Below are 72089 nucleotides of genomic sequence, written 5' to 3'. Positions count from 1 at the left end.
CATTTGACTCGTTAAATAGAATGAAAATGTGGACAATTGTAAAAGAATATGGCATTCCAGCACACATGATTGATCTTATTAAAAACTCCTATGATGGTTCCAGATGTCAAGTTGTGCATGAGGGAATACTTACGGATCCAATACCAGTTATTTCAGGAGTAAGGCAAGGATGTATTTTGTCACCAACAATATTTCTGATGGTAATTGATAAAGTAATAAAGAGGGTAACGGAAGGAAAAAGGAGAGGTATAAATTGGAGTCTCACCCAACAGCTAGAAGACTTGTGTTTTGCAGATGATGTTTGTCTGCTGTCTCACACATACCGTAATATGGAAAAGAAACTAGGAGATTTGGATAAGGAAGGGAAAAGAGTTGGTTTTAAGATAAATAGTACAAAGACGAAATCATTAAGAACAAATGGAAAAAAGATGGAAAATTTCCACTTGAATGAAGAAAATATTGAAGAGGTTAAGGAGTTTATCTGGGGAGTTTGGTGACAAATACAGGGGGAACAGATGATGATGTTAGATCAAGAATTAGGAAAGCAAATGTGGCATTTATTCAGCTATATAAAGTTTGGAAAGCCAGAGAAATTTCAATAAGAACTAAGCTGCGAATTTTTAGAACTAATGTGAAGTCAGTTCTCCTTTATGGATGTGAAACTTGGAAAGTAACGAAGAAAATTACTAAAGACCTACAGACATTCATAAACAGATGCCTAAGGAAACTTCTGGGAATATATTGGCCAGATATTATCTCAAATGAAGATCTATGGAGACGTACGCAAGAGGAACCGGTGGCAATACAGATCAAAAGAAGAAAGTGGAAGTGGATTGGCCACACATTGAGGAAAGATCCATCGGCAATAGAGAGACAAGCATTGAGCTGGAATCCACAAGGACAACGTAGGACAGGAAGGCCAAGAATGAGTTGGAGAAGGACAATAGAGCAAGAAATATGGGAAGCAGGAAAGACCTGGAACGAGATAAGGAAGATGGCTGGAAACAGAGTCCGTTGGCGATGCTTCGATGAGGCCCTATGCTCCGTAGCGGAGTAACAGGAAATAAGTCACTTTTATTTTTACTTCTTCAGAGCACTTTCCTTTGAGTTCAATATCTACCGACTGTTGCAGATTATGCTACATTTGGCTGTTATGCCAAACACAGGGTGCTAGGTGCCAAAGAAGGTTAAATTATGCTAGGTTTAGAACCATTATGCTAGGGTTGGCATCGCTGGTCCCAGATCACACACAGTTCCTTCAGGCCCGTAGCCAGAAAAACTTAGTAAGGGGGGGGGGGGCGAAGTCAATCCTAGAGGGGGCAAATTTATAATATATTGTGTTGCATTGGCAGATATAGCAAGGTACAGAGGGGCACTTGCCCCTCTCCTCCAAAAGTGATAAGTAACAGGAAAGGAGTGATATCTTGAAACTCCAACGAACAAAAAAAGGTCGAGCAACATCAAATAACAATATTTCGATAATCACCTATCGGACTACCAAAGAATATAAAAATGAAGTTTAACATAAATAGGCTAATCGGGACTGTGTACTTTATATTTACAGGTCAATAATGTTAATAGACGATTAATATGTACCAACAGCTTCGGGCTTCTCTGCAGAACTGATTAAGGAAGTCCTTTATAAATCGTGCTTCATAATGTTTCCCTCTAGTTTCCAGTATGAAAGATTTTTATGCACAATGGAATCTAACGAGAATCCAACAACACCATTGTGTGTGTTATGCAAGAAAAATCGAATTAATTAAATAATAATGGTTACATATTATCTACACTTTGATGAATTGTGCAAAAATTTGTAATACATATTTTGTTGGCCTACTTGCTTAAACATTAACATGGGTCCCTTAGTCCACCACGGATTCTCTTTGCTTCAAATGAAAGACTCTTGCAACAATGTTTGCCTACTGGTTACGTTAACCATTTTGCAAAATATTGTGTTGTTGAAATACTGTGTTTGACACCCGACAAACAAATAGAAATCTCTTGATTAATCAATGACTTCTTGGATTACAGTGTCATCATTAATATTTCATATCAAGGAAATGTTGTATCCTCTTTACATTATGAAAAATACCTTCCTTAATGACTATGGTACGAAACCGAACGATATAAGGGGCCTCCTTCGCCTTACCCCATTTCCGCGGCACAAGGTCTCTGGGTCGCTTATCGCCATCACTTTTTGAGCAGAAGCGTACAAACCCCAAATATCATTATTTTTTATGCTGATACTGATTTCTTCCAGTCATAGAATGGCTTAAGATATATGAATAAAGTTAGGAGAATTCACTCCATAGCAGAAGAGTTGACATAATTATTTGTCAAAAGATTAGGTTGTGCCTGAGGTACTTTAACAGACAACGTCTGCTACAGACAAAATGTAATATTATAAAAATAGGAAAATAAATTGAATATAATTTGAGAGATTTTCAATCGTATTTATTTGACTGCACCTTTTTTGTACTTGTCATTTTCGTGAACCTATATCATAGGGTGCCGCCTGATGAACAACGACAACTTTTACAGTGTGTACATGACATGAAGGCAAGCAACTTTTCTCAGTCACTATTTGCTCGTCTCATTCTTCTTTCGATGTTGCAAGCAATCGAAATATGGCATCTTTTGTCCTTAATGTATGCAATCCCATTTAAAGCTTCGCAGTTGCAAAGTCATTTATTTTTACTGCCGTTTAAAATTCTTAGAGCAATATATAACATGCTATGGAAACGATATCATGCGAACAGTCAGGGTTAAAACTTAACTTTTCCTTTATAAAATGGATATCATAACACACACCTATGTTGCTTATCATATTTGATGTGTTTGCATAGAGAAATGATTCATAAGATTTGATTGATTGATTGATTAACTTGCTTTTTTATTACATCGCCTTTTGTGCCACTTCTGGCTAATTTGCAAAGATGGGGATGAGTGGTGATATGATGAAATTTATGAATGGACACTAAGAAACATCCATGCCCAGGCCGGGATTCAAACCCGGGACCCCTGGTGTCGTAGCACGATGTGTAACAACTCCGCCACGGGGGCCGGCTCATAAGATTTGAAATTGATATTTACACTCCATAAGATGCTTAGTGTAACGCGTATCAAACTACAAATTTTATAGCTTTCTAACCGAAATAATAAATGTGAAACACTATCACATTTTCATCGTGTTTGATAATAATTTGAGCCGGTAAGATGTCCTACATCTTTCACTAGCCGACCTCCATGGTGGGATGGTTACATAACACACTACGAAGCCAGGGGTTCCAGGTTCGAGCCTGGGCATGAGTGGTGTTTGTGAGAAGAGGTGAAACCACAAATTTTTATCTGGAGGGGAGAGGGTCAAGTACCAGGGCAAACGTGCCAATAATAATAATAGTAGTAGTGGTGGTAGTGGTAGTAATAATAGTAGCATTAAAAGACGTTATTATCGTTGTAAATCGTGCAAAAGGGGTAAAGTCGGTGCTAAAGCATTTGTGTTTGAACAAATGATTTGAAATAATTTTTCCAACACGTTCAATTTCATGTTAGCTAATAATGGAAAACAAGCACACAAACTATATTTTTGAAAGACAGAATATGCATGACGAACGTTATTCTTTTTGTACATATGACAAGTATAACTTTCATGTACAACATATATTTTACATATACAACATGGAGCGATGTAAAATAAGAAAATACATGTGCAACATGTTAACGCCAAATTGTGTACGTATTGAGAGTTTATTTAATATATATATAATATATATATATATATATATATATATATATATATATATATATATATATATGTCTGCATATGTCTATAAAAATAAGCGGGCATTGCAGGCCGCAAATGTCGGCATCTCCGTCAGCGCCGCCCGCCACGCTTCTCCCGATCTCTCGGCTGCAGATCGAAATGAACGCACGGTATATATATATATTAAATATATTACATTGTAAATTCATCCACCAAATTGTCTCTCAAATATGCGCGTCCCAGTTTTGCGAGCGAAGCGAGCAAGAAAATTTTACGAAATGTACTTTTATTTGTATAAAATTTGAAATCGAGGGGGCAATTGCCCCTCTGTGTCTCCTGCAAGTGCCCTTAACCGTCTGGAAGTAAAATTCAAGAAACACTTGAAAATTAATTTCATTTTGAGTATACATTTGTCCTGGTATCCTTAGATTCTGCTAGTCATGTTTATTTACTTCAATGTTTGCCCCCCCACCTTAGATTGGGCATCCGTCCAAGATTGGGGGGACAATGCCCCTACCCCCTGAGTGTCTCTTCATCAATTTCACGTCATCACTCATTGTCACGATTAGCTAGATGTGGTAGAAAAGCAACGCTAAGTAAAAAAAAAAGTATCCACTCCCCTCTCTCTATCACATGAATCGTTATTACCAAAAGGTAGACTGGGGAAACAAAAAATTATGCAGTTCGAACTTCATAGCAACACATCCAAGAAAAACACCAAACACATTAGGCACCTTTAATACAAGACTTCTCAAAATGTCACAACTGTTCTAGATACTTAAAATTGCAATATTATTTCCCGAAATCTGAATCTGGAAGGTAATCTTTTCCCCCCAATACTGATACATTATACGGAATCCCACACACGTTCATGAATGATAAAATCAATAAATGTCTTTGTTATGTTGCTAGAGTAATAGGGGATATAATATTGTAAAGAGTAGTGAGACTTCCAGGTAGGAATGTGTTCTGTATTTTTCACAGGGGGGGCAAAGCAGGCTCTCAGGGGGGAAGTTGCTCCCCCTGTTCCCCCTCTTAGCTACGGGCCTGAGTTCCTTCCCTCTCAAATTTGTCGCGTAATTTCGTAATTGTTACACGTGACGGTGGCGCAGTATCAAATTCTGCCCGCCATCGTCTCTGCACTTCTTTCATGTTCTCACATTTCCAAAATCACTTTAAAATCAACTTCCGTTACTCAACGGAAAGGTTCCCAGCCATCTTGTCAATTACTTGTCACTACTGGCAACTGAACTGAAATTAAAGAAAAAACAAATGAATGGCAACAAGAACTAATCATGACAGATCCAGATACAAAAAGTTCCATCAGGTTATCTGTAATACTTTCTCTGTTATTAACATTCAAATAGTGTAAACCACTTTGTGGGACACTCTGTATAAGATCTAATAGCAAGTCAACAGTAGTATAAAAGTATATACTACTGGGACGAGAAAGTATGAGCCCCCCTCAGGCAGATTTGGCTACACTTAAACCTAGCTCAAGATGTGCATATGAGCTTTTTGCTCAAGTGTGGCACCCTGCCTAATCCAAGATTTTTGTAAAAATGCCTTCGGGAATTTCCCGTGAAAGTATGACCCCCCTCAGATTGATTTGCCTACTCTTAAAAAAGCTACATCTGTGAGATTGTTGTCCATAAGCCTGTCAAAAATATGCCCCTCTTGATATTTTTTTTGGCTACACGTAAAACTAAGCCAAAAAGCCACCCTCACCACCCACACCCACCCACATACACCCACACACACACACACACACACACACACACACACACACATACACACATGTTTACTTCTGGTTTATTTCTATTGCATCATGTTGTGCAACAAATTATTATCCAATATTATGATGTAAGAGCTTTTGCATTATGTTGTGCAACAAATTATTATCCAATATTATGCAACAAATTATGATGCAAGAGCTTTTGCATTATGTTGTGCAACAAATTATTACCCAATATTATGCAACAAATTATGATGCAAGAGCTTTTGCATTACATATCAGTTAGTATTGTTAGAGTGGCTGAGGAGTACAGATGTGTTGTTGCATTGCTCCTCATACAGGTCTGATATTTGACACATCTTGCTTGTTTGTTGTAATCCACTCATATTTGGAGTCAGGCTTATATCTGCCCCAGTTTGTTATACATGACACATGGTATTAGGTTATTGTTTTTCTAGGACATGGCTGTGTAGACATGCATTTGTGCTAGGGCAGTGCTTCTGTACTTATTCTACCTTTGTGCATGTAGGCTATCAGCTTTATACAACCTGTCATAGGTTTATTAAGTATAGAGTTTTGATTTGAACCCCAAGAAATTTTATATAAATACCAAAGCCAAAAATATTAACACACATACACACACACACACACTAAATATACAAAGCACACTGCTGAACCCAACTGATATTTTTTATTAAGCATAGAATTTTGATTTGAATCCCAAGAAATATATATAATAAACCAATAATAAAAATGCCAAATCAAAAACATTGTAATCAATGCAAAAAGAATATATCCAGCCCCAATTGGGCTAAGCATCAAAAGAATTGTAATCCAGACAAATGCAGAACTCCCACAAAAATATGCCCTAAATGACATAGAAAATATAGTCTGGAATATTTCTTATATAAACATAAAGGTACTTGTTCTGTACAGTCATCAACATTGCCCCCACAACCATCTACATCTGGTCTGAAAAGGAAGCATGAAACACCTGTTAATGCTAGACCGGCAAAGCAGCCACGCTATGAACCCATCCATAGCAGTTTTAATGGCCAACTTAGGGATCACCGGTTTATATCAGAGCCAAGATGTGACATTAAGAATTTTTGAACAGTATAAATTCTGATGTGCAGGCAATTCTAAATGCACAAAATGGCTCTTATAAGCTGTCCCTCAAATTGTTTACACAATATAAGAAATCAAATGGCACAAAATTTACACAGCCCCACATAACAGAAACTGTAGCTATATATTCAAATGCAAATTCAGACAAAATAATAAGCAGTTTGATAGAGCAATTGAATATTAAACACTCTGAATTTGCAGCAAAAGAATCAGGATGGAGCCTATGCGGAACACCACACAAGCTCTATGTTAATATTTCTGAATTCAACCCATTACAAGGATCTACATATGTGTCTTTACCTGATAATATTAAAAACAAAAAAGCCGTGGTTAACATAAAAAGTAATGATGAGAAATGCTTTCTGTGGTGTATTTTAGCTGCTTTGTTTCCAGTTTTAGATCATCCAGAGAGAATAAGTTATTATAAACAATATGAACACAATTTTGATGATGCAATGGAGGGCTTAGAATATCCAATGTCAGTTCAGAATATTGATAAATTTGAAAAAAAGGCCAGGGATATCAATGGTATACAATTATCTATTAATGTATTTATTTGTTCCACTGGCCGTGGCAATTGCTTGATAGATCCTCTCAGAATCAGTACACTTGATGATGATTTTGCTGTTCCGATTGATCTGCTCTTAATTGAAGGGGATGGCACATATCATTACACTCTGATACACAGTCTTGAAGCTTTAGTCAGAAAACAACTAGACAAATCTAATACAATATTCAAGTTGTGTAGAAGATGTTTAACTGTATTTGATGGTAAAAAAATAATAAATGGGATTAGTGAAGTGAATGCAGAAATTGCTAAAAACAAGTTAATTGAACATTTAAAATACTGTGGCAACCATAAACCTGTTCATATGGTGATGCCCAGTCCAAGTGAAAATGCCAAATTCAAAAAATTTGAACACCCAGCATATATAGTCTGTGATTTTGAATCAAACCTCAAACCCCTTGCATTCTGCAGCCCAGATCCTGATGAATCTTCAATTACATCATACCAGCTACATGAACCTTCTAGTTTTTATTATGTTGTTGTACAGGATGGTGTTGTTAGTGAAGAATATATATACATGGGACCAGATGACATCAAAAAATTTGCACATAGAATAGAAAATGAGTGCCATGACATAGCATCTAATATCTTATTAAAATCAAAACCTATGATGCCTTTAACAGAGAAACAGATTGAAGATTTCAACAATGCAGAAAAATGCCCGGTATGTGATTGTGAATTTTCAGATACAAATATCAAGGTGAAACACCATTCTCATACAGATGGTAAATTCTTAATGGCCCTGTGTAATAGGTGTAATATTAAGATCCAGAGACCAAAATTTATCCCTATATTTTGCCATGGTGCATCCAATTATGATTTCCATCATCTGACCAGGTACGAGGGGTTTAACAAGCAGAATTTAAATATTTCAGCAGAAAATAATGAGAAATATATAGCTATTAGCAAAATAATTAAAGTTAATGGTGTTCCCATTCACTTAAGATTTCTTGATTCTTACAGAATTCTGTCTGCTAGCCTGGCTACACTGGCCAGTCAATTATCTGATGATCAATTTAAAATCACATGTGCTTTGTTTCCAAATCAGGACCTGAAATTAATTAGGCGGAAGGGTGTATACCCATATGATTATATTACAGATTTTTCTAAATTTGATGAGTGTTCTCTGCCACCACAACAACAGTTCTACAGCAAACTCAGAGGATCTGGAATCACTGATGATGATTATCACCATGCCCAGTTGATGTGGAACAATTTAAAATGCCAGACATTTGGTGATTATCACAAGGCATATTTAAAACTTGATGTCACTCTCTTAGCTGATATACTTCAGGCATTCAGAAAATCTTCCATGGAAAATTATAAGCTGGATCCAATGTATTTTTACAGTGCACCAGGCCTAGCATGGTCTGCAATGTTTTTAAACACTAAAATGCAATTGGATCTAATCCAAGATCAAGATATGTATCTGTTTATGGAGCAATGTATAAGAGGAGGGATGGTGCAATGCTCTCAGAGATATGCCAGAGCTAACAACAAATATATTCCTGATTATGATCCAGCACTGCCATCAAATTATATACTGTATGTAGATGCCAACAGCCTGTATGGTTATGCTATGATGGATAAACTGCCATATGCAGGGCTTGAGTGGGTTGAAGATTTCAATATTAAAGATCTTCAGGATTTTGATGACAGTAACTATGGCCTGTTCTTAGAGGTTGATCTGACAATTTCTGATGATTTACACAACACATTTTCTGATCTGCCTCCAATTCCTGAGGTTAAGTGTTCACCTGGCTCTAAACAGAAGAAGCTCATGATGACTCTAGAGCCAAAACAGGGTTATGTCATATATTATAAAAACCTCCAGTTCCTGATGAATCATGGTGTTCAAGTGACCAAAGTTGGCAAAGTTTTGAGGTTCAGGCACTCAAGATGGTTGAAGCCATATATTGATACAAACACAGAGCTTCGAACATCTGCAATGAGCCAATTTGATAAAACTTTGTTTAAATTGATGGTCAATTCAGTGTATGGCAAAACCATAGAAAATGTCAGAAAACATACTGATGTTAAAATAATTACTGACCCCAGCCGGAGCAAAAAATTGATTGCAAAGCCTAATTTCAATTATAGAAGAATTTATGATGAAAATATGGCACTCTTCAACATGAAAAAAACAAAGATTAAGTTTGATAAGCCTATTTATGTAGGGGCTGTGATATTGGAATTGGCCAAATTACACATGTTAAAATTGTATTATGATGTGCTCAAGCCTTTTTATAAGGATCGTGTAAAACTGATGTACATGGACACAGATAGTTTTATTCTTGATATTCAGACAGAAGATGTTTATCAAGATATGTCACAGCCTGAATTGCTTGAATATTTTGATACCAGTGAACATACAAAGATTCAACCCCACAACAAAAAGGTGCCTGGCAAGTTAAAAGATGAGACACTTGGTGATGTTATTGTAGGATTTGCTGGGTTAAGGGCCAAGATGTACAGTTTTGAAACATGTAGTGGTGTTGTTGCCAAAAAGGCCAAGGACATTGGCAGAGTAACTGTAGACAAAGAGCTCCAATTTAAAGATTACAAAAATTGTCTCAAATCACAGAGTTCAATAAGAACATCAGAATGCAGAATTCAGAGTGTGGATCACTTGTTGACTACAAATGTTGGAAGAAAAGTGGCTCTGGACCCACATGATGATAAGAGATGCATTTTATCATGTGGCATACATACTCTACCATGGGGTCATTGTGATTTGAAAAGTGGCAAACAATGCCCAATTACAGAGCATGATTTGAAATAAATAAACATGCCTATGAACTTATTTGGGTTCAAAAAACAGGCTATTATGGACCTGCCAACACCAGCACCCTCTTCTGATATAATATCTAAACTAAGTGCTTTGTTAATTATTCATCTGAACAGCATACTTACAGATGTTGATGATGAAACAGGTAAAACATTGTACATATTTAACAATAATTTAAATCATTACCAATTACCTGTAGGTGGTCAATTACAATTTATTACAACCCCCGAGGGTAATGTCAAGATTTCAATAGGCAAAAATATTTACAGGATAAAGCACTCAAACATGATTTCTGGCACTGTATATATACTGTTTCTGCTGGTGACTGCTTATATATTGAGGTCCCGGGATCCTATGAAAAGCTTATACCTTTTTTTATAGAATTAAGAATTAGATATTCAATAATAAATAACCACTAAATCAAAATGCCTAATGATATATTTGGCCATACAAGACATGAAGATCACAGTGATGAGATTCTGATGCTTGATGTCAGAGTCAAGAAATTAAGAAGTGATTTACATGCTTTACAAACCACACTCAATGCCAGTCTTCAACTAGAAATTACAAATTTACAATCACAATGCATGGACCCTCTTCTTAAAATTGACTCAGAACTCAAAGTGCTGCTTCAGAAATATACTGATTTGGCTACATTGGATAATTTTCAAAGTTTAGAGGAGGCTGTAGCAGCTCTTCAAGCCAAATTTAAGACTCAGGCCACCAACTCTGAGCAATTGAAACAACAATTGGAAGAGCAGATAAATAATGTCCAGACACAGCTCCAAACAATTGTCAAAAGCATAAAATCACAAGAAGATTTTGATCTAGTGATTTCCACTCTAAAGAAACAGATTCAATCACTGGAGATTCCTAATCTGGACCCCTTGAACAATGCCATAGCCGAGGTTAAAGAAAAAATTGAGACACTTGAAAATTTTATGAACAACTTGCCATCTTCTGATGCTTTGAGTGCAATAATTCGGAGTGTTGCCAACATTAAGCTGCAACTTGAAACATATGAAGATTTTGGAAAAATTCAAAGTACCATAACCCACCTTGAAGGTACCATAGCAGCAGTGCAAAGTGATCTGACAAATATACAAGAATCTCTAGAATCCCGCTTGCCTGGTATTGTAGACACCCTTGTCAGTGTCCAGCAACAGATCACAATACTTGAAAACCTCAACACTGAATCTGAGCTATCTCATTTTCATCACTTGATCGATGATATCCAAACAAAACTTGAAATTTTACAACAATCAACACCTACTCAGGCAGACATAACCCTGCTCCAAGATGCTATGCGTGGTGTGGTTGATGCTTCTGAATTAAATGATGTGAAATTGGCACTTGAATCTTTGCAAAATACTGTATCAAATCTGCCTACATCACAGGAACTTAAAAATATAAAGAGGGCAGTGAATCGCATATTGAAATCAGAAGATATCAAGAATATCCAAACAGAGATAAAACAACTTACTCAGACAGTGGCCACTCTACCAACCAATCAACATATTAATGAACTGCATGCCCTGTTTGAGGATATCAGAAGACAAGTCCATGATCTTACTGCTCAAAATTCAAAATTGGCAGTTGTTGAAAATTTACAGCAAATTGTAGCTAATATCAAGCAACAGCTAGGGACCATGGAATCCAATCAAGCAAATGCTCTGTCTGTTTTTGCCACCCAGCTACAAGAGATTGTACAACAATACAAGAAACTTGTTGTGGACATAAAGATGAAGCCAGGCCATGATGATGTTGTTAGGACTATCAATGAGCACCTTGAATCTGTAACAAGTAGATTGCTTACAGCAGAAAAAGAAATAACTGGCCTAATCGAGAATCCTAAACATACAGTAATTCTTGAATTGTACAGTATCCCCAACAAAGAATATGATTCACCATTTACACCAGGTGGCAAAATATATATGCTGTCCCCTGCAAAATTTTATTACCAGTTTTTTGTTGGGGGCACACTGAGACCAATCAAGATCAAATATTGGCTACAACCACAGGCACACCACTACCCTACCTTATCAATAACAAATGCTGACAACAAACCAAAAATCACCAGTGCAGAGTTAGAGGATTTTACAGACCCCAATACATTAGAAACATCTTATGCTGAAGATGATGGCTCTCTGGAATTTTATATACAAATAGGAGACAAACTGTATTTAGAAAATCCTGTAGTATCAGCTGCTGAACACCCTATAGTTGCAATATTCTTGTTTACATACTATGTCTAGACAAATTATTGTTGATGAATTACACAGACAAGCCAGACATAATTATAAGAGACTGCCAGTAGTTACAAAAGGCATAGATGATTTATGGCAGTGCGACTTGGTGGAAATGGCAAGTGGACAGCTGAAAAACTTAGACAAAATCAACAAGGGCTACAAGTATCTACTCACTGTCATAGATACATTTTCAAAATTTGCCTGGGCTGTGCCACTCAAATCCAAAGACTGGAAAATGTGTTACAGAAGCCTTCAGGACAATCATCAATCAGAGTGGAAGATCACCGCGCTATTTGCAAACAGATAATGGCAAAGAATTCTATAATTCTGTGTTCCAACAATTTATTAAAGGCCAATCAATACAACATTACTCGAGTTACAGTGATCTCAAGGCCTCAATTGTAGAAAGATTCAACAAAACCTTAAAAAATCATATGTATAAACAATTCACACTTCAAGGTAATTATAAATGGCTTAATATTCTTCCAGAACTTCTACACAAATATAACAACTCGGTCCATTCCACAATCAACATGAAACCCTCTGAGGTAACTTCATCTGATGAGCAAAAATTGATCAGTACTGTTTATTATCCTAGATACCAGCCAACAACAAGAAAAGCCAAATACAAGGTGGGTGATCAAGTAAGAATCAGCAAATATAAGCACTTATTCAAAAGAGGCTTTACAAGAAACTGGAGCACTGAATTATTTACAGTGGTTCAAGTTAAACCTGGGACCCTTAACACATATATAATAAAAGATCACCGAGGAGAAAATCTCAAAGGCCGGTTCTATGAAGAAGAACTCAACAAAACTAAACAGCCTGACACATATCTCATAGAAAAAATCATCCGCAGAAAAGGCAACAAGATATTTGTCAAATGGCTAGGTCTCCCAGAACACAGCTGGATCGAGGCAGACAAAGTGATACTATGAATACCTGGGATGTTATAAAAAGGCTGCCAGAGCCTGAACAGCAGAATAAGAGAAATGGAATGCTGCTGCCTGATAATATTAGATGTCTTATTGTTGGGCCATCGGCTTGTGGTAAAACTACACTAATGATTGATAATTTTTTATTGGCACCTAACTGGTTAGACTGGAAAAACAGGCACTTGTATGTTTTCTCTAAGAGCTTGGAACAATTAAAATATCAGCAGCTGATGATGCTATATGATGGATTGGATATTGCCACGTTTGAATCAGATGTTAAGCCACTCCATGAATGTCTTGATAACTCTGTTGTTGTGTTTGATGACATTATACTGGATAATCAAAACAAGGTTAGAAATTTTTTTACACAGGGGCGGCATAAAAACATTGATTGCTTCTACCTGGCACAGACTTTTTCTAAAATACCGAAGCAGCTGATCCGAGACAACAGCAATTTTATATGTGTGTTTCATCAAGATCATACCAACCTCAAACACATACATGATGAATATGTAGGTGGTGACTTGAGCTACAATGATTTTTCTAAGATTTGCAGTAGGTGCTGGAATCAGGACAGTTATGGGTTTGTCACAATTGATATGACAAGGAAACCCAATAGTGGCAAATACAGAAATAAAATCAACAATTTTCTAGACATTGAAACATATATAAATAACCATGAAAAGGCCAATCATTGATGATCTTAAATTAAGAGATTATCTTGTAAAAAGGTTTAAGGGATGGAAATCAGAGAACCGAGGAATCTATGAACAATACAAGCAAACAGAACAGCCTATTATTGATGCTATTAGTGAATTAGGTAAAAATATCAAAACTGTTACAGAGCAAAATCAAAATTTGATCACAGAGCTTGTACCTGTAGCTGCAAGGAACATATTAGATTATCCAATCACCCCACTTTCTAGTATTCATACACCTAGTCCTGTTGGTCCTAGAAGAATTGAAGCTACCCAGGATCCTATTGAATTGGGTCTTCTTGCTCAAAAATATTTAAGCACACCTAAAGACAACAAAGATGAGGTCTTTGGCTTATATGCTGACACAGAGCGTGATGGTAGCATCATACATAGAATTGGCAATTTCAGAGTAACATTTATGGGAGATGATCTGATTGTATATTCAGAATCTCATCTTGGAGAAAAAGGTGGTTTTGTTAAGTATCTCGGAACACCTGGATTGTGGGAACTGATGACTCGGAAAAGGCCTGGCAGCTATACAGATCAAGACTATGAGGACTACAAGGAAATATTAATAAAATCAGATGCTCTATACCAGAACAATAATCCCACACAAAAAAGAGTCAAGTCTAGCAGTGGAGCAAAATACAACAACTTAATCAAGCCCATATGGACACAGATCAAGACAGGTAGTGGAATCAAACAATACAACACCCTGCCTAAAGAATTTGTCTGGGTTGATGATGTCAGGAAACTTGTAGATAGGTTGCTGGTGATAGCTGGGGAGGAAAATGCTGGCAACCACAATTTTTACAATGAAAAGGTTGGAATTATGGACATGATAAGCACAAAATTGTCTAATTTTATAGTGAATGACACTAAGGGGATTGGATATCTTATAAAAATTATTAATACTCTACCACCTAAATTTTGGAATATCTCTGAGGGTCGGGGGCTGGTTAATGATATTATAAACAAGCTGCCATTTGAACTACACATTTCAGTCTATCAGTATTGTGGTCCCGGTACAAAATTGGACCACAGATTAAACAGAGGTGATCCTGGTGTTAATCCCCTAGATGCTGCTTGTAGAGACCATGACATAGCATACAACACACATTCTGATCTTGACAAGAGACATGTTGCAGACAAGAAATTAGAAGAGGCTGCATTTGGTAGATTTGTAAGCAAAGATGCTTCTTTAAGTGAGAGAATAGCAGCATTGGGGAACACCATAGCTATGAACACCAAACAAAAACTGGGGTGGGGGCTGTGAATCTGTATATAATAAACCTAGGATGAAGGCCAAGGGTGTTATGTATCAGATACCTTATGCAGGTCTTAAATCTCTTAAAACTATTGATAGTCTTTTAACCAAAAAGCAGCGCAAGAAAAAAAATTCTTGTCTTGCCAAGGGCCATGGTATGAAATTGTTGCTTAGTACCCCCCAATTAAAAAAATTACAGCAATCTAGAAAAAAAATCACATGTGGGTGGACTTATATTTACTATCCCGGCCATCTTAGCAGCACTTGGGGCTGTGGGGAGCTTGGCTGGGGGATCAGCTGATATAGCAAAAACAGTAACAGATGCCAAGAAGAATAAGGCAGAATTAGATGAATTGAAGCGCCATAATCTGGCCATAGAGAAACAAGGCAAAGGTGTTAAAAGAGCCATGAATAAGTTTAAAAAAAACAAGAGCCGCTTACAAACCAAGATATTGAAGCTTTAATCAAGCCACTGGGCATCAAACATTTTAGAGGTGTGTACATGTCTGATTCTTTACCAGAACAACCACTCAACAAAGAGTGTGGCATAGTTAATTTGGATAAGTACAAAAATCAGGGCACTCACTGGATCTGTTATCTTAAATATTTAAAAGATGAGGCATTTGTGTTTGATTCATTTGGAGGTGTTCCACCTGAAAATTTAGTAAAATATCTAAAATCAGCTAATCTTTATTACAATAATGCCCGTGTTCAAAATTTCAAAGATGTTAATTGTGGACATCTGTGTTTATCTGTTCTTAGATATATGTCTCAAATAAATAAACCATCAATTGAAGATTTTCAAAAAGCCTTGTGGTATTTAAAACATCATGGGGGTATTCCATCTCACCAGCCAAAATTCAATATTGAAACTTAGATTACATGATGATATAGTGTATCCCAAAACAATAGCTCTCAGAGCATTTTATGGCATGTACTTGATCCCTAATATTACACACCACAACAACAAAATTGCAGTTGGGGATCAAAAAATTGTCATCACTCCAGGGCAGTATAATCTGTCCACTCTAAATGCTCAGTTACCCAGAGGTATAGTGTTAACTCAAAATTCTGTCACTCACAGAGTAGAGATTGTATCTGCTACAGAGACAGTGGATCTGGGTACTATAGGAGAGCTGTTAGGATTTGAGAACAACACAAAACTTGAACCAGCCATTAAACACACTGCTATTAATATACCTAAATTCTTAGCCATAGAGACTGAATATTCACTGTAATGTGGCCGAGGGTATGATCACCAAATCAAATGGCATAGGCACTCACAAACAAACTGGCATCATTGCAACATTCAAACCTAACTCTGAATTTATGGAGCCAATCATCTACACTCCATCACCAACATTATATTTTCCTGTGTGCCATAATAGAATAGATTATATTGAGTTGATGGTCACTAATGAAAAAGAAGAATTAGTTGATTTTGCTGGAGCCACAACAACTGCAATCATAGAAATTAATATTTAAATAAAAATACATATAAAAAAAAATGGAAAATATTGAGAGTTATGAGCTACAATCATTCCCCCCAAACAGGAGGATATTTGCAAATTTAAATCAACCCAACACAGACATTGAGGTTGATCTTGATGTAGGGGATGGCTTTATACACCCCCACAGAGCAGATCTATACATCAAATTTGATGTTGTAAAGCTCGATGGTACAGATTATCCGGCAAATTCAAATATAAGATTGGTGGACAATTTTGTGCCACATCTGTTCTCTGAAATTGAGATCAGAAAACATGGTGTTGTTATAAACAGAGTAGATTACCCTGTCATTACCTCTACAGCTTTGGCCACACTAAAATTATCCAAGACCGAGGCTTCTTACTACAAAATATGTGGATTTGAGGCTGGTGATAAAATTATATCTAAAAGCCACACAGTATTGTTTCCTATGCGCCTGTTGCCAGGATTCTTCTCAGATTACAAAAACATTATGTGGAAGGGTGGTTTAAGAATTACATTCAGAAGAGCTGCCAATGATAATAATGCTTTGATGAGGTATAGTACATTAAATTCTACCGGGGAAGCTCTGCCTAATACCCTACCTGATGAAGGCAAGTGCATTATTCAGACTATGGAGCTAAGAATCCCGGTTGTTGAATATGAGGCCAGTTATGCTCTTAAATACAAAGCAGATATCCTAAAAAATCCACAGATTCCTTTACAATTTTATACATATCAATGTGTACAGAAGCCTGCCACTGGTAGCTATTATGAGTTTGATGCTACAAATTCATTCTCCAGTATACAATATGACATGCCGGATTTTGTGGTGGTGCTGTTTCAGACTGGAAGACACAACAATCAGGAAAAAAATTCAAGTAAATTTGATAACTGCAACATCAAGAACATATATCTTAAAAATGGCAGAAATGAGGTATTTCCTAGAGAAAATTATAATTTAGACATGTCCAAGGATGATTTTCTTAAATTATATGAAGCATTTACAGCATACAAAAGGGTCACTACTGGCAATACTGACATGTATTACACACCACATGAATTCAAAGCACAGAGGCCCATGTTTGTCATCAACACTTCAAAAAGGAAACAAGTTGTGGTTAATGACAGGACAAACATTAAAATTATCTGTGAATTCCACGATACACTCCCTGATGACACCATATGTAGTGTTATTCTTATAGGTGAAAAATCATATGTTTATGATGTAAGAAATGAGAGAGTCACAGAGCAATTCTAGAGGGCCTCTGCATATTGCACAAGTTGAGCCTGGTGCCCAATTGAACTTAAACCGGAAGTAAATATGTGTGTGTGTGTGGGTGTGGGTGTGGGTGTGGGTGGCTTTTTGGCTTAGTTTTAGGTGTAGCCAAAAAAAATATCAAGAGGGGCATATTTTTAACAAGCATATGGACAACAATCTCACAGATGTGGCTTTTGTAAGTGTAGGCAAATCAATCTGAGGGGGCTCATACTTTCACGGGAAATTCCCGAGGGCATTTTTACAAAAATCTTGGATTAGACAGAGTACCACACTTGAGCAATAAGCTCATATGGGCATGTTGAGCTAGTTTTAAGTGTAGCCAAATCTGCCTGAGGGGGGCTCATACTTTCTCGAGTTTATAATATGGCCTTTCCCACTACTGTCAACAATGGATGTATTTCAAATAACGGCTGAACGAACAGAGTTCCTGGGCTGTCCCAGGAAGGTACAGTGAGAACCAAGGTCAACAGTGTTGCCAAACTGCAGAAGCACGTGAAAATATACGAGTGGATCACTCGACCACTGCGGTGTTAAATTGTAAGAGGTAAATTTGGAAAACGAAATTTCTAAACAATTTTTGTAGTAAATTAGTTTACTGAACTAGTTTTTAATTTGATATCATAATTTTCCTGTCTCAGCAGCGCGATGATGAGAATGAATAAAGATCTGACAAAATAAATGTATGCCTTATCGGGATTCGAATCTGGGATTCCTGGTGTCTCAGCGTGTGAAGCTTCTCTGCGCTACCTCAGTCCCTTCTGCTCACTGCCGGGTTGGTACCTTTAACAAAGGCCTCGAACGCTCTAACTTATTTTACCATGTTTCGTCTATCGTCATATTTTCTTCCCTTGGCGATCTACATGTGATTTCAACAAATAAGTGATCAATGGATGCGTTGTAACGAACAAATAGCAGAAGACACAGGCATAATAGCTTATTCTTACATGACAGGCTAAACGGAACTTGATCTACAGTTTAGTATGACGCGAACCACTGTGCATTGCTATAACCCGTCACCACTTGATTACAATGTCACAGCCTTACCACTCCGACATAGGAAGAGGGGGGGGGCATACATCAACCAAATATCGGACGAATTCTGGATATATATATATATATATATATATATATTGTCACATTATGTTCTGCCATGAGGCTCGACCAGGACTCGAACCCTATTCAGTTGCATACCGTGGGTTCAATCAACCATGTTTTAGGCTTACAGCTGAAACAGCGAAAACTAAAAAAGCGAAACTAAGGATCATCGGTCCGCTTCCTGTGTAAAAGTCGTTGTGATAGATAAAACTCATGGCAAAATAATCTAATTGAATCATTAAATCAGTCAAAACTCATCTCCAATGCAGAAAAAAATTCCACGCTCTGTGTATAATTTTGTTGCTCCGAAAAATATGATATGGTTGGAGACACTGATTGCAACTGCATAAGGGAGCTTTGTAAAGGATTCCACCTGACTGACCAATCAGGAGCGGACAGTGGTTTACGCCCTAGTAGCATGTTGCCAGAGCATCAGTAACGATGGCTTATGTAAAGTGTGTTCTAATTGGTGCTTTTGTTTATAATGCTGCCACTCATTGGTTGATCATTCGAATCCTTTTGGAACTTGCTGCCTGGTATAAGTACACCAACCGGTTGGCCATTAGTCAGTGTTGTAGGCTCTGAGCTGTGTGGTAGTGTTGGTGACTTGGTGGAGATGCAAGATTGACTTGTAAAAATCAAGTGCTAATTTCCCAACAAGTCTCTGATAGGACGGGGGTATGTGAACAGTTCTTGTATGAAACAGTGATTAAGAAGAAGAAACTGTGACATAGATCGTGCGACCAAAGTGAAGAAGGCGATTTGGTGGCAAATGTGAAAGAATGATACTCACATTTCGGTCCAATATCTTGGTAGTGTCGTTTTTGCCGAAGTTTTCTTTTCGCGTTATTTTAGAACAGTGACATTAAGGTAGTTCCATGACTAGAGTGATCCTTAGATGTTCTTGGCCGCGTGGTAAGTACCTGTCTCAGCTTATCATTTGAAGAGTTTACGCGGAAAACGTCGTTCACCACCATGGTGGATGAGTGAAGTTAGCAAGGAATTAGCTTTTCTATCCCAGTGTAGGTGCCTATTGTAGAAATCGAGTGAAAGGTGGAGTGCGACCAGGATTCAAACCGTGTTCTTTGGATATCCGTGACGGACCTGTACTACCTTCCTAGCACGGATTCCCTTAGTTGTTTGATCTGTGTAGCGACTTCTGTGCCGAAGTGGTTAGTGACTTGTGCTAAAATGCTAGTTTCTTTGGATTCCTGAGCAAGACAAGCGTGCGTGTTTGTCGAATCGTTTATCATAATTTATTCTCATCGTTGCAATTAACTTAGAGAAGTGGGATTGCGACGTAAATAACTTAAATAGAAATGGGCAGTGATTGTTAGCCTAGAGGTAGAACACTGCAGCGGATCACTGGCATTTTTCTTGTTTCACGTCGATTTTCTGCATCTTTAGTTTGATCGCGACGATGAAGATGGTTGATACACTAACAAAGAGACATTCATGCCCATGCCGGGATTCGAACCCAGAACCTTCAATGAAAAGGCTGCACTAAATCACCCACCCACTGATATAAGATTGATACTGTGTGATGAGCGAGACACTGAGTTTCAGGGTCGTGGTTTCGAGTCCTGGACGCAGCGAACACGGTATTGTCCCGCCGGTAATAACACTTTAATTAGTTGCGTTCAACTCTTCAGCGTTCCATGCATATTTGCTTTCGTATCTTGTATTTCCAGTGTTGCATTCCTTTACAGAACGTTGTCTGAAAAGGTTCTGAAATTCATGTTATTGTCATCCGTTGTTCGTTTCATTAATAGCTAGGTGCAGCTGAGGGGCAGATTAGTTTTATGTACAGCACGAAATTATTGTGAAACTTAAAATAAGCCCATTTTTATTTTTGGGCGTAATACTCCTAAAGTATGCTTACGTGAATAGGTTAGGCAGGTCAGCTTTGGTGAAGTTAGAGGGAAGCAAACGATTCCAGCAAAAGTGTGCGATACGACAACGAATATCGATCGATTCCTATTATAAATTCTTCTCTCCAGTTTTTACCTGAGTGGGGCGAAGGGGGAGGGGGGTAAGTGTAAGAATTAACACCTCACAGTTCTTGGATCAGTTTGTTGTTTGTATTGTGATATATTGGCCGAGTTTCAGCCTGCCAGGTCGGACTTAGCCAACGATAGTAGACGCCAAAATTGGCACTTTAACTGACGGGTTGGTTTGGCAACAATGTGTTCGTTCTCCAATCATAATACAGAATGCTGAACCGCCTTTCTGGTTGGCGCTAACTATAGCTAATATGACGTTTGAGATTAGTTTTAATGTTTATTAATTTCGTTGACTTACCCTTACTGCGTTGAATCGGGTGAATCTTGTCTCCACAGTTTATGTACAGGTCTTCGGTTCAGTGCCGTGTTGTTATATTTTTTAAATTTCTCGAAAGTGTTGTTTCGTGAAAGACAGATTAAATCCTGTAATTCAAAAGCTAGTAATGGTTGTGTTGAATGTGATAACTATGTAGAGAGACGTTTGTAGGTTTGGCGTTCAAAATATGTTACTAGTTTACTCGCTTAGGCTGAGCCGAATGGTTGGTGTTCGAAACTTTGGACGATATTGTTGATGTAAGCAGGCTAGAGAGAAACAATTTCACAAATCACGGCATGCATCTGAACCGATCTGGAAAAGAAAAGGTGTCAAAAGCAATAGGTACGGTGATAACTGAATACATTATAAACCAAAGAAGAAAGTGCAATCCTATTGAACTGAAATGGCACCCCATAAATAATCAGGGAAGTGAAGTGGTAAATGGAAAGAAATATAGTGATGTGGTAAATAGCGGAAAAGTCTGTCTTGTGATGAATGGTGAAAAATGCAGTCAAATGGTAAGTGATAAAAATGGTAGTGAAGAAAATGAAGATTACAGTGAAGTGAGAAAAGATGAAAAAGACAAGGAAGTGGAAAATGATAAAAGAGTTAATGTAAAACAAAAAGAACCATCTGCACGAACATCCGATAGAATAAGGAGTGTTCCGGGCAAATTTAAAGATGATTTTTTATTGTAAAATGTAAAAATGCAACAAATATTGTAAATGTTAAACCTAAGGAACAAGGTCTTACACCCAATAGTTTCTCTCAAATGAAAAAGAGAGTTATACAATGCAATATTGTGCATCTAAACATTCAAGGTATTACAGGCAAAGTGTTAGGTTTAGAAATGCTCCTAACCGATGAATGTTTAGATGCACATGTACTGTGTGTTACTGAGCACTGGCTGTCCAAAGAAGAAATTACTTACCTTCAAATTCCAAATTTCCACCTAGCTAGTTTCTCATCAAGGTCTCTAATAAAACGAGGGGGAACAGGCATATTTACAAAAAATGATATAATTGCCAAACAAATTGTTCCCAAAACTGTGAGACCTATAGAAAAATATTTTGAAGTTAGTGTTGTACGTCTTGCACAATACAATTTAATAATAGTATGTTGCTACAGAACGCCTGATGCAGACTATACAATATTCATAAAAAATCTGTCAGTATTGTTAGATGAATTAAAAAGTTATACATGTGAAATTTTGGTATGCGGGGACCTAAACATTGATTTTCTAAAAAATACAGGACGGAAACTGCACTTTGAAGCCACAATAAACACTTTTGGCCTAAAGCAAATTGTAACTACACCCACGCGCATAACGAAAGAGACACTCTCCCTCATAGACCACATGTTAATAAGTGTACACTCAAAAGAGTTTCAATGTGAAAACATATCAGTCCACTTCTCCGACCATGAAGCACAATTTTTATGTCTCACATGTAAAATAGAAGCTCCTGAATATCATAGAAAGCCACTAAAAATGCAGAAACGTAAATATGATGAAGGTTCTATACTCATGTTTATTGGAAAACTAAACAGCGAAAATTGGGAAGATATTTATAACTTACCTTCCACAAACGAAAAATTTAATCTCTTTCTGAACAAAATTATCTTGTTACACAATGAATGTTTTCCACCTAAACAAGTAAACATATCCACCGAGTGTAAACCATGGGTCACAAACGGAATCAGAATCTCAAGTAGAAAACTAAAAATGCTCCATTCTGAAAGTAAGGTGAATCCCAATCCATCTTTTCTGAAATATTACAAGAGGTATAAGCAAATATATACAAATGTACTCCACCAATCAAAAATTAATCATAATGACCGTAAAATCAATAATTCAAACAATAAATGTAAAACAATGTGGGAAATTATAAGAAATGCATCAACAAAACACCAATCTTTAGGTAATAATATGGTTATATGCATTAATGGAAAAGAAGTCCAACATCCCCCTAATATTGCGAATGCTTTCAATGAGTATTTTGTAAATGCAGTTCCAAATAGAAGGAATGGGTTTATGGCTGCTCCAGAAGAATGTTCTACACACATAACAGTGAATGACAAATCCTTGTTCATTTCCCCCATTACTGAACAGGAATTAAAGATAATCTTCAGGCGTATAAAAAACAAACGATCTTCCGGCATTGATGAAATACCAGACTTCCTAATTAAGAAATGTTATAGTTCCCTATGTCAACCATTACTACATATAATAAACAATTCCATTGAACAGGGTATTTTCCCAGACAGGCTAAAAATAGCTGTTGTTAAACCATTACTGAAGAAAAATGACCCAAAGGATTTATCAAATTACAGGCCCATTTCCCAACTCTCAGTCTTCTCAAAAATTATTGAACATGCAATAATGATGAGAGTAGAAAATTTCTGTAGTAAACACTCAATCTTAAGTTTGTCGCAGCATGGTTTTAGGTCCGAACGAAGCACGAAAACAGCGTTAGCAGACTTAGTAGAATGTGTCACACAATCTCTGAATAATTGTAATCACACGGTAGGAGTCTTTTGTGACCTATCAAAAGCTTTCGATTCTGTAAATCACGAGATATTGCTGTGGAAACTTCAAAAACTTGGTATTCGTGGACTACCACAAAAGTGGTTTCAATCTTATCTTACCAATAGAAAGCAAATTGTAGAAATCGCTCACACCACAGCAAAAGGATACGTAACACATCAACACTCCACCATGAAAAGTGTAACATGTGGGGTGCCTCAGGGAAGTATTCTTGGTCCTCTTTTGTTTCTTATGTACATAAATGATTTACCAAATGTTATACCTGAGGCAAATGCAATATTATATGCTGATGATACAAATATTATAGTAACAGACACTTCCAAAGATGCTCTACAATCTAAGGCTAATAACGTATTAAACAAATTAGATGACTGGTTTTTAAATAATAATCTACTCCTCAACAGCAAAAAAACAAATTACATTACATTTTCTACAATCCAAACCAGAAACCAAATAAGCCTCAATCTAATATCTGGGAATACACAACTAGAGCCTAACAAAAATTCAAAATTTCTGGGTATCATTCTGGATGAACACCTTAGCTATACAGAACACATAAACACGCTACAATCAAAATTAAGTAGTGTGTGCTATGCCCTTCGAGAAATGGTAGACATCTCAAGCACCCAAACTGTAAAGTGCCTTTATATGGCAAACGTTGATGCTTTACTAAGATACGGTATTATGGTTTGGGGTAACAAGGGCCACTCCAATGTCCTTTTTATGCTTCAAAAAAGAGCTATAAGAATCATAGCTGGAGTAAAGAAAACTTATTCATGTAGAACTCTTTTCCGTAAACTTAATGTGTTAACTCTCCCCTGCATATACATTTATGAATGCTTAATTTATGTTAAGCAAAATATTTCCAACTTTGCCACAAATGAGGAAATACATGGCCTAAACACAAGAAATAAAGACAAACTTCACATAAAACACTGCCGCCTCAACTTATGTAAGAAAGGTCCCTTAAACTCTTCCATAGATCTCTACAATAAACTACCACAAGATGTGAGGAAAGAACCAAACTTGATGATATTCAAGCACAAGATAAAATCAATGCTTCTGAAGCATGTTTTTTATTCTATAGCTGAATACATGGAAGCGGCTTTTACATAAGACAAATGTACATAATGTAGTATAATCACATATTATTCTTGTAAAATTAAATGTCAAATGAAAGTGGGTAATTAGTATATCTTCTCATGTTATATTTTTTTGTGATTTTGATATAATAGCAGAGTAAGACCCAATTTTTTATAATTTTTGGCTATATATTTTGTATTTGTAAAATCTATTAATGTACCTGTATTGTAATGTAAGTATTGACATGTCCTATATTACCATGTACTGTAATTTGTACACACCGGTAGTCCTTGGACGCAAATAAACTAAACTAAACTAAACTAAACTGAGAACAATGATTTCGGCATCGTAAGAACAATTGGAGAGATAAAAAAATACTGCCAAGTAAAGCAGCTACGGTTGTCGAAGCGCCTCTCCCTCTCCCCCTCTCTCAACGTAAAAACGTAAACGTAGTGGATTGTAACTTTTGATTAGGTAGCCTTAGATGATCTTCAGTTTTCCTCCCCTTACAAGATAGCATGAAAATATTGTTTAAATATTCAGTTGATGATTATTTTGCAAAATATCTCAAAAAACGAAGGGCAAATATAGAATATATATATATGTAGAATAGTATATATTTTATTTAAAAATCTTCCTGATATAAACTTCAATGGTTTGAAAACTTTATATCTATATTTTGGTATGAAATGCCGCCGCCTCTTTGTAATAAACTAAAATTTCTAAAACTGCTTTCAGGGATTTTACATATCGGTACAACAACATGGAGTATGGTTTATACAAACATCTTATAGATATGAACCCTAATCATTTGATAATGTTTTGCCCACACATGTTTTCGTCTGATTTCGGGACGAACTAAAATTTTATAAAATTTATTCGCGACTTTTACCATCGATTTCTAAAATCAGAAAGAGACTTAACCCAAAGTACTCGTTGAATATGTATTATTAAAAAACTTCCATATACAACCTCAATTGGTTGAAGTCATAAAATGATTGGAATTTAAAAATAGTAATTTTCGGGTTTTCCATAATGCTCAGAAAGCAGCGAGATTTCAATAAAATATTCATAGGCATGTCACTCACAGATTGTGTAATTTAAGTAGGATTATTCCTCAGTTAAGAGAGTATATTACTAAGATATACATAAGCAGTAAGATTTAAGAAATTGTTTACGTGTTTTATTTATTTATTTATTTATTTATTAAACACTACAGGCAAATGCCCAGTTACAGTGCTTTGAGGTTAACTGAGTTCAGTTTACATACATATTGACAAAACAAGTAATTAAAAATTGGTAAGAGAAAACAACAAAGACAAGTAGAAAATAACTACGTATAAGACGGAGCAGAATAATCATTACATAACAACAATATATAATACAAGGGTGGTATATCATAAAGTATACAACATATTTGGTTACAATGCTATTATATACAGGGTTCACATAATAAGTTTGCTTTTAGGTCTAAATAGATCAATGTCAGGGGTATTATTGGAGACTATATTGTACAACGCGCACATCCTCCTCATGGGATCCATTTCAGCCATCCTGGTTCTACCGCGTGAAATTTTAAAGAGGTCATTTCTGGGTCTTAATTTTGAGCATGGAACGTAAAAGTTTATTTTTGCGAGAAGTGCGGAGGAGTCTGTTTTTCCATTGACAAGTTTCGAAAGGAAGGTTAACTGGTGCATCTGTCTTCTTTTTTCAAGGGACGGGACACTCAGCATGTTGCGTAAGATGTCACCCGAAGTGAATTTTGGATAAATGCCATCTAATTTATATACTAAATACCTTAAGAATTTATTTTGGAGTTTCTCTATTTTTTCGATTTCCTTTATAAATAACGGGTCCCAAACGACTGAGGCATATTCAAGTTTTGATCTGACAAACGTATAGTAAAGTAGCAAAAAGGTTTCTTTTTTCTTAAACTGGCTACACATTCTCATCACAAATCCTAGGTTCCTGTGCGCTTCACTGAGGATGCGCGCAGTGTGTGTCTGGAAATTTAAAACTTTGTCAAAAGTGACTCCAAGATCAGTTACAATATTCTCTCTTAGGATTTCTATGTCGGAAATGTTATATGAATATTGGATGGGATGTTTGTTACGTGTGAATGACACTACTTTGCATTTCTTGAGATTGAGATTAACCTTGTTGTTCTTGCACCAATCAAGTACTTCGTTAAGTTCGTCTTGTAATTTCGTACAGTCGTGATCACTTTTAATTTGTTTGAAAATTTTGACATCGTCAGCAAAGATTAATTTTTCGGAGTTTTTTAGTGCATCTGGTAAATCGTTAATGAAAATCAAGTACAGCAGGGGGCCTAGGTTCGAACCTTGGGGGACACCGGAGCTGGCTACGTAATAGGAGGACCTTAGTCCTTGGTGCATGACATATTGTCGTCTATTCTGTAAATATGAAGCAAGTAGTTTTATAAGTTGCGGGGAGAGGCAGATGTAAGCTAGTTTCTGAATTAAAGTATCGTGGTGTACAGTGTCGAAGGCCTTTGAAAAGTCCGTGTATATTACATCGACCTGTCCTTTATCGTCAATAGTTGACGCAACGTAATTTGTTAATTCGACGAGATTAGTCACAGTTGAACGGTTTTGTACAAATCCATGCTGGTGTGGAGAAAGGATAGGTTTGACATGAGAGTAAATATGATTATAAATTATTTGCTCAAAGAGTTTAGCTGGAGCTGACAGTTTCGCGATTGGTCTGTAGTTACTTATGTCTGTCTTATCTGCCGCTTTGGGGATTGGACAAATCTCCGTCGTTTTCCAACTTGCGGGGAATTTTTCTGTTTTCAAGATTAAATTAAAGAGGGTGTGGAGAGGGAACTTGAGCGCCTCTGAGCAACCTTTAATAACGTAGGGGGGGATTAGGTCCGGTCCAGCTGCTCTTTTTGGTTTGAGTTTCTTGATGGCTTTTTCGATTTCTTTTAGGGAGATTTCTGGGATGCTTAAGAGACTAAGTTGGGATTTCGGGAGCGCGTTCGTACGTGTGGTTTCGTAAGAGGACGGTTCCGCGGAAAAGACAGATTCGAAATATGTAGCATAAACATTCTGGATGTTATTGTTATCGATAGGTTCACCATTGAGTTTGGTTGGTTGGGCTGGTGGATTCTTCCTTTGATTCTTAACTAAAGACCAAAATAGATTTGGGTCGCGAGTCAGATTAGCTTCGCAGCTGTTAAGGTAGTTTTGGTAAGCTTTGTTTATTTCCGCTTTTAATTTCGTTCTTAGGGCTTTAAAGTTAGCTTCATGATACCCTACATTCCCTTGTTTTTGTTTCCATTTTTTATGATGGTGCGACTTGATCTTTATACCTTTTATAATATCTAGCGTGAACCAACATGGGTACTGATTAGAATAAGTTGAGCGGGAGAATGGGACGCATTCATCAAATATACACTTAATTATTTCATAAAATTTGTCCACTGCAAGATCGATATCTTTGTATTTATGTAATTGTTCCCAGTTAGCCGATTTAAATTTGTGAAACATACTGACGAAATCAGCTTTCTTAAAATTGTATCGCTTAATACTCGACTCTGAAGTTTTACGCTTAGGTTTGGGGCGTGGTACATTTATTCCTAGGGGAGGGTGGTGAGTATCTTCCGGCACCAGTGCATCCTGCCGGAGTATCGTTACATTATCTATATTTGTTAGGACTAAATCTAGGGTTTTACCGTTGGCATTTTGTATAGTATTTAAGTTTTTGAGATCATTAAAATCAATAAAGTACTTCAATTCACGACAGTGGGAACCTAACGTGAGGAGGTCGTTAGTAGGATGAGTTATGTCAGGGATGTTAAAGTCACCAGCGATGAGCAATGGGGCCCCTAGAGGACAATGTGCGGTTATGTGGGAGAACAAAGTTTCATATACCGGTAGGGGTGATGACGGCTGGATGTATATTACAGAAATATAGATGGCATGTGCATGTTCCGGTTTTAATTTTATAATTACACAGTCTATGGTTTGTTCAGTTAACGGTAAATCCACCAGTTCAGGGCAATGTTCTTTCTTTACACCAATAAGAACACCACCTCCTAGGGTTTTCCCGTTTTCTCGTGGGTTGCGGTCCGATCTAAAAACACTGTATTGTTCTGAAAATATTTCCGAGTTGGATATTGAAGTGTTGAGCCAAGTTTCAGCGCACAAGACCACGTCGTAGTTATTCGCCAATATGCTGAGAAGAAACTGATTCGTTTTCGTGCGTATACCTCTTAGGTTTTGATAAATAATGCTCATGGGGACTCGATTTGTTTGATTCTCGTGAACGGTTTTGACTGAATGTACATTCTCTGGCGAGTTATCAGAAACGGAGTGTGCACTAGTTGCGTTTGTACTCGTTCCGCTAGGTTCGAGATTGTCAGCTGTTTTCACTAATACACCAGTGGGTCCTGAGGGGATGTCCTTCTTACCTGTCAGGTTGCGATGGGCGTGGCTACGTCGACATCTTCAGAGAGGCCGGAGGCCATTTCCGCGGGACCATTTGCTTCGCCGATCGTACTGCATTCCTGAACTTCCAGGGTGGATAGGGGCTGGGGGATGTTGAACTGCACTTTCACTTCGAGGCGGGTTGGCGCCAACAGTTTGGGGCTCAGATAAGGTGGCTGGGTCAGGTTGGAGATCACTCAAGGAATACTTGACATTGTCAACAACGAGGTGGCGGTAACTAATGTAGGCTCTATGACCAGCATTCCGGGCACTGTGCATATGTTCCAGGAGTCCCTGGCGCTCCTTCCGAGTGGAATAGCAAAAGTCATGTTCAACATATATTTTTGTACCTTTTAGTTTGTTGCGGCACCTGAGAATTTCTTCCTTTTTTTTGTACCGTAAAAAGCGGCAAACGATTGGGCGTGGGCCTCGCGTGCTGTTCGTGTTTATCCTATGAGCTCGCTGAATGTCATCCTCTTGCAGAATTATGCTCAGCTTGTCTTGTATAATTCGACGTACTTTGGACTCGGATTCTGCCCAGTCTTCTCCCGGGGAATCCTCATCGACACCGTAAAACACTAGGTTATCCCGACGACTTCTATCTTCCTGATCATCCAGCCTTTGTTGAAGCCATCTATTGTTCTCCGACAGTTCTTCTACGCGTTTTGTAAGCGAACCTACGTCACTTTGGAGGACATCCACTCTACCGACCAGAGTTCTAAGTGCGTCGTTGAATTGTCGAACTTCGGTAACAAGTGATTCGTGAGACGCTTTGAGATCACGGAACATTTCTTTGATTTCTTTCATTTCGTCACTTGGGCCAGGGTTTGGTTCCACGCCTCCAATCACTAATAACACTAGCACAACTAGTCCGTAAGCAAAGAAACACTGTTTGAATCCAAAACTGCACCCCACGGTCGCTTGACATTTCGAAGGCACTTTTCCCATGTACATTCCTATACGGCAGCGCCAGGTCTCGGTCGACACCCCCATCTCTTCGCTAGGCACGCGGTTCCACGGAGCAGATTTAAACACGTCCGTCCACTTTCACTTTCGGTCTACGGTAATGGTACAAAAATCTGTAAATAACTTAATCTGAAGCGTTATTTCTAGGGCTCTTAAATTAATGAAAAATAATTTTGTTGCATTTTTGAGGTTCCTTCTTGCTCCTTTCCTATTGCTTTGTGGGTTTTAAAAGCACTTGCTAGAATAACTTACAAATTTAAATCCCCTAACATGGTCTTTCTTAGCAAGCACGCCCTTAATCAACAAAAGCACATTATTTTTTCTAACTTAAATATTTGGCAATGGATTATATAATGGATGGTATCTATTTCGGGATAATTTATTTTTCTTTCAGCGAACTTAAAATAATTTAGGTAAAGCCTACTTTGAGGTTCCCTTGCTGGCCACTATTATCACTTTAATTTGTGGTTTTTAAAGCAAAATAAGTCACATCGAAAAAATATATAATCTTATTCACGTATGCTGACGGACTACTGTATCATGCAAGGCTCACTATGAAGGAAGGAGAATGACTTACACAGAGAGACCTTGCGGTATATTTTACGTAATCTTGAAGTAAAAATAAAGAAAACCATATCAGCACTTAATTAATTATATTTTCTATTTTGCTTTGTTAGTTCAAACCACCAAACAACGGGTATTATCGAAATATTCAGCTACTCTCTTGTAATTTATTTTAAAAAAGTTTCATTTTAATAGCGGTCATATTCTAAAATACTGGGCATTTTTATAGAATTTTAGGTCATTCTAGATGTCACTTTTTAAGAGATTTTAATTTTAGGTCATCAACTTCGAAGCCATAATTATTACAGTACGTTTCTAGTTTAAAAAAACTAGTAGAATATTTTGCAAAAGAGACTCTGATTGTGTAAAAATCGGTTTCAAAGTACGTAGAATCCCTTTCAGTGAGTTTGAATCAAAATCATAGCCAGCGTATTGTATGTGTTACATAAGTGTGCATAACATTAAGGGGGTGCATTTCGGTAGTTTTAGCCTCCCCGATGGTGCAGTGGTAGCGTCGCCGCCTTGTAATCAAGGGGTCCCGGGTTCGAAACCGGTGGAGGCACATATGGTGGTTCGGATCCCACTTTAAACTGTAGGACCAGTCCAGATTAGCCTAACTGTGCATAAATTGGACTTAAAACACCAACTCAATCAATCATTTCGGTAGTTTCGAAGCAAAATATAAGATTTTAGTCATATTTGGGGAATTTATTTCTTCATTAAAATGTAGCAATCTACTGCAACATACCGTAAAAGCATATGAGAGGGGAGGGGGGGGGGTTCGGTCACTTGTGGACGTGATGTGATCAGTACCACGCCCCAGCCGCTCATACCCTCAGGATTGTCTCCAGTTACCCATTTATTAGAGGCTGAGTGATCCACAGAGCCTCTTTATGCAGAGACAATGCTAGGAAAATCCTTACAATACTTAACTGTTATGGATGTTTCCCCAATTGTATCGCTTTGCTACCCGAGACCAAGTGGTCGAGTGGAGTTTCTTGCTCGGACACGAGGCCTCGATATTTCGTAGCGCGTGACGTCAGAACATGTGATGCGAGTGTTGCCAAGCTGTACGTGTATGGAACGGGTGGTCATAAGTCCCATTGTCGCCGTTTCCTGGCTTTTGAGACCACTGCTTCTTCCTTTCAAGTAGCTCTACAATAGTCCTCGCGATGCTGGGTTATCATCAACACTTTCAGGGTATTCATACCGTACCAAAATCGAGAGCTTTAGCTACGCGAGAGTTCTCCTTAGGCATGTCTCATTTAACGGATAAATGAGCATATTCTTTAACTAAGAACCCGAAAGTTATATAAGTATGGATTGGATGGTAACAGAAGTGGTAGTCCTACGTCTTCTTGCCGGGAAGAGTGCAGGCAAGTTCTACTATTACCAGGTTATTTTTATTTTTGCTGGAAGATTAGTAGCGTACCTGCATATACCAGGGGTACCCAAACTTTTTCATTTCACGGCGTCCTTAGTGTTTTTCTGCTTCGCCCAAGTCAGAATCCTAACACTTTCAACGGTCAGTTAGTGTGATTAGGTTGCTTGCCTTAAGTTAAAAAATAAATAAATAAAAGTACTGACACATTTATTTGTAATAATCATATCATTTCACTGAAAATATTGGAACATTTTGCGGCGCTCCTGTAAGCCAGGCACACATTGGAGACCGCTGAGATATAAAGTATTATTAAAAATGCAAAATGTTGTCGTGTATTTGTAGCGTTCAGTTATTTTTTAAAACAAATCTTGAGCGGGATTTGAAACCAAAAGGACAGTGTCATTTCATGTAAAATTATTAAATGTAGTGAAATTTCTGTAGTAAGAAACGTTGGTGGACCACGTAATTTTTTCTGGTTAAAAAGGGTGACAAAACTTTATATTACTGGGCAGTCGGTGCGAACGTTCATTTCTCTATCTCCAGAATTCTGATCAAGTTATCTGATAATCAGGTTAGGGCTTATAAGCGTTTTGTAATAGTAGGTGAGGCAATTTCTGCCGACGTAATTCATTTTGTCCTCAATTTAGATAGCCTATATTTCAGCTACAGATGGATTGCTGGCATTCATTGTCGTTGCGGGTGTTGACGTTATAGTAGAGATACAGAATATATCGATATTCCGAAACTTATATGGGTAATTCAAATACCCGAAGCCTGGTACTGAATACCGAAATATCGATATAGAGGAAACCGCACTTTTGGTATTGTTTTACAGTATTGGTTGACCTTTTCGATATTTTCTAAATTTTTGGGTATCTTCAGTAATTTTGCGTATCTGCTATTTTAGGTATATTTGGCATTTGGGCATCTTTCGTATTTGGGTCACTTCAGCATTTTTGTTATCTTCGGTATTTTCGGAAACTTCGGTATTTCCAATATCTTGTACAAGACCTTCCCGATAGCGTAGCGGTAACATCATCGCCTTGTAATCAAGGGCAGAGGTGGTCATTTTCGTTCAACCTCCCTCACACTCACGGCTCGGTCTCGTCCTCATCCTCACGGATTGACCTCGCCCTCACATGCCCTCACCCTCACGACTTGACTTTCACCCTCACCCTCACGACTTGCTTTTCAGCCTTGCCCTCACCCTCGCACGCCCTCACCCTCACAAGTCTTCGGAGGGAGAGGGTGAGGTCTGCGCTCATGAGGGTCGTTCTCCGGAGGGTGTGACCATCTCTGATCAAGGCTCTCGGTTTCGATACCCGGCGAATGCACATAGTGGTTAGGACCCTACTTTAATCTGTAGGTCCAGTCCCAATTAGCCTATCTGGGTAAAGTGGACTTAAAATAACAATTATATCACTCAATCAATATCTTGTGCATCTTCGTCATTTTTGCCAGCCTCCGGTGTGGAGTGGTTAGCACAGGCGATCCTACGCTAGGGGTCCCAGGTTCGAATCCCGACATGGGCATAGGTGTTCTTTGTTAGTGTCACTTCATAAATTTCGCCATGCCAACACTAATCCTCACCGTCGCGATTAGCCAAAAGTGGCAGAAAGGAGACGATAAATAACATTAAAGAAAATATTAAAGAATATCTTCGGCATTTTCGAGTCTGTTTATTGGGTCGTGGTATCTTGCATAGGTACCAATTCAACATAGCTGTACAATACATGAAGATTGTGTCAGATAACATCTCAGTTTTCTCGCAATTCAAGGCACACAGAACAAGAATTTGGCATCACCTCGGAGACATTTTCATGCTCACCTTGGTACGTGATCAAATGTTCTGCATTGTTTAGCCTTGGTCTTATGCAACCCCCTTACAGTAATGTTGGTTGGGTTGCAGTAGAAAGGCGCTATTAAAAATTCCATTGCTTAACAATGCAGTTGTCGCGCGGATAACTATTGTGATCCATAGAATATTATTGTTTTTGCCCTCGTTTTTTATAGCGAGAATATCCTTTTCGAAGTCTTATAGTCCACTTAACAAAAAAATATGAACACATTACAGGAGGGAGGAACTTCTAAATCTAGTGAATGACATTGATGGATTGATCTTGACCAGGATAGGGACAGATGAAAGGCTTGTGTTTCTGCAGCCATAAACCTTAGGGTTTAAGAAGGCTAGAGAGTTAGTTAGTTAGTAGGTAGTGAATTACATTTAGATGTGAGGAAGCCAAACAAAAATACATATCTTAGAATCTTACTTTTGTTATTTTTTTGCCACAAAAAATCACAAACAGGTTTTTGCTGGTCTTCACACAACAATACTCGTAAATGCTGAGACCTACTTTCAAATGCTTCAAAGGATCTGTCCTGCCATACAAAACAAACGGAATGGTTTAATACATTGGCGGCACCCGAGTAGAATGACGGTATCAAAAAACTGGTATCATCCTATAATAAGTGCTTGAATGGATATGGCGAATATGTGGAAAAGTAGAGTAAAGTGTGTAGTTTCTGTGCCATAATTGTCTTGCACATATAATTTGTCGTTTGTGTTTTACACAAAAATGTTTCTTTCTTTCTGGATGACCCTCGTATACGAATGGATCACTATTGTCATCCGCGCGACCACCGCAGTGCTAAGTATCGAAAAATGAACATGCTTTACCTGGAATTCAATCAGTCAGTAATTAGTTCAGAACGTTCTCCCTTTTTAGGTGGTTAGAATTAGAGTTCCCTTATTCAGCCCCCTCTGCAGTCCGTTTGAACGGATTGAAGTGAAACTTTTTATAGAAGGAATGCAGACAGGCACGTATCTAGAAATATATTTCGGGGGGTCCGACCAACTGTCTCAATGATGATGATGATAATAATAATAATAGGACAATTCTATTTAATTAAATAAAAAAATATTAACTAAATATGTAAATTAATTAATACTGTATTATTATTACATGGATACGTAAATAGATGGTAAATGAATAGAGATAAAACAGCACGTATTCATTATCTAGCTGACGTGTAGTTAAGGTCTCCAAAATTTGTATAAAAGAACTACTCTGGCAAGGAAATTAATGTCAAATAGACAAAGAATAGAATATTTATTGAATAATAAAAAAAGAGTTAGATCCAATTGACGGAAAGTAAAGTTCCTGATTAATATTTTAGGCATTTTTTCATAAGTAGTAGTGTGTATAAATCTTTGGAACTGTTCTTTAAAGACGTATGATTCCACAGTAAGTTCGGCAGAAATAAATAGAAATAAATATCCATCTATTGTATAACAAATGCTAAAATAATTATATTTTCGTTATTTAATGTTAGTACTTGGTAAGCTTTTGGGGGGAGGGGTCCGGACCCCCCCCCCCTAAGTACGTCATTGCATGCAGACTATGGGGAAGCAAATGTCGACGGAAGAACTAGTTCTAATCTTTGCTACCAGGTGGAAATGTGTCGCTGCAACAGCCATCTCATTCTGATTACATTAGCGTCTGGGTGTTGTATGTACATGGGTGTGGTGGGGGAAGGGAATTAAGGGGAACCTGTTGTACTTATTAATGTCACTGGTCCCCTTTGATGCCCGACTTCCTGCCATGCACTTTGAACGGAGAAGAACGAATTTGTAAAGGGTAAAGTTTTTTTTAAAAAAACGATATATATACTGTACGTAAATGATGAATTTAAGAAGAACTTTTAACATGGAAGAAATGGATGGCTGATTTTCCCCTAAAACATCAAATCTCTACATATTTCTTGTAATATAACGCAGACATGAACCGGAAATTCACCTCCCAGCTAGCGTAGTGGTAACGTCACCGCTTTGCAATAAATTGCAATAAAAGGGTCTCGACTTCGATACCCGATTGAGGCATATGGCACAGTGGTTCTGATCCCAGTTTAAACTGTAGGTACAGTCCCGATTACCCTATCTGTGTATAAAGTGGAATTAGAACAACAATTCAAACAAACAAACCAGGAATTCAAAGATTTGTTACGTTCTTTTAGTTGGGGAACTTTAATTTTGCTAAAGAACAGGGCGATAAAGCAGTGAATTTTTATTGGATGTTGTTTTCAAATTCCATGACAGTTGCTGTGAGCAAATAATTTATGGTTTGTAAACTGCTTTTTACATGTATGAATGATTAGAATGCATGAATTCATAAAGTTTACTTAATTTCTTAATGAATAGATGTATATATTTAATTATTAAATGTATTACAATCTCCTTGAAACACGTAGGACCTTTGTGTGGACTTGCAGCTAATAGTAGTTATCCATTCAATCATGGTGTCGTTGGCATAAACCTGCTGTATGATTTGAAATTGCAACTGGTTTGTTGCCAAAGTCATCATTTTTGGGTAAAGCCTTCAGACACTTAATAAAGTAGCAGATGGGCCTCGCCAGTGACTATCGTGGGATAACAATATGTTCTTCGATGAAGACACGTAGCACTCTAGGCCTCCCCGATAGCACAGTGGTAGCATCGTTGCCTTGTAATCAAGGGGTCCTGGGTTCGATTCCTGGTGGAGGCACATAGTGGTTCGGATTCCACTTTAAACTGTAGGTCCAGTCTCGATTAACCTTACTGTGCATACAGTGGACTTAAGCACCAAATCAATCCAATCAACCCAACATAGCACTCTAATCTCACTGCACACTGCAGGTTCTTTCCCGATTGGCCCAACTGATCATAAAGTGAGTGGACCTAAAGTTAAAATTTGACTTAATATTTATTGTGGAACTGTAGTACAGTCACGGACAATTCTGGATTGAATTATTCCATTGAATGTCAATGGGTTTGTTACAACACAGAAGTATCCATGACTGTACAAAGAACAGGCTCAATTACGTAGATCTACAGCCAAAATATTCATAAAGCAAACCACACTCTGTCCCGGGAATCTCGGGAGAAATGGAACGAAGACAAGTGCTCTGCGCACGTAGGCCTTGAGAGGGATCGACCAATGAACACATGAGAGGCGAAGTGAGTGCATGGAAAACGTGGCTGCAGTTACCGGCCGTACACGGCAGCGCGCACTACTTTGCTCTGCCCACTATGCAGCCTTGGTCCAGAGTTTCCCCAGACTCTACAGATTGTCTACTGTAGTTCTTAAAATGTCAAAAGTAACCGGTAAATACTTTGCGCATTCAATTAGATTCTCCATATTCTCTCTTTCTCTCTCTCTCTCTCTCTCACGTATTTCTTCCTTTGGGCACCTCTATACACCTGCGAAGTTTCATGAAAATCGGAAGGGTACACAGGGGTTAGATCCTTACTTCAATTTGTCCTCATCTTGACATTTGAGGGGAGTTTGCCCCCTAAAACAGTTTTTAGCTGAAACTAAAAAACGCGTATTTCTTCCTTTGGGCCCCTCTATACACCTACCACGTTTCATGGAAATCGGAGGGGAACACAGGGGTCAGATCTCCACTTCAATTTGTCCTCATCTTGACATTTGAGGGCAGGTTGCCCCCTAGAACAGATTTTTAGCCGAAACAAAAAAACACGTATTTCTTCATTTGGGCCCGTTTATACACACACCTGCCAAGTTTCATGGAAATCGGAGGGGGCCACAGGGGTCAGATCCCCACTTCAATTTGTCCTCATCTTGACAATCGAGTGGGTTTTGCCCTGTAAAACCGTTTTTTAGCTGAAACAAAAAAACACGTATTTCTTCCATTGGGCCCCACTAAACAGCTGCCAAGTTTCATGGAAATCGGAGGGACACAGGGGTCAGATCCTCACTTCAATTTGTCCTCATTTTGACATTTGAGGGGGTTTTGACACTTAAAACCGTTTTTTAGCTGAAACAAAAAAACACGTATTTCTTCCTTTGGGCCCTACTATACGCCTGTCAAGTTTCATGGAAATCAGAGGGGGATACTTAGATAACCTCCCTTGTTAGTCTTACACTTTGTAATTATATAACACTGCATATATTATAATGCTTTATTTTAATTTGTAAAACTGTAACTGTAGAACAATTGTATAATTTTTGTATAACATTTCTATCTTGTTATGTGTGTTAAAGGTTTCATCCTGGAATGGAATGTCTCACATTTATGTGTGTTTCATTTCCAATACATTTGAATGAATACATATTCGTTTCAATGGCATTTACAAAATCACCTCTGACATTTTATGTTAAACAAGTAAGATTATTTTTGTGTACGAGTGTGTTAGCCGATGCGTAGCAAAGTATTTTAGGAACAACACTTGAAAAAAATTCTTGTACGACTAATTAATGAAAAATTTCTTCGTAATTGAAGATTATAATACGTTTTAAGGTGTGGTAATATTATAATGGGATTGAGATACGAAACTCTCGGATCTGGATCCGGATCCAGATCCGAAACTTTCAGACCCAGATCCGGAATTTTCAGATCCAGATCCATAACTTTCAGACCCGGATCCAGAATTTTTGGATCCAGATCCGGATCCGGATCCGAACGGATCCGTTTGGCCATCCCTAGTATAAACATAAAAACATAACTCATGGCGCAACAGTGCTTGAAGCACAGAGCTTACTTATCGACTACCATGCACATTACCATATGCTCAGCAGAGGTGGGCAATCATCCAACCAGTTAAGGGTGACATGTGGTCAGCACGATGAACCCCCAGTCGTCGTCGTAGGTTTTCCATGACCGGGTTAGGATGTGACAGTCAGATTTACCGTCATTATTATTATTATCATTATTATTCATATATGTAGCGGTAAAAAGACGTGTTGATTCAAAGTGTTGAGTGTTTTAATTTGTAAGATTACATATTTGATTTTTGCCAAGCCGACGGGAGGAACGAGACGTTCGCGTGTGTTAAGGGTGAGCACCTGAAGGGTCACGCTATGCATCTAAAGCTTAGGAAATTCGACCGTAATGACAAACATTTAAATATCTCGGTTTCCAACGGTCAGATTCATGTGAAACGTATACCAGCGCAGCGGCATGTGTGCAAGGACAGATGTGTGGAGTTTCGTCACGATCAAGCGACAATTACGGACGCCAGATCAAATCGGTTCTAATTGATCAGTTTGTGGACAGCGATTGCAATTGAGCTATGGGCGACAGCCAGGCGGAAGCTTAATCTGCACAAGTAAACTTCGGACACGGTCCGTCCTAGTTTGGAGACAATAGAGCGTGGTGGAATAACCTCTCCGGAAGCGTCACTCCAACGTGCGCCTAGTGTCCTTTTTCAAAATCCAAATAAAACGAAGGATATGGTTTTTCGATACACAGTCTTACCACGATCCTTGTAGCGAGAGCAGCTCCGTGCTACCTCTCCATATACAGTTTTGCCGCGATTCTTGGAACGAGAGCACCTTCGTGCTACCTTTCGTGTACAGTGGACTTTGTTGTGTTGTGCGAACACCAGTGTGTGTGATAGGCAGTAAGTCTACACGAGTGCGCCTACCTCAACCGCTGGAGGAAGTTGAAGCGAAACTGTGTTTCTGTGATTACCTTACGCCATTTATAATTTTTGAGAAACGAGGAACACCGGAAACTATGGCAGGCTAGAGGAAGAAGAGAGATGAGGGCGTTACGTCGATTCGCCCGATGTCAGACGAGACTACGCCGATGATGCCTACCTGCCACGGAGAGAGAGAGAGAAAGATGAGCCACGCCGACGATGCCTACCCGCCACGGAGAGAGAGAGAGGGACGACGAGCCACGCCGACGATGCCTACCAGCTGCGACAGAGAGACGTAGAGAGAGATGTTGACGCCCCGACGACGCCTACCAGCCGCGACAGAGAGATGTAGAGAGAGATGTTGACGCCCCGACGACGCCTACAAGGACCGCTCAGATGCGACGTCCGAACCGCGCCATACCACGGAGATCCACCGATCTCGAGAGGAAGAGGAGCTGGGGAACTAGGTGTTTGAATCCTTTTCGCATCTTCATCGTCGCGACCAAGGAAACCTTTCACGTGGATACTATGTGTTTTCAATCGCCCATAAAGACGCCAGGATGCACCCCGGAAGCTGAGAGATGGTAAAGTATTCATCTATGTGAACCTTAACACGTGACGGCCCGATTGATTTAGAGAACGCCCTTGAAATTCGTCGACATTTTGAAAACGCCCACTCAACTCGAACTTCATACCAAACTCCCGTCGCGCTTGTCATTTGTAATCTATTCGTCTCAGGTCAATTTTTCGTATTCCTTGTGATATTTTTTTATGATCTTAAATTCATTGTTGTTTGTGCTCCTTTGTATTTGTTTAAAGTGCGTACTATTAGAGTAAAGCGCCGCCCGCTTAATTGCATATTCTACTTGAGGTTTGTTCATTTTTATGTGTCAGCGCTGTGTCGCTGCTAGCTATGTCAGGTCGCATATGTGATTATTTGTTAAAGTATTTGCCTGGTAATATGAATTGCTCGTCGCAGCGAAGTGTTTAAGTCCCGCCTGCTAGAGAGTATATGTTTGCGCCACTCAACGGAGGTTACTTGTTATGTTTGGAACCACGTGAGGTCCTGTAAAAGGAAAACGTCCGCCCACGTGAATGTAATTGCCATTGAGACGCCTTTGTTTATACTGGTCAAGTAATGTATTGTCACCGCGCCGACTAGTTTCTTTTTTTTAAAAACAAAAGGTGAACTTAAGTAAGGGCTGGCTAGGATTTAAGTAGCACTGGAGCAAAATCACAAATGACCTGATTAGACAAAAAGTAAGATAAAATTAATTGAGAATGCAATAATTAGGGCTTGTTGTCATAAAACCTGTACATGTCATGTATAATTTCTTGTGTCGATGACCCCATGAGGATTGAATCTGAGAGAGAATGTGAGAGTGCAAGTGTGGGGACCTGTAATAATTCCATTTTTGTTGGTTATGAATAGAATATACTTTTTATTTTCATGTTAATTTTGGGCTATATCATTTTCGTATGCATGTCGCTACCCGTGATTTTCAGGTATGCAGCTAGCCGCTTCCCGGCTACAGGTAAAGAGGTGGTAATTTGAAAGTACATATGTCTTTGTTTTTATTCGATATGGCTTATTACTATGCACTGTTGGTCACTGGTTCCTACACACGAACTTAACCTGGACCGTAAAGCTATTTCGCTTGTCCGAGGGAGATTTTGCCGCCTCTATCTAGGTAGTGGTAGCATTTGTTTTCCCGGGCAAGGGAGGGCGTAACAAGGATACTCATTCCTAGCTTGACTGCCCAAATTCCTCACGATGGTGGGTGGCCACCGGTCCCATACACAGGTTGAAATCTCAGGAGAAAAGTTGCTAAGCTTCCCCTAGGAGACTCGGACCAACGAGAGTCCCTTAATACGAGACCAAAGCCTGATGCCTTACACCGCAGGGCGGGGCTTCTAGTACATGTGAATGAGTAAATTTTATTTTAGCAATTTCTCAAATCGATCGAACAGTCGATATGGTTATACATATTTAGGAAACAACAAATTTTGTGAACAAAGAAAAATAAAGTAAAATAAAGCAAATCAATCAATCTTGCATGAGAATTGCTTAATATGATTTGGGTGCACACCCAGAAGTTCAGACCATGAGCTGCCACTGGTCACCTGTACATGTACCTTCAGTGTTTGTTAAAATGTGTAAAACACATGTCTTGCATCAACTTTTTCTCATATAGGCTTATCAGGACAGGTAGAGAGTTTAAAGTGGGGTCCAAACCACTGTGCAATGTGCCTCAACTAGCGATTGAACCCGAGACCCTATGCTTACAAGGCGACAGCATAAGCCACTACACCATCAAGGAGGACCTTGTTACAATGTATAGTTGCATACCAATTTATTTATTTTATTCATTTTTGGAATAAAAATTTTGATACTTATGAAACAGTATGAAATTCAGTTATCACTTTATACGTGTCAAATATCTGTCAAACTACATGTTCAATAGTAAAATTGTTTCCACTAAAGTTGTTTATTTGTGCGAGATGAATAAAAATATTTTTTAAAAATTTAGGTTTCCATTTAAAAATTTTGAGTGACCTTCAAATGATGAAAATGTCCCCCTACTAAAATGCACATAATGAGCCTTAAAGCAAAAAGAAGAAGAAAAAAAACACTTTTATTTGAAACCTTTTTTTTCTTTTTTGAAAATGCTTCATTTCCGAGATATTCGCATTGTCAACTTAAATGGTCTATCCTATGTGTGTGTGTATCAGCTAAAGGTTAAAGGATTAAGGACTTAGGCAATACTTATATTGTGCATATGCATGCACATAGACAAATTAAAATATACTTTCTTTAACCTTCTCTTTATTGAATTCGTCTGTTTATTGCACAATGGATAGGAGACAAGTTCAACTTCATCTAAAAATACTGTACTTATTTTGACATTCATATACCCATTGAAAGCTGATAATCACAGAAGTGTAACGTTATAACTACAATCATTTCTAAAACTATTAACTTCTACTACATGTAATATATACATATCACACTGTATAATTTATCTATGACACATGCCCTACAAAATTCAGCTCTTGAAGAACCACAAGAAACAAACAAGTAAATTTTGAAGATACGAATTAATCACACTGGAATACCATATCAATGTAAACATTTCTTTAAGTATTTCCTCGCTAATCTGCAAGTAAAAAATATTATTATATTTAAAATAAATACCAAACAGAATGTAATTCTGTCAGCGAAAAGTACTTTCCTTGTCTTAATGCGAGAAAAATAACATGCCTCAAAATCTTGTTCATTAGCTAGCTAATTCACAATTTCTTATCTAGTAGAATTTTAACCAACTTAGAAGCAGACTTTGTCTGCAATTGGAAAATATTACGGTATTAAAATTAATAACAATGCCATAAATGCACAAAAACATGTGTAATTCTGTCAGCCTTGGACACGAGGGTGGTTCAAAGAAATGAAGTTCATCAAGTTCTAATGGTGTGTTAAACCTTTGCCAGAATCTTGTCACCATTTGGTATGCTCTTTCCGTAGTTTCTTAACACATTTCAGTTTTTTGCCTTTGTTCCTATTCATTTCCATATGCAATTCAATTTCACTGTTATTTTGATCATCAGAAAGCTTGTATTCACTTCCATCAGGTGAGAGACCTGATAAAACTGAACATTTACTTGGTAACACAGCCACCATTGTAACAAATTTAACCCTGTTCTGTTAATCCCTCATTTTCTGTAATTTTCTTACACTTTGCATGCAATTTAAAAATTAAATATGACCAGTAGATTATGTACTGCTTATCTCATGTATATTTTTTATACTATTTATTTTTTATAAAGTAAAATAAATGATTCACAATAAAAAAAAGTTAATATAATTAATTGATTATATAAGGGGGAAAATTGAAAACTTGAATATTCTTGGCAACATTTTCAAAATTTAACCTTAATGCACAGACTGAAGAAGTGCCCCCCCCCCCCCCCCCCCATGTTCCTACTTCATGGAAATGAACTTCATTTCTCTTCTTTTCTGACCCACCCTTTTTGGGACTTTCCCAATTTCACAGACAATGTCAGACAAAATAAATTTCTTACTAAAGTATTTGGTATTTTAACTGAAAGAAATAAGTATACATAAATTACATTACTTAAATACACCAGTTCATAGGATACAGAGTATTACAGAACAACAGATATCACTTTTTAACTACTGAATCTATCATAGTCTCAAATTGTGAACATTTACTATGGCAGGTACTATGTAACATAACAATTAGCATTTAATGCTATAGCCTTGTTAGGTTAATTTTACAGTAAAATCAGAGCATTTCACTCAAGCATTACTACTTAAAGGACACACATTCTTTAAAGTATGTCACAACATTAAATAATACTTTTATTTTAAATGTATGATCAGTTTCAATAATAGGTTTGTAGCATCTAAACTGTAGTGAAATGCTTTGGCTTTACTGAAAAGCTATGGTCAGGGGAAAATTACATTACATTAAAAGTCACAAAATTATAACAATGGTAATAAAATTATAATATTGTATCACATTAACTGTTCCCATTTTATATTAACAATCAACTTAAGAAGTGGTAGCGTTTCAACTTTGAAGACAATCATCAATTAAGCAGTGCTTGAAGTGGAAATTCATAGCTGGGAGGATGCTTCACGAAAATTTTCTTCACTGGGGAGATAGCATCCTCCCGCCTTGCCCCCACTTCGAGCACTGCACTTAAGATAAATGGAAGAAACAATACAAAGAATTAATATGCGTCCCAAGTGTGTTTAATAATAATAATAATCTGGAAACAAGCAACATTTCAAATTTAAACATGTTTAACGTTTTCTTTAAAAAGTGAAAACTGGAAACAGATAACTAAAGGCAATACATTTCAAGGATAATACCTTGCAAGTAAATAAAAAAACCTGTAAATTGAAATGCACTTCAAATTAATTAAATTCTTATTAATTCTCTACTCTTGGAACCAGCAACATAAATAACTTTATGATAATCCTGCTTCTTCAAATACTTGCTTCACATCAGTGAATACCTGGAAACAGAAAAAAAAAGTCACAAATGAATGAATTGTTCATTAATTTTGCAAGAAATTTTCTTTGTTGCAATAGAAAACTCAACCAACATTCTTACTGTGTACATAACTATAATAGCCATTTTTGGTGAGCCAGACAACTTCAAGTCTTTTTACAGATCTTGCATGTTTAGCATTCAGCAGGTGGAAGCGACATGTATTGAAAAGTAAGAACTACAGAAGTTTGGCTGAATTCCACTTTCAGTCAGACCAAGTGGAGGAGGAAAGGTTGTTCTGTTTCATCTGTAAAGATCTTGCAAGAATGAGGCAGATAAAGCTAATTTACTATGACATAATACTGCATATGACATTTTTATTAAATTCCTCAGGTTGATAAATTATACGTTGAAATGTTTTAATTGCTGGAATGAAGTGTATGCAAGAAGTCCGTTGTATTTCAAGACTACACACACGGAACTAAATCATATTTATCTCTACAATGAATAGTAACAAGATTTACTACTCTTTAAATAGCATATATGTGCTTTCTGCAGTTTTTGGCTCTTTTCAGGTCATAAGGTATTTGTTGCATGGATGAGATGTTTCTGTAGACCATGAGCTAAAACAGTCTTATGCTCGGAATTAGTAGAGATGTATTTCCTCTCACAAATGTCTTGAAGTTATCTGGCTTGATAAACATAAATGGTATATTTGGAGAAGCAGGTAAAATTTTCGATGTTTTCAACATACAAGCAACAAAAACAACCAAACGTAATTTGTAGTGATCTAAGTATAAAATGTATATTATGACCAGGGCTGCACTATTATTTACTTTTTCTATTGGAATTGGCAAATACGAGTGTTATGATTACTACAGAGCATTCCCTGACATTCGCTACGAGACTCGCCGGCAAGTGGTATGGCATCAGCACTTAGTCTTTCCCGGTGAACGGGTCCATGACAGTCGCACGCTACAGTCAGTTTTTTTTGCTCTCCCTGCCTTCACTCTCTTTCCCTTTCTGTTGACGTTGCAGACTGACGGTAGTATAATCCTACCTCAGAAGTTGTTTTGTGTCGTGTCCGTGTGTTGAAGATTGTGGCTTAATATGGCACCAGAAAAGTTTACATTACAACAAAGGATCTTGTAACCAGATGCAGGCACAAACACATGCGATATTCAATCAAACCTTACCGGATTTGTTTTACCTCGGAACAGCGAGTAGGAGGTAAATGGCGAAACTACAACTCACACATGGACAGGCAAAATACTTGTCAAGTCACAAGAAACAACAGTTAGTTTTATAGAATAATGATGTATTAATGTACTAAACACATATATAAATAACAGCCAACTTACACAGAAGATCGCACATTCCAGATAACTATTTATCATGAAAGTCCACGACACTAAAAACTTCACGCAACCGTTTCTGATCCCTCTTCCATTGGCACTCGCAAGTGTTGCCAGATCCTAATCCAAGTTCTTTTCTCTCTTTACAACTACAATATTACTAAAACAAAAAGTAGTATAACCTATCTGGTTATATAACCCCCCTTTTTGAAGAAAGAATTTGTTTTATCCATAAAAAAAATACTTGAACGAGAATACATTTTCACAAATATTTCCCATATACTAACATTGATGTTGATACATTGATAAACAGAACTTTACATTAAATGCACCTTAACACACAATAGATTTGATACACACATTACAGATCCAAGTTATACCTTCTTAATACATCATGAGGAATAGATGCTAAATATTCTCTCTTTCTGGAATCATCACAATTCCATTGTTTAACATTTGATACATTTTGACTTGTATAATTTTACATGTTCGTCTTTCTAATACCATTAGCCTGTGCATATACTAACGCTTCTAGTTTCCACTTCAGTTCCTCATCAAACTCTAAGAACAAAGATAGGAACTTCACTATGGCATGACTGAATGGATTGTTTGCCAACAAATGCATATCTCTAAACTTATAGGTAGTTTCCAGTGCATGCAAAAAATCTAATCCTAAGGTTACAGATACGTTGAGATCTCACATCTAAAACTAAATGAAGGTAACTAAAGTTTCAACCTCTACAAAAGTGTGTATCACTCCCAATGTTTTCTGTTTTATTTTACCTGTGCAATCAGCTACTTTTATTTTTACAACAGGTAATAAACGAGACTTAAATGCACCCTTTGAAATAAACTTCAATAATTCATGGCAAATAATATAAGTTTCTAAGCCATTACCCAAGAGACACTTTATAGGGTTTCGAGGCAAATCCCTTCTATGTAACCTAAATTTTGCAAGTGCTCCAAGAAAACAATCATACCTTGATCGTTCCAATGAATTTTGTCAGTTCTTTTGAAACGACCATAACCCATTTCCTCCTCAAAAAGAGATGCAACTATTTTCCTAGGACTCACTAAGAAGAGCTTATCAATGTGAACAACTTGAATGGAATCACCATTATCTAACGAAGATATGAACAAATTAAATTGTTCCCCATTTTTCACATAGTGCATTATTTCCATTTTCCAATAGCCTTGGGATAGGTGGAAGTGTGCACAACAATATGCGTTCAACATGACTTTTAAGAAGGTCTACTATTATTTTATAACCATCTATCATGTGAGATAAGTCTTTTCCTTGCAACATATCATTGACTCCAATGAATACTAATATATGAGATGATAACTTTGTGTTTCCCTTTACTTTTTGGAGTAAGTGATTTATTTGCTGACCCCCTTGACATAAACCAATGGATGTAAACCACGAAAATGTGTTGTCGCGCGAATATCCCATTTTCTTCTGTGCTAACCTCACAAAAAATTAATCACCAAGCAATTGATATTTTTCAAGTATCGGGTGCCCCTTTTGTAAGCCATCGTTCTTCGATGTGGGAAAACCATGGTCGTTCCCTGCGCCCACTTGCTGAGGACAACCATCTAGTTTTCGTGCTTCTTCCTTGCGAAACGAGACTTACACCTAGGACTTAGACTTATTTCCACTATTCTGGGTTCTTGAACCTGAATCAGAACTATCGCTTTTGCCACTGCGTACATGATCTTTACCAGCAGTAACATTGGAAACATTTATAATTCTGCCAGATCGCAACTTCATGCCTGAACTAAAGTTTGATTGATTTTCTTTATAATTGTGTGAATCATTATGTATTCCAATATTACCTGCCTCGTATCTAGCTATGGACTCAGCTGTAGCAGCCAAAGATACAAAAGGCTGAAGTAGCAAGTGATCCGTTAATTTAGGAGGCAACTGATTTACTATTTGAATGTGTTTCTGGAAGTCCCCCATATTAGGCTGCACAATACTGAGAAGCTTCTGTTGTGACCAAAAGAACCTCACAACATCTCCATGAGTGTCTCTATTATACTTGCTATTAATCACATGAGCCATGCAACTTCCCACCCATGATTCATTCTGGAAAAATGACAAAAATTTTCCCCTGAAATCAGCATAACATGCAAAATTCAGTTTATGTTGTCTGAACCAATCCTTGCTGACACCAGTAAGCATGTGGGGAATACATAACAAGTAATCTTCACTACGAACCACATTATTGTCAGTTGAATCGAACCTTTGAAATGTTTCTAACAGTTGGGCTGAAAAGTTCGTAGGCTAACAATAGTAAAAAAGATTTTTTTGACAAAATTCGATTTTATTATTCAATATAGTTGCCTTCGAGGGCGATTCAACGATTATAGCGGTCATACAATTTTTTGATGCCATTTTTATAGTACGATTTCTCTTTAGCCTCAAAATAGGCCTCAGTTTCGGCGATTACCTCTTCATCAGTGCTAAATTTCTTTCCAGCGAGCATTCTTTTAAGGTCTGCAAACAGGAAAAAGTCACTGGGGGCCAGATCTGGAGAATATGGTGGATGGGGAAGCAATTCGTAGTCTAATTCATATAATTTTGCCATCGTTTTCATTGATTTGTGACACGGTGCATTGTCTTGATGAAACAGCACTTTTTTCTTCTTCAAATGGGGCCGTTTTTTCGTGATTTCATCCTTTAAATGCTCCAACAACGCTATGTAATAATCGCTGTTGATGGTCTGGCCCTTTTTGAGGTAATCGATGAATATAATACCATGCGCATCCCAGAATACTGATGCCATAACCTTGCCAGCCGACTGTTGCGTCTTTCCACGCTTTGGATTCGGTTCATCACGTGCAGTCCACTCGGCTGACTGTCGATTGGACTCTGGAGTGTAGTTATGGAGCCATGTTTCATCCATTGTAATATATCGACGGAAAAATTCGTGTTTATTACGGTTGAATATCGCTAAACATTGTTCCGAATCATCAAAACGTTGTTGCTTTTGATCGATTGTGAGCACGCGCGGCACCCATTTTGCACACAGCTTTCGCATGTTCAAATATTCATGCACAATATGTCCAACACGTTATTTTGATATTTTTAAAGTCTCGGCTATCTCGATCAACTTCACTTTACGATCATTTAAAATTATTTTGTGGACTTTTTTTATGTTTTCGTCGGTAACAGCCTCTTTGGAGCGTCCACTGCGTGCATCGTCTTCGATGCTCATTTCGCCTCGTTTAAATTTAGCAAACCACTTCTCAACGGTTGATTTTCCTGGTGCAGAGTCCAAATAATGTTTACCAAGCCAAGCCTTGGCTTCAACAGTATTTTTTTTCACCAAAAAGCAATGCTTTATTAACACACAAAATTCTTTTTTATCCATTTTTTCACAATAACAAAAGCTGCTTCACTCACAATGCTATATCTCACGACTAATTATCCGGCAGCTGTGAAATTTATACACGTATCTTTTGAAGGTTAGTACTAAGTAAAAATCACATGGATTTAATTCTAGTAACGCCATCTATGAGTCAGCCTATGAACTTTTCAGTCCAACTGTTAGATCACTTAATCTAATCTTACTTCTACGAAAACTTTGTTTACTAATGCTACTTTTGAGGCTGCCATCTGAATCACAACTTGAACCACACCCATGAAAACTATGATCATTTCTACCAGCATTTACTATATGACTATTGGCAGTATGAAGCAAGTTCGAACTTTCATGTCTATCTTTGTTACAAGTTGTTGATACTAATTGGCAACCATAACATTGTTCACATGCCCTTTTCTGTTTTTTTAGCATGTGATCTCAATACCGATCTATTTTTTTTTACTACAACTATCAGCATAAACATGGCTGAGCTTGCTTTGTATGTTATCAGGCTCACGCTCTATCACTGGCGATTCACTGCTTGGATCCATTTTCACATGCTGGCTATGAAACTTTACAGCTTGGATACTAGCAACATTGCTTGAAACAAAATTCGGACTAGAATAACTAAACTATGTATTTAAACATATACTTTACAAAACTAGTGCATATGAATTATATGTTTTTAAATATAAAAATAACAACAAAATGGTGGAATTTTGCACTAAATTTCAGGATATTTATAGATAAATAATTTTACTGATAAAACTGATGTGCTTATTTTGGTTGATGCTGCTAGAGTACCAATTAATCTGTTCCATCCCTATTTACAATTATCATGAACTACTTTAACCCTTTCAGGTACATGGGACATATGTGTCCCATGTCTTATTTTATCCACATTCTTCATATGATAGGGGTTACATGGACGCAAATATTATTATCGTTTCTTCCTAGATATATATTATTACTTTCAAGTGTTTTTGTCGTCAACATATATTATTTATACTGTTTTAGAAGCATCTAGATGTGGCAAGTATATAGCCTTGCATTTTGGATTATGTTTCGTAAAATATCTTGCAATTGTTTTCTAATTCAAAAATACAATTCTGGTATTTGTAATTATTAATGTTTGTACAACATATTTTGAGGAGTTTCTGATTACCTGCAGCGTACCTGAAAGAACTACAGGCTCAGAAACTGATTGGGACATATATGTCCCTATGTACCACATAGGTAACTTTCTGCATGTTTGCAGGTAATTCTACAAATTCGAAAAAACAACATTTCTTTGTAAAGAAAAGTTTTGAATTGTATCTACATAAAATATATATTGCGTATATATGTGTGTGTAATAAAATGTTATATTCTTAACATATTTTTATATTATATTGTCCAAGAAAGATATCAATGCAACGTGAATTTCTTGTTTCTGGTGAAGAAATCGTGCAAATTTTACAAACTGAAGACAGTGACAATGAACATAATCTCCTTCTAGATGAAGAAGATCAATTATTTTTAATAGAAGACATTGATGCAGGAGAAACTAATGTCATCATAGACGATCCTGAACCTGCACTTACTTGTTCAAGAGAGGGATTGACAGTTTTGGACATCAAGCTGAATTCTATGGACCCTAATTGTGAAAGTCCTCATGGAGCTGTTCAAAACCCTGAGTCACATAGTGCTTTCAGTGTTCCAGATTTTAAGTGGAATAGAAGTTACAAGCCAAGGAAATTTAGTATTAATGAAAATTTTTATTATGGGAAAGTTCTTCTTTTCAATGTAGAAGAAAGTGGTTGTGTCCCAAAACCAATTGAAATTTTCAATTCCGTTATGAATTTCAATGAGCTAATCAAATTGATAGTCGAGGAAACTTGCCGATATGCTCAGCAACGGGGTGGTTTTTGATATAAACAGTGCAGACATGAAAGCCTTCTTAGGTATGAATGTAATAATGAGTTACCATGTTCTACCTACTATTAGAAGTTATTGGTCAACGGAACAAGTGTTCCTTACATTTCACAAGTAATGCTTTTACATCGTTTTGAAGAAAATAGTAAGTATTTGCAATTCTCAAATAATGAGGCTCAACCAAACAGAAATAGTCCAATGTATGACCGGGCCTACAAAGTGAGACCAGTAATGGACCATCTAAATAAGAGCTTCCAAACCGCTTTGAGTCCATCTAAACCCAGGCAATAGACGAACACATGGTCAAATTCAAAGGACATAACATTATAAAACAGTATATAAAGAACAAACCTATAAAGTGGGGTTTCAAAATGAGGTGCAGGTGTGAATCAGAAACTGAATACCTGTATGAATTTGACCTATACACAGGGAAGAAAGGGGTCTTGTAGAAGTGGGTCTTGGAGAGAGTGTGATACTGCAGTTAACAAAATCCATTTGTGGTCTTGATTGTGAAATTTATATGGACAACTTTTTTAATTCGCTTGTTCTACAGTACATTCTAGCAGAAGAGAACATAAAAGCTTGTGTTACTGTACGCACAAACAGAAAAAAACATCCAAAAAACTTCCCAACGGACAAAGAAATTAAGAGAGGAGATATTTATGCAGTGAACACTAATGGTATGTCTTGCATCAAGTGGATGGACAATAAGACAGTGTATCTTTTATCTAATTTCATATCACCAATCCCAATAATAAATGTAAAAATATGCATTCAAGGTAATTCTGAGAAAATAAATGTTCCTTGCCCTTTGATGGTCAGAAAGTACAATGAGTGTATGGGAGGTGTTGACCTTATGGATCAGAAAAAAGTTACTTATGAAGTTGACCGTAAGGTAAAAATTAAGTACTACCTCAGGTCATTTTTTGATTCATATTGGAATTAATAATTCTTACATAGTGTATAGCAAGCTTTTCAAAAGTGTGTGCACAGAATCAGGGAAGTCAATGACTTCACTAGAGTTTCGCCGAAGCATTGCTCGAGAGTTGATTGGACGGTATTCGAACAGAAAGAGATCATTGCCAATGACAGTAAGTACCAAAAAGAGGCTTGAGAGTCAATTTCCTCCTAAACCTCCAGAGCATTACATGACAAAAGTACAAAAATGGAAACGCTGTGTGAATTGTGATAAAAGAAACTAGAAAATTGTACGAATAACATGTGCTCAATATGTAATGTATATGTATGTTGTGTGAGATTGCAACTGTTTCCATGAATTTCTTAATAATTTGATATATAATATTGCATTCTGAAGTGAAAAATAATTTTGTATCAAGGTGTTGCTTAATTTCGCATATATTTTGTTATTTGTTACCTTTAACGTACATAGGGACAAATATGTCCCAACAATTATTTCATATTTAATATACATTTTTGTGAAAATTTTTAGTTTAATTGTCCAAATTATTCCAAAAGGTATACAAAAAGTAATACATATCATAAATATCAATTACAGTTTACTTGTGTACCTGAAAGGGTTAAACTGTTATATTGTTCAAGTATCAGTATTGGTAAGGACATGAATCCAAAGTCAAATCTGTTCAACCCTAGATACGAGTCAACTAAGAAAAAGGGGGGTGAGCGTTCTTCTCTGTACATGAACCGAAGTTATATAAGGGAGGTGTGGAAGTATGACTCAACACATTTTTTATATTGGTCATTGAGGAAGTCAGTCTCATTCTTTTATGACAGCCAACTCACCATCCTGATTTGACATTAAAAAAAAGTGAACCATCAAAATGTACCAACTCAGCCCTTCTATCAACATAAACAAAACTTTGACTTATCTCACTCACTTTGTGTCAATTAGAGTTGCAAGTGGTCAGAAAAAACTTTTTACATGGTCTTTTTTTGGTTGGACTTCTTCCCAGCTTTCATTCCCCAAATGTTTTAAATCAATGGAAAATACATAAGTTGGCAGCATTTTTCTCATTCAAGAGTTATTATCTCTCTAGTGTAAAAAAATGCTCATTTCTAAATGTAAAATGTGACTTTCAACATGAAATTCATACCTAGACATAAAGAGGAGTGGCAAGAAAATGTTGGCTCTTTTGAATGGACATTTTTTACAGGTGTTTTCTTAATATTTCAATAGGCAACATACACGTCACATAACTAGAGTAGTTTTGTATATTTTTAGTAAATGAACTCAAAACAGTATGATTTAATTGTCAATGTTTGAATTTGACATATGAACATGCACATGAAGAAAAAACAAATACATTTGCTACAGCTTAAATGTACCCTCAATGATACTATTCTCTCTTCAACCACCACAAATTAAAATAAATATTGCCAGTTCATCCATGCACTTTCATCACAATAAACCTATTAACATGAAATATCTACACTACATTGTAACTTCTTAATGAAGCTGACTCACCTCTTTTGGTCTCTTAGCTGCATTAATTTTCCGAACAAGACCAAGAGCATCATAATGGTTAATGATTGGCATAGTATCATTAACGTAAGTCTGGAATCTCTTTTTCAAGCTGTCAACATTGTCATCAACTCTTCCACTGCCAGCGGCTCCTCTAGCCAAACAACGCTTCATGCATACCTGTATATTAAAATTGAAATATATTAGGATGGTCCCTGGTATTAAGACCTTGTTTTCTTATAGTCTCACACCCTTATGATAGTTTCATGTGCTTAAATAATAAACCAGAGAAGAAAATTATTGAAATACAAGGGTATAAACTTGTTCTACAGTGACCTTTAAAATCAAACTTCTTTTTTTAATATTTCACATTTTTAAAATAAATTATGAACACAAGACAAGAAGAAGATCAAAGTCTGGTTATATAAATATTTTCAATTGTACACAATATATTTTGTCAGCAGATCAATGTACAACAGGATTGGATCAAAGCATATATGATGTATGATAAAGATGAAGGACACTCACAAAGAATACTCATGCAAGAAGAAAGTTGAATTTTCTTTAGAGTTGGAATACTGCATGCCCCTGTACTCCCCTCAATAGATCTAAGAGAATGAAAAAAATGTAGTATATAGCGATGGTACATTCCTACAACCATGTAATGTTTTGTTGAAATCAGACTGATGCTTCTTGAGTAAAAAAATAATAACCTTATACAGGGTGATTCTTTATGTAGTTTACAACTTCAATAATTTATAATTATTTATTGGAACCACATACAGACTTGGTTTATATGTCATTATGCAGCAAAACACTTCAAGTTTTTTTATTAGAAATCTGTTATGGTTCAATGTGTGCACCGTTGGTCATCCTGGACACATCCCAACGAAAATCAATTTCCTGCCAAACATTAACCAGCATTTCAGGGGTAACATTAGCGATGGCTGTTGTGATGCGATCTTGAAGTTCATGAAGATTATGAAGTAGGGTAGGGGTGTACATCCTATCTTTCACAAACCCCCACAAAAAAAAGTCGAGTGGAGTGTAATCTGGAGACCGTGGCAGCCAGGCAATTGGTCCACCACGACCTATCCACTTGTCTGGGAAACGATGATCAAGGAATTCCCTTACCTCTGTCAGGTAGTGTGGCGGGGCGCCTCTTGTTGCCACCATATGCGCCCATCATGGTCATCTTCATCCAACTGTGGAAGAAGGAAGTTCTGAAGCATATCCAGATAGACTTTGCCGGTGATGCTCTCAGCAAGGAAGAATGGTCCGTACACCTTTTCTCTAGAAACAGCGCAAAACACGTTCACTTTGGGACTGTCACGAACCAGCTGCACGTGCTCATGTGGTTTTTCCGTGCCCCAAATGTGACAATTGTGTTTGTTGACTCGGCCCGAAAGGTGGAAAGTTGATTCGTCGCTGAATACCACATTGTGCAATAATGACTCATCGTCACTGATACGATTCAACATGTTAACACAGAATTTATGTCGGGTTTGTTTATCCGCTTCACTTAGTGCTTGAACCAAGGTCACTTGGTATGGCTTCATGGCCAAACGTTTATGCAACACACACCAAACAGTGGTCTGAGGGATACCAGTTTCGCGTGATGTATGCCGTGTAGATTTTCGAGGACTGCAGACAAAACTCTCCCTAACAGCTTCCACCACATCATCAGCCACGGGTGAACGCCCTGGAGCCTTTGTGTGTCGCATAGAACAACCTGTTTCGATAAATGTCTGGTGCCATTTGTACACTGTTGGTCTGCTGGGCGGGTCCTTGCCGTATTCTGTGCGAAACCTTCGCTGTACACTCGTTCCTGACTTGGTTTCTTTGAACCAGAACACGCACTTAGCTCTTTCCCACCAATGAAAGTTACCATCTTCAATGATAGACCGGTAGCGCCGCATGTGATCAACTACACACTATGTGAGTCAAAACTTAAAGTGTTTTGCTGCATAATGACATATAAACTAAGTCTGTATGTGGTTCCAATAAATAATTATAATTTATTGAAGTTGTAAACTACATAAAGACTCACCCTGTATAAAGCGGAAGAGTTGCCAGCTTTGGGACAATGTACGGAATTTTGCTTCTAGAATCGGCCCATGGACCAAATTTGGAGGAAAGCATGACAAAAGACCACTCTATAAGCATATGTCATGCATGTGCTGCAACTTTTGAAAAAAAAAAAAAAAAAAAAAAGCGGAAATCAAGGTGTTCAAGAATTTTGCACCTTTGCACCCACTTCCCACATGGTTCCTTAATTTTCGGATGTTACTTAAAATGTTGCTAACAAAAGGGAAACAAAAGGCTTTTTCAAACGATGCTTGTTAATAATAGTAACAATAAAAAAAAGGTAAAGTGCTCCCCTGTGCATAGCACCATGCCACGAAGGCGTATAGGGGGTGTGGGGGTAACACCCCACACTTTCTTGATCCGGTCGTGAGTGGGGGTGATGTGATCAGCATCACGCCCCTGACCGCCTTTACCCCCCAGGGTTTCCCCCAGGTACCCATGTTATTCGACGCTGGGTGGGCACCGGGTCCGCTTCCATCGTTAGAAAAGTTCCCGGATTTGAACCGGCCAGGGATCGAACCCGGGACCTTTAGCATAATAGTAACAATGGATGAATTATTTTGTAATTACGGTATATAATATCTTTATACATAAACTAATGAACCAAAGAGACAGAACTGAAATACAGTGTATAGTTTTCAAGAAATGATGTGTTAATTGCTGCCATGTACTAACACGTGGTTAATTGCTGCCATGTACTAACACGTGGCTGGGTCAAATTTCGACAATTGGCCCTTTGCCCCCACGTCCCCCCTGAATCCTTAATTGTCGGACATAGCTTAAAATGTTACTTTTTACTCATTCTTGCTTGTAGAATTTATTTTTTCCAAAAGATCCAGGAGTTTACAAGTTATAGACACTTCTAGAAATCTATCCCATAGTAATATGGTGGTAACAAAGGACTTTTCAAACTTCGCCTGTTAATAGTAGTAACAATGGATGTATTGTTTTGTAATTAGAGTATGTCATACCTTCATGTGTATACTAAAGATAAAAAAAGACAGAACTGAAATATCGTGCCTAGTTTTTAGAAATTGCAAGGGGTTCACATGTGACGGTCAATATTTTTGACCATCAGGCAGCTAAAGGTTAACATTTTGCATCTCTGTTCTGGCACAGCATATGCCTTTATTGCTGAACTCTACATGTCCCTCAGCATGGTGATCAACATCTTTGCATTCCCCTTTAAACACTAACCTTCTCACTGTTCAATAGTGCAAAACGTAAATACCACATGCTTTCTTATACTGTATGATGAGGTGCAGCATCTTGACACTCATCCCTGCTGCCCCACAGGCAGAACAGGGAAACTCTGTCCATGGGTGTGCTGCAGTGACAAAGCACAACATTTTTACGTAGTCATAGCAAGAATTGCCAAATGTCAAGGTCAGGGTCAACCTTTCAGTGGGGAGAGAGGGGGGTAGGGCAAAATTTCTCCATAGTAAATGCCAAGGTCATGCATTATGTTGTGCAATTCACATTCTAGTATCTGAGTGTGATAATAATATCTCAAGAAAACAAAAAAATTTGAGTTTGCTTACCATACATTTCCATCCGATCAGAAGTTTTGAAAAATTGGGAGAGCAAATCCTATTGAAAATACAAAATTTCAGGTTGCTAACATTTTCTTTATAATATTATGAACGTGATTTAAAATCTGAATTATTAGGAATTACACCGAAGAAGAGACTGAAGAAAGGCACCAGTCCTACATTGATAATGATGATAACAGTGTTTGTAATGCACATGTGAAGTGGGGATGGCCAAATCAGGATATTTCTTTCTAGGAGATGATTGTAAAATAAGGAAGATAATAATAAATTCTACCAGAGAAATGGAAAAAAAATTCGGAGAGATTCGGATTACCTCCGATATCCGGGTAGTAAAATTTCCGAAACAAGATTTTTAAATTTTCCAGAATCCTCACACTTTTGGCCATCCCTAGTGTGAAGGTAAGATGTGCTAGGAGAAAAGGTTCTATCTGAGTAAGTATGTCTGTCACCTCGAGAACAAAAATCTTGATCGGTCATTTGAAAGAATAGTAAACACAAAACAACAGAAAGTACTTCATGCTTTGTAAAGTAAGAATGTTTTACCGAAATCGATATTTAAACTGCAGGATTCAAAAAATTAAAAGGGGAAATACTATGAAAGAAATATAATGGATCCAGAACTGCTCCTTTTCCAGTTCTTTCCAGCACTAACCGTGGGTAAATTTATGCTTTTGCTTACTTATACTTTTTTCTATGCACCATTACTTTCATGTATTGTATGTAAGTTGTGTTGCGATGTTCTTCAATATGTGTTTTTCTCTTAAAAACATATTGGTTGTCCATCTACATTTTTTGTGTGTGTATCACTGCACACATGAAAAGTGCATGCTTGAAAACCTCCTGCCCCAACAGGCTAATATGTGAAATAAGGTCTCATCCACTAAGGTTAAAGGTGACTGAACCATTCATGTTCAAGGAACATTTACAATTTTATATCCAATCTACAAAATACTGTTTAATGGAGGGGATAAAAATGATTGGTCCAATGCACAAAGCCTTGAGTGTGAAACCATTTTTAACCCAAAACAGCATGACCCAGCTTATCCACCCACCATATTCACCTGATCTTGCTCCATGCAAATTCTTGTTATTCCCCAGAATGAAAAAAGTCAAAGGAAAACGTTTTGCGGGCATGGAAGAGGCAAAGAAAACAACGACAGAGGCTTTAACCCATCCGCTTACCTAGTCGTCGAATCGATGGCCTGAGCTGGCACACGCCTGCCTTACCTAGCCGTCGTTTCGACGGGTTGTGATGTTTTTGCTTGTAACTCAGATTTTCCCTAACAGATGGCATCAGTATGCAGTCCGATTGTGCCTTAAGCTTTGGTAAATGTCCTCCTGAATTTTTCATACCACTGCATGCGGTTGAGGCGAATTATTTTTTCATATAAACAAACAGTGTTTTGTCTTCGTTGCAATCATGGCTAGTAAGAGACTGGTTCCTGATGCGGCAATAGAAAACTTGCTTTTCGACAGTGATGAAGAGGAAAACGTGGATTTATTTAGTGATGATGATGAGAGTGAATCACAGTCTTCCAGTTTCAGTGAAAGTGGAGAGGGTGAAAGTGATGGGGAGTGTGGTGAAAGTGGTGAAAGTGAGGGTGGTGTGACACCTGTTGCCAAGAAACAGAAAGAAGACGAATGGAAATGGTCAGAAACCTGTACACCCAACGATGCACCTAAGAAAATACCATTTACAGGTATGCCTGGTGTAAATAGTGTTGTTTTGCGATCTTTAGGGGCTTCTCCTTCTGCATGTGAGGTGCTAAAAAAATTCCTCAAAGACGATTTTTGGGAAAGTGTTTGCTCTGAGACAAACGCTTATGCCAACAACAATATACATTTTGATGAAAATGGTGAGGCTCAATCAAATAGTACTGATGCAAAATGGTTTGCAACAACTCCTGATGAGATAAAGGCATTTTTTTGTTTGTGTATTCTTCAGTCGCAGGTAAAGAAAGAAAGTTTACAAAGCTACTGGAGCACCAGAAAGATTACTGAAACACCATTTTTTGCAAGTGTAATGCCTTATAAAAGGTATTTGCTGATTATGCGCTTTTTACATTTTGTAAATAATGATGATATTCGCCCTGGAGATAAATTAGGAAAGATTAGGAAACCCATGGAGTACCTAAATAATAAATTTCATCATATGTACACTCCAGAACAAGACATCGCTATCGATGAGAGTCTGGTCAAATGCAGAGGTAGGCTTTCATTTGTACAATACAATCCCAGCAAGAGAGCTAGATTTGGCATAAAATATTATAAAGTATGCGAGTCTTCCAGTGGTTACTGCTGCGAGTTTCAAATATATACAGGTAAAAAAGTCTCCCAAGAGAAATTACCTGAGCATGAAATAATTGTACTTCAATTGATGGAACCCTTGCTTCACAAAGGTTACACATTGTACGTGGACAACTGGTACAACTCCCCAACACTTTGTGAAAAATTGTTAGCTGCAGATACAAACGTTTTGGGTACAGTTCGTCTCAACAGGAAAAAGATTCCTAAAGAATTAAAAACTCTGCAACTAAAGAAAGGTGAAGCAACTGCAATGTACAGCCACAAGATGATTCTCATAAAGTGGATGGACCGTAGAGCAGTATCAATGTTGTCTACAATGCATGATAATATTTACATGACTAACACACGCAAAGTAGACAGAAAGACAAATCAGCCTATACAAAAGCCAAAAGCTGTTATTGAGTACAACAAGGGTATGGGTGGGGTGGACAAGATGGACCAGCAACTAGCCTCATTCCCAATTATGCGCCGTTACCTAAAGGTCTATAAGAAGATATTTTTCTACATGCTGGACTTGACACTGTATAATTCTTATGTCATGTACAGAAAGATTACAAATGTGAAAAATCTGAAGTACAATGAGTTCAGGCTGTTAGTGGTGGAACAGATGTTTCAGGAACTTGAACTACCTGAATATGCACGAAGAGGATGCCCGTCAAATGATAACCCCCTAAGACTTCAGAGTGCCAACTGGGCTCATTTTCCTCAGCAGATCCCTCCAAATCCTGTTAAACAAAACCCATCAAGGCAGTGTAAAGTTTGTTCAGCCCACAACAAGAAGTCCACCAGTAGATGGGAATGTGAGAAGTGCAAGGTTGCACTACATATGCCTGAATGCTTCAAGGAATATCACACCAAACACCACTATTAGGTAAGTTTTTCAACTTGTAATTCCATTATACTTCTTTGTACATTTACTATACTCTATGTTTTACACTACTAGAAAATTTCATGTGGATATGGTAAATAGATTAGGAGAAATTAACATTTAAATTCAGCACTACAGAATCAGCGAGCGGAGAGGAAAATTAAATGGTATTTTACAGATTCTGAAGCTACATTTAAATGGTAAGCGGATGGGTTAAAAGGCATCACTTTGCAAGAGTTTCAGGGCTGCTTCGAAAAGTGGAAAACCCATTTAGACTGGTGCATTGCATCAAATGGACAGTTGTTTGAAGGGGATTAAATTTGTAACACCTAAAATTAAATAATCAATTTTTTATTACAAAATTCCAGTTTCTTTTAAGTCCTCCCTCATAAACTACAGGTGTACTTCTAGCAGGGATTGAACCAAGATCCTTCTGATGTTTGTGCTTATATCCTGATTTTAATGCAGGTAATGCTATGTACTTTTTTTGCACAAGACACACATATTTTTTTACTTAAGACACAAATGAAGAAGAGATTCTCTCTTAGGTTACCAATCAGGTGAAGTCTTGAAAAAATTTCCAAGTTTTTGATATAAAGTCATGCTCATAACATAGGATAGCAATTTTCTCTAAATTTGCCTGATTGATACGCCAAGAGAATCTCTCTACTACATGCTAGGAAAGCTTAAAAATGCCTTAAGAAACAAATATCATGAAAATTTAAATAAAGTGAAGGTCAAAGAGGCTCAAAATTGGATAAAAAAAATGGAATAATTGCAGAAAAGGTGACATTGCTGCAGAAACTGTGGGTCGGAAATAATTCCCAAAATTACTGGGGGGCAGGAGAAAAGTATATTTTGCTTTTCAAATATTACAATACAATAATATCAGTGCTTTCAAAACCATACAAATTAGTTCATTTATCATACACTATATATATGTGGGTGTTTGTTTATATCCCCCATCCCCAAAACACATTGCAAGTTCCAGCTTCAAGTCACAGATCAATTAAGATACCATCACATTAAGGAATTATTGAAAAAACAAAAACAAATAGACTATTTACCTCCTGAGAGCAATCAAAGAAAAGTACAAATTTCACATCCACTTTATCTGACATCTGTTGCTTCCATCCTTCCAAGTTGTTCTCATTGCGTGGAAAACCATCAATCAGAAATTTGCTCGATGAAGAAGTGAGCATTGCCTGCAATAAATTCACATTAATCAGTGGACATTACACATATGTCTCTTCACATATGTTTAGCTACATGCCATATGCTTAATTGAAATTAAAGGAATATCCTTTTTTTGTAAAGAATTGAAATGAATCATTTCTACAACTATTCCATAGACTGTCACATTAGAGATGCATAATCTAAGAGTGAACAATAGAATTTTGAATATAATTATACATTCTGTACAACAAATTACAAGACCTATTATTCTTATAGACTCATATGATTTAAGACAATGTACTTTTATTCATATTTTTGCTATTTAGCATAGTTTTTCTGCCATTTTTTGCTAATTGAAATGGTGAGAATGAGTGATGATTAAAGTTGACGAAGGGTCACTCACACGCAACACCCATGCCCAGGTCAGGATTTGGCTAATGTAACTTCAGCACACACCCTCCAGATGATAAAAGTGTATGTTTCATTCTTCAAGTGGACATAATCATAATAATGTGTAACAAAAGAAAATAGTTACTTTTATCAATTACATTTCCAAATTCTATTAAACTAGGGACAAGCCAATACTGATGGGCTGGTACTGCAGGATACACCAAATAAAATCTGATACCAACATCTAGTCAAAATACCCTAGAGATTTTGGGGTGAATAAAGAAGCAATTTTTATTAATTCTGAACCAAGTGAAATTTGTGATTAAAATTATTTTTGGTTGATTTGTTGTTTTAAGTACACTTTATGCACAGAAAGACTAATTGAGGCTGGAGCTACAATTTAAAGTGGGATCCAAACTGTGCCATGTGCCTCCATTGGGTATCGAACCTGGGACCCCTTCATTAGAAGGCAATGACGTTACAACTATGCCATCAGGGAGACTCTTTGTGATTAAATGACTGCTATATTTATTAGATGTGATAGCTTTATCAGTACTCTATTGGTGCATTAGTTTATCAGTAAACTTGCAATAATACTCCTGACCCGATATTTCTAAAAATAGCTTGAAATTTAGTGCAAAATTCAACCATTTTGGTATTTTCATGAATCCAAAGATATACAATTGTAAGGATATTCATGTGCCCTGGTTCTGTAAGGTAAAGTTCCTCATGCATATAGCACCATGCCATGAAGGCACATTTAGGGGATGTGGGTGTAGGGCCCTACACATTCTCCATCTCGAGGTGATGTGATCAGCATGGCACTCCAGATGCTTTTTACTGCCCAGGGTTGCCCCAGGTACCCATTGATTTGAGGCTGGAAGAGCCCCAGAGCCACCTTATGCAGGGAGTCAGATGCTCTACTGACTGGACCACCATGGCTCTAAAGTAAATGTGTAAATATACATTTCTTTCCAAAGCAAATATCTATTGCACTCACCTGTTACATACAGTATATCACCATTCTGGTTCCTCGTGGAAAGTTGGCAATTTCATATCTGATTGGTAAACTATTGTTTGTCAGTAAATATTACATTGCTACTTTATCAGAACAGGCAAAAAATTCAAATCAATACAGCCCTAACTTTTCATGTTCTGATTATTTCATGGCAATCTGTAAAATAGATAAACGCAGATTCATTGGTATCATATATCTGCAATGAAATACTTATATTCTAATATTTATAACTACTCTGAAGGACTTTAAAATGAATTCAATGTTCAAAATGCTATTGCCTTGCTATCAAGAACTTCTGACTTTGAATCTCAGTGGGGGCACAAGTGCAGTACTTTAGAGCCATCTTAAACTTAAGCTCCAGTCCCAATTAGCCTATCTGAGGATAAAGTCAACATTACAACTGAAAACAACATTGGCTACAATGTTCAAGTATTGGCTTAAATCGGGAAGAGTAGTGACATTGGTATTGGTTCACAGTGGTACCAGCTTGGCCCTGTATTGAATATTTTAAGCTAAATCTTCTAATTTGCTTACTGCTTCCAACAAGGAGCATGTGATCTCTACTGGTACAATGGTTCCATTTTTAATGTGCTCTTCAATCATTTCACCATACTTTGAGCCTGGCTTTTGCCTTTCTTCCCGCAGTAAGTCCCCAGCTGACAGATGAACAAATCCAAACTCCTAAAAAGAGAGAAGGTCATATTACATTTACCCTTCAACACATCTCAATTACATATTTATTTTTTAAAAAAATAAATTATCATAGTTACACAAACACACAGCTATATGACACAAGTATCATATTGAGTAATGAAAAAAACATGTGATTATGACATATGTTGCTTCTGAGCATAAGTAGATGTCCTTGCAGAGCTCTATGGTCTTTCATGCAAAAAGTCAATGAACTTACAAAGGTCGTCAACATATTTCAATATACTTCTTTTAAGCATAGAGTGTATTACATTTACATCTACAGATTAGAGCAAATTCAAGCAGCTATATAGACTTATTTTAATTGCATCTCAGAGAAAGATTGGTTTTTGGTCATCAAGTAGACAAAAGGTTTTGTTTACAAACTGCATACAGAGTAAGTATGTAGTGGTGACAAACATGTTATTTTTTACCAATTCATTTATTTATTACATCTGCTGGTTATTCTAATTATTTTTATTTTTCTCTATCTCTACTGTACTAGGCAGGTGCCTTGGCCTCCTACAAGCCTCCAAACTTTACTTTGCCCTTTGTTGGGTCCTCTTTTAAGTTACTTGTGCCCATCTGAAAGGTTAGTTTATTCCAAAACCTCTTATCAACCTACTGGTTACACTTTTGCATCATTTGCTTGTAAACATGTTGTACATGGATTGTTCAATAAAGAATGGTAATTATTCTCTGTAAGCGAGCACTGGTTGTTGTCATGATAGATTCACTGGAGAAATCACAATAACATAAAGTGGTAAAAATTCCAATCTCATTGGGAATAATTTTCAGGCTGGACCTACAGTTTTAATCTTTATTTGTACAAGAAAGTAAATAATGAATATGTTATGATGCCATATAGTATCAAAGCTACTTTACCTGTTATTGTCTAATTTTCTGAATTTTGATTTGATTGATTTGGTTTATTTTACTTCGCTTTCTGCCACTTTTGGCTAATTGCAAAGATGAGGATGAGTGATGATATGATGATGGACCTCCACAAAGAACACCCATGCCCAGGCTAGGATTCAATCCTGGGACCCCTGGCATCGTAGCATGCTATGCTAACCATGGAGATCTGAATAAGGACACAGTTGTCTATTCATTTGGACGAACTGTCATGCTCACATTTCATGTTGGTTGGTTGAGTTGGTGTTTTAAGTCCACTTTATGCACAGTAAGGCTAACTGGGACTGGACCTACAGTTTAAAGTGGGATCTGAACCACTTGTGCCTCCACCGGGTATCAACCCCTTGATAACAAGGTGGTGACGTTACCACTGCACCATCAGGGAGGCCTCACATTTCATGTGTAAAGAGAGTGGGATCATTACACACAATACTTATGTACTAATCATGCGACGGGTATTAAAGTGTAAGAGAGCATATACATGCTTCATTGAACCAGAGAAGCAATTACATGCATGAAACTACCCACCCAGGGGCTTCAAGCAGCAGGAAAGGAGTCTCATCGTATGTGTATCTCCCATGTAGAACTTCTTACAAAAAAAATTGAAATACAGTAGAAGTTAGAGATTTTCATTATGCATTTAAATGTTAAAAAGGGAACCAAACAATTGGGTATGGACTGGAAACATCTTGATTGCAAGGATAGAGTTGCCAATTATACTATATGGAGTTCACACCTGCCCTAAAAACACTGATAACTGCAAATTTCTGCATTTTGTCTCAATTAAAAATATATTGTAGTTCACTTAGTAAAGAAATGAACATACCTTCACAATATTCGAACACTGCGTTCCTTTGCCAGCTCCTGGCCCTCCAAGCACAAATATTACACATGGTTTCTGTTCAAATGACATACTAAATCTTCTTGCAGTCCCACAATAGAATAACAAACTGCAAGCTGAAAGATAGATAGATTATAGGTATAATATTAGTATAATGGCAATATCAAGAGCATAATCAGTAATATTTATAAAAAATGTACAATAATTTCAGAAAGAATAACCCCCATAATCAACTACTAAACAGAATGTTTTGAATTTTCGAAGAACGCACCGATGTTAGTGCTTTTAACCTGTTTAGTAACCTCATTTGAACTTATTATGCATCTTGGTACTGAAAGAAAAACTAAGTTTGTGTTTTATATTGTATTAAATTTTTGTTATTTTACATCAACTTTCTGCCAAATATTGGCTAATTGTGAGGATGAGTATGAGTAGTAATTAGAGTAAATTGAAGAGGGACATTCATAATGATCACCCATGTGTGCACAGGGACTGAAACACAGGAACTTTGACAATTACTTAACAAGCTCAGCCACTGAGGCAACAAGTTTGTGTTACAATACATAATCTTTTTTGATTGGAATACTGATTTTAAAAAGTAGTAAAGAAGTTATCAGTCAACCAATTTCTTAATGAAAATATCATTCAACATATTTCAAATTCTTGAAAACCACAGGCCATCAATGGTGTCATCTCAATCAATCATCATTGATTGATTGATTTGGTGTTTTAAGTCCACTTTATGCCCAGTAAGGCTAATCGGGACTGGACCTACAGTTTAAAGTGGGATCCGAACCACTATGTGCCTCCACTAGGTATCAAACTCAGGACCCCTTGAATACAAGGCAATGACGGTACCACAGTTCTGAATGAATAATGATTTTTCAAATTTCATAGGAGAAAGACGAATTATTGCACAATTGTAGAAATGATTGTCAAAGTAAATTGAAACCTTGGTGAAAGTACTTATCTCTGGTTGGAGTTCCGAAAAGTGCAATTTATCCACGAAAATAAGACTTAAAAAGTACCTTATGCAAGCATTTAGCATTTATGCTTTCTATTGACAAGGCATTTCTCATTCATAGAAGACAGAGAAAGTATTGCAGAATAGTGGAAATGATTGCAAAAGCAAATTTGAAGCTTTCTGAAAGTAATTAGCACTGTTTGCAGTTCCGAAAAGCACCATTTATTGTGAAAAGAAGATATAAAAGGAACATTATGCAAATATCCCCGCTTCCCATCGACAATGTGTTTCACACACTTCTGCCGACACGAGTCTCAAATGGGTGTCATGCTTGAGACCTACACCAACATGATGAGATGTTGAAAGCATTTATGGAAATTATTGCAATGCTAAGAGCCCTAAACCTTGCCACCTTAACCTAACCATGAAAGCATTTAGATACATTATTTGAATACTAAGAGCCCTAAACCTGTCTCGCCTAACCTAACTACAAAACCCTTTGCACCACACACGTGACCTAGATGGCAGTAGCAGTCCATAACCAAGACAACATGAAAAGAATGGCTGGATGCAAATAAAGAATCACATAGGAGTACACATGGTAATGGTCTGGATTCTTTCATGATTGTTTTTCAAATTCTCCTAGCAGAAAGACTAATTATCGTAGAATTTTGGCAATCATTGTCGCACGAAATTTGAACCTTCCTTAAAGTAATGAGCATTGTTTGGATATTAAAAAAAAAAAAAATATGTTGGGAATAAAAAAACTTAAAAAATAACTTGCACATGCATGCACACTCCCCATGGACAAGGCATTTTCCATTGATAGAAGCAACAGCAAGTACCGAAGAATAGTGGGAATGATTGTAGAAGTTATTTGGAACCTTTCTGAAACTAATCAGCAGTTTTCATTTTGAAAAACTCCAATTTATGGGTAAAATAAGATGTTACAGGTACCTTGTGCAAAACTCCCCATTTCACAATCTTGACGCATTATACAGACTACCACCTAGCCTAACTACGAAAGCATTTAGGGATATTATTTTAATGCTAAGAGAACTAAACCTAACCTGCCTAACTTAACCATGAAAGCATTTAGGGTTATTATTAAAATTCTAAGAGAACTAATCCTGACCCTCCTAACCTAACTACGAAAGCATGTATAGAACAAAATCTTCCAACATTTTGGTGGCAAGAATTATATAGAAGTATATGGAAATGAAGAGCCAGTGTCAAGGAAACACACAATAAGTAATCGCTAAAACTCTGCAGTATGTGTTAACAGACATAAATCGAAATTGAACCATGTAAAAGATGGATACGTCACATGATGAAATTGCAATAAAACAAAAGGAACTTGGGCTGTATGCAGAAGTGAAAAAACATTCTTAAGCAAACATGGAGTACGTAATCGCTAAAACTCTGAAGCATGTGTTAATGGACATAAACAGAAATTGAACCATGAAAAAAATCGTGTGTACTATGATGAAATCGGAATTTCACAATCAGAACTTGGGCCCAGTGAATTTCCGAAAGTTATATATGAGTATTAGGCAGTGCTTTAAAATACTTGAAACAATTGTGGATGCAAGCCCAAAGCTTGGAGAAACATCCTAGCATAGTTAAATGCATCACTGAGCATTATTTACCAGAGAAATTATGATTTGAAAAGTAGCTTAGGCGAGCACCAGTTCTATGCAGCCATTCATGGCTTCTGGTAGTCTTACAGAAATTTCATGCAAGGTTCAAGGGTGATTCATGCTTTAACCTAATTACATGATCAGGTGTTGGAAGCATTTAGGGACATTAATTTAATGCTAAGAGCCCTAAACTTTGCCTGCCTAACAAACCACGCAAGCATTTAGGGACGTTGTATGAATACTAAGGCCAGCCGCACACTGGATCTGACATGACAGGTCACAAAGCAACGCGACGAGTCACTTTGCTTCCGACAAAACAAAACAAATATTAATTATTGTTATCAGTGCTTTTTCCTGGAAAGAAAGTTTTCGGTACAAGTTGGTTTGTTGTTATTATTTGTTATTGTGTTTATCATGAAAACTGCTCTAAATATTGTGGTATATAAACGATCATGCATACATGTACTCACATACTTCTTTCATTAAAATAAAATCCTTTTAGTTTCATTCTCACATATAAAGGTTACCGGTATGGCATACTGTTGCGTACCGCCTGAAAAAAACACTGATTTTTGCCTCCAAAGTAAATGTATAAACACAAGAAATTATGTTCTCATTTGCATCTTAAATGAATAACACTCGCAGCAATATATATATATATATATATATATATATATATATATATATATATATATTTGTCACCGACAGGAGACAAATTTAGTAAAATAACTTTCATTTATTCCTTCCATCTATCCTTTACAAGAATTAATGTAATGAAGACCTGACTTTTGTATGGTGCATTAAATAAATAAAAATGGATGTTCAATGTCGCAGCAGGAACAGAGTTTTGCCAGAATGTAGTTCCGGTGCATTCCGGCTCACTTTAAATGCTGCTCCCAACCAACAAAGGAAAAAGTTTAATTTGCATACTGCAACCACATAGTTATTCGAGCAATAAATATCAAACTGGCCTGAAGATTGTTTTTGTTGTACAATTTACGATATGTTTTGTACATCTCCTGTGCCACTTCATTCAATAGTGCATCAATTTTGTCCTAATTTTCGTGCTCAGTTGACGAATATTCATACAGCGAAGGCTATGCTTGCACAAGAACGAGGTACTTCAGTATTATATGGACTACCTCATTTGAGACAATCTGTTTTCTGGGAAAGCAAAAGAAACACTTATGGACATAATAGGAACACTGTACTTGAAAGTTTACAATATGTAAACCATACAATTAACCTTTTGTTATAAGATTTCCAAAAGTCAGCTATATCACCGAGAAGCTCGTTGAAAGCCTAGACACTGGACGCAGCCACCGCCAATTGCCACATGTATTCCACCAAATACAATTCCAGATGATGATGAGCTGTTTAACTGTACTTTTTATTTCAGCATTTAGGTTAGGGAAGCCACCGCCGATTAATGTAGACAAATGAGGTAGTCCATATAATACTAAAGTACCAAGAACAATTAGCTGTTCTGGATTAAACTCTATTTTAAACTTGACCACATTGTCAAACTTACATATAATATGTACTGTCAAACAATACAGTCATTGAGTAACATAGTCGCTAGGGTGACTAAAAATTTCAGTCTGGCGACTGTGATTTTTTGCTGTAATAAGTACGAAATTTTGATGATTCCAAGTTCAAATTGCAGTAGAGCGTAAGTTAGCAAATGTTTTTTTTTTTTTATTTTATCAACTTTGTGAACATTCCATAGTCAGTTAACTATTTCTTACTCTTTGTCCCCCAACACCCCATTTCCTGCTTTCTCAAATAATTTACCGATGTTTTCAATACAGTGATACTCAGCATCTTATACAGTGTGTTTCAAAAGTTTATGTTTATGTGCTCACGTGTTGTGCGATAAGTGAGACCCTTCGCTTCATGGCATTCAAGTTGATTTGTCGCTCTGGATTCCACCCACAGACGCACAGTTTCTTTCATTATTTCAGACGAGGAATGCTTACAAGGTTAGGTTAGGACTGTTAGGTTAGGTTTCATTTGCATAAATACAATGACTAATTATTATTTAAGCTAAGTGAACTAAACCTAGCTACCTAACAACATAGGCATTTTTTGCTTTCGCTAGATTTGTGCAGGAATATGGCTTTTCCTTCGTTGCTACATTTTCACTACCGCCCAACCTGGACACGTTTTTCTGGCTTTCTTAAAGAAAAAAAAAATTTCCGCTCCTTAAAACTTACTTTCCCCGATTACTAACTACAAAATGTTACCAAAAAATTATGAATCGCATGGTAACACTTTACTATACCAGAGACGGATTTCTTCAAATTTACAGGAGAAAGTACTTACGCAAATCATTTTCTGTAGTGTTGTTGATGTTCAGGAATATAGTTTTGATCCATTTTAATGCGAATGCATGTGGTTTTCTACGAAAATCTATTTCCAATGCGCTATTGCTGCTGCCGCCATGATGATGTCCGTATATGCTAAATTGAACGAAAGGAGTGCTAATGGAACCTAACCTAACATAGTAGGCATACATTGTCCCCGTGATGGTTCGTGGGGCTATCATCAATGGTTTGTGGGAAATAAGGAACAACAGTAAGTACTCGTTAATGTAAGAAATATACATTATTTTCGATATAAATTCATTATTTCACCTAAAGAAATGTTCCGCAATGCAGAAGAGTACGTTAGCAATGTAAAAAAAATGCAAAATAAATCATTGATAGGTGTCTCCGGTATAGTAAAGTAGTACCAAAAAAATTGCAACTATTTTGATAAAAAAAACGTGAATACACGTTAATGAATGTTCCGCGAAGCAGATAGGTAAGTACAAATGTCAAAAATTGACAAAACGAATAAGTTATAGGTGTTCGGGGAATATCAGGTTTTTACCGAATATTTCAATGTGCCATTCAATTTTTATTTCTCATTGATCCTCTAGAAAATTTCTAATCTGAAATATAAATTCTCACGTTCGCACTTCTAAACCATAAAAAGCTTTAAATCTGATGTGTAAGCACCGGCATGAGTGGCGATTTTTATATTATTTTAACCAACATAATTATATTACACAACATATGTCAGGTATCAGTCACAATTTGTAATACCTGTACTACACTCACCCTTCCAAACGGGCCTCAGTTTTATTTCGAAAGAGGACAACTTCACAGAAAGTGTTCCCACACAATTATTTGGCTTGTTTTGCGTTTGCAGGAAGTTATTTACCCTCACTTCCGGTTCTAAACAAATGACAATCCAATCCGCAAACATGTGTTGCCAGACAGTGGACTTGAATGTAAAATTGAAAATTCCCAAAGGGACTGATCCAGGCAGAGGAATGCTGGATGGAATTTTTTTGATAGTTAATTGAAAATTTTAAAATCCCAAAATTCGGGTTCGGAAAATTTCCCCAATTCAAGACCATTCGAGAAATTTTCGGAGTGGCAACTATTTAAAATTTCCCCACAATGTAAAAATTTATGGATTCGGCACAGTATTTCACCTGATTTCTCCCTCAAGAGATTATTATATTTGTTATTCCACAAAATAATGGAATAATTCCTTGAGAAAATCCTTTTAAAAGTAGAAATAATGTTTAAATAAAATATTTCTCCACATGTGACATGCATTTAGTGGGAAAGATACGAAACGGCTATGTATTGCTGCCACAACACTTCATTGCAGGAGGGTGTTGTAAGAAGAAACTCTTTAAAAATTAACCTCTATTCCACACACAAAAAAAGAATAGAAGTAACGGAAATCATTAAAAGGTGTAGATATGTATTTTAAAGCAGATGTTTCAAAACATGTGGCATGTATGTTGTGGAAAATATAAGAAACGAATATGTATTG

At 37.1% G+C, this 72089-nt stretch overlaps 1 protein-coding gene across 1 annotated transcript; it reads right to left on the bottom strand.

The window, feature by feature from the left end:
• Nucleotides 1–43676: 43676 nt before the first annotated feature.
• LOC145984045 (UMP-CMP kinase-like) lies at nt 43677–71462 on the bottom strand. The gene is made up of 6 exons (XM_083117385.1): nt 71360–71462; nt 65637–65767; nt 63740–63886; nt 61689–61826; nt 53809–53985; nt 43677–44753 (listed from the first exon to the last, which is right to left on the bottom strand). The coding sequence occupies exons 2-6, from the start codon at nt 65721–65723 to the stop codon at nt 44706–44708; spliced, it is 597 nt and encodes a 198-aa protein (XP_082973511.1). The 5' UTR covers nt 65724–65767; nt 71360–71462; the 3' UTR covers nt 43677–44705.
• Nucleotides 71463–72089: the final 627 nt, after the last annotated feature.

This window comes from Lepisma saccharinum, chromosome 2, assembly GCF_977018435.1.
Source record: "Lepisma saccharinum chromosome 2, izLepSacc3.1, whole genome shotgun sequence".
NCBI lineage: Eukaryota > Metazoa > Arthropoda > Insecta > Zygentoma > Lepismatidae > Lepisma > Lepisma saccharinum.
Note: the sequence above shows the minus strand (reverse complement) of the source record. Positions and strands in the feature narration are given on the sequence as shown.

Excerpts from the sequence above, each read along its gene's own strand:
- LOC145984045 (XM_083117385.1), bottom strand. The coding sequence starts at position 65,723 with ATGTCATTTGAACAGAAACCATGTGTAATATTTGTGCTTGGAGGGCCA. Across the intron at positions 63,887-65,636 it reads AGTGTTCGAATATTGTGAAG|GAGTTTGGATTTGTTCATCT; the intron begins GTATGTTCATTT and ends CTCTCTTTTTAG. Across the intron at positions 61,827-63,739 it reads CATGCTCCTTGTTGGAAGCA|GCAATGCTCACTTCTTCATC; the intron begins GTAAGCAAATTA and ends AATTTATTGCAG.